The following is a 60,948-nucleotide window of genomic DNA, read 5'->3' as shown; positions in this document are numbered from 1 at the left end:
GGTACCCGGGTAGGAAATTCGGACCCGTCCCAGCCCTAGTTGTGTCCAATCCGGGATTCGAACCCACGCTCTCAGAGTCAGGCACCACAAAGTCAGCAATCTAACCATCTCAACAGCCGCAGCTTCTCCGCTGCATTCATGACCTTGCCTAACGTTAATATTAGAGGCCAGAAGAGATGCGCCAGTAAAAGATATTCATTCATGCACTTCATGCTGTAACGCTGCATAATCTGACCTATGTGAATTGAAAAATGTATCACGTGAAGTTACCATACGTTTTGAAAACAGTTCTTTTCATAATATACTAATGCATATTTGGTTTAATATTCAATGCAATAAGTGTTTGTTTCCTGGTCGTTATTTGATCGAAACGTTGCTAATTAAGGTATTTTACGAGTGTTTCATATTCGACACGTGTCAACACAGTCATCGAGGCGGACCACCCGATCGATAGTCGCCTCTTACGACAAGCACGGGTATTTATTGATCGTGATTGGTAACAAAAAGATCGACCATTTTACGCTAATAACTTTAGAATAGCATTATTTCCAAGTTTAATATTTACTGAACGTGCGGAAGGATCTCAATATTTCCTTAACACAGAAATTCTGATGACGGGCACACATGATTATTGGACTTACCTGGACCAAGTTGAGCGAGGACAGCGTTATTCTGCGGCCATTCAATAGAAATGCGTAGTCACCCATTAGCAAAGAAACTCAATATTGGTTGGTAAATATAAAAACGTACAATAGTACGTCGCTCTTCACCTTGTTTTGTATTCATCGTAGTAGAGGTCGATATTTTGAAATATGTTTATATATAGTATTAGCGCGTTGTGGCGTATATTGCAGATAAAGCATTTCTAACCATGTCCAAGTCCATGTGTCAGACATACATCAATGTTGACTCTATAAATTCACGATCTGTGAAAAACAACCTGACGTTAAACGATCGGATGTTGATTGCAGCAACGGGCAGTCTCCTGATTGGCTGACCTAATAGTCGGGGGATTTTTCCCGCCGTGACCCCCCAAAGAGGGTCAGGGTGGGAAAAATTTGGGAAAATTAGTTTTTCGCTTTTTTCACAAAATACATTCTAATAACGGCTTTCTATCAGGAACTATACAGATATTTAAGGTTTATTGATTAGTTACAGGTACAGGAAGACATTTACTTTGAAAAATGCATTGCGTCTAAGAGAAAAATTAAACTTTATAGCTGTTTTTCCATACTTTCTAGTGGGCAATTGTTTTAAGAAGGGATTCTTGTTTCAATAGCTCTAAAATGATCAAAATTAATGTTACAGCTATACTTAAAGCATGAAAAGACTTTGGGATGGTTTATTGTAGTCTGGGTGCTGGGGATGTTTCGTGCCCCAACCCCCCAAGAGAGGAGCCAGGGGGTAAAAATTTGGAAAAATTAGTTTTTTTCTTCTTTTTTTCACAAAATACATTCTAATAACTGCCCTTTATCAGGAACAATGAAAATATCTAACATTTATTATTTAGTTAGAGGCACAGGAAGACTTTAAATTTGAAAAATGCGTTGTGTCTAAGGGGGAAATCAGACTTGAAAGCTGTTTTTCTACACTGTCTAGTTGGCAGTTGGTTTAAAAACGTATTATTTCTTCAGTTGCTCTAAAATGATCAAAATTAATGTTACAGCTATACTTAATGCATGGTAGGTTATTTTCACTTTGGCTTTCTATAACATTGAGTTACCATTACTTATATTTATGTACCTTTATGCCGAATCATCATAGATTGTGTCCAGAAGACTCTCAATCTCAACTTCGTCTGAATCCTCAATTCAACTCAAATCTAAGTTCTTGCTGGATATTATGTCAGTCAACTCTTGTGGAAGGATGTTGCCTATGGTCCATTGACATTTCAGAGCATTTACTCCCTCTTTCAGCCACCAATTGCCCACAGGGAGAACAACACTGGGGTGATTCTTGTCAGCATTGACCAAGATCAAGGCCTGGTGATCGCACGCTGTATGTGCATGTGTAGGGTGTCTCTGCAAGGTGGAAGGAGTCTCATGTCTACATCATCATAGCTTGTCATAGTCTCTCCTCCGTTGGGTTTTAACTTCTTCATGAAGATTTGGTAGCGAGCCTCATTTACATTGTGTGTGACTTGACCATACATATGACAGACAAAGGAGTCCAAAGACCTCAACAAGTCAGCAGCTATCTCATCAGAAAGTCCTATCTTGGAAAAAGCATTCACAAATTCAGGGTGAGATTCGAGAAACTCAATGAGGAGAACTTTGCCGCGTCTGACAAAGGCACTGGTGGTATCACGTCCTGTAAATGCAGCCCTATATCAGCCCATGGACTATAAGGAATAGTTACAAAATATAGAGACATTCATGGTAATTTGGACTTTATTTGCTGTAATACATGAGTCTTTTGGTATATTTTGGGCCCATCCACGTGGATGACTGTGTCTGTTTGTGTTAAAAAAAACATTTTTTGACACATCTTCCAACAAACACGAACATCTTTCACCATATTTGTACAAAAAGTCTGATTTCTTGTACTCGAACGAAACTTTCTCTATCTTCATATAATTTATGTAACATGTAAGAATGTGTTAAAAATTGGAATTAATGAATATTTATTTTTTGTAAAATCACAATAATGACCAATGGTAAACTTAAGAAACTTGAATACTGCTATTATTATTATATGTGTTTGTTTGTGTATAACGCCGCACTCAGCAGTATTCAAGTTATAAGTAAATAATCGAGTCATGACCAGATAATCCAGTGATCAATAGCATGAGCATCGATCTACGCAGTTGGGATACGATGGCCTGTGTCAATCAGCGAGTCTGACCACTCGATCCTGTTAGTCGCCTCTTACGACAAGTATGGGTTGCTGAAGACCAGTCCTAACCCGGATGTTCACGGGTAGCTATTATTATAACGGTAGATCCTGAGTACGGGATGGATTTGGGATGCATGGTATTTTACATAATGATTATGTAGAGCACAATTGAATTTTAAATTAAGGCACGACCACAATAACAATACTTGAATTGCCAACGTATTGAACTTGAATACATTGTTGTGCATAGCAGCTTGTAATGATTTATTTTCATTTGAATCACTGTTGTTGCAATTATGCTCCTCTTTCTTAAATAGATTATTACTTTCCCAATAATACTAAATATTACAGACATTGTGGAACACCATTATGTTCAATTTTAACTAGAATTCCACATATGATTCCACATATTTCCGGTTTCCACAATTTAAAAATAATATCCGGCTGCTATGACAGACATGCATTTAAGGCTAAACACATGTGAAATATGAACGCAAGGAAACACCCAGGATTCCAAAGGTACTCCCGTTTAATTCACATTGCCGTGGCTGTAATCCTCACCTACAATGCTGACGATAGCTCCCTGTCGTGTATGACAAAGAATTTGTTTATACATGCCTTACTGTTTTGTAAATCACGTTTGTGGTCACATTGCTGTACCTAGTTACAGAGAAAGGTGTTTTTTTTATAACAGTCTTACCTGGTTACATTCGCTTTGATCCAGAATATAACACCATGTGCATACATATTAAACCAGCGCGACAACGGTACAGAGTTAAACGATCCACCCCATGTAGTGTTAGAAGAGACTGTAAACGATATTATATTAATAAAATCTACAAAACAATGAAAATATAAGCCATAAAGAACGCAGACCTATTTTGAAAACAACAACATCCAAGCTTCTGGCAGTAGTGGCACACGAGTGTTTGGCAGATAATGTGAAACATCTGTGCTGAAGAGTTTTCACAAACTTCACAGCACCTTTCTTCGTTGCTCTGATACAGTCACGGTGATTAACAAACCGGGAAGATCCGGGTTGGAATTGATCTTCAGTAACCCATGCTTGTCGTAAGAAGCGACTAACGGGATCGGGTGGTCAGGCTCGCTGACTTGGTTGACATACGTCATCGTATCCCAATTGTGCATGATCTAAGCTCAGGCTGATGATAAGGCCGTCCGGGTTTTTTTTGTGTTTCTCATATCCCGACCGACCCAAATTTTCCTTCCGACGGAACAAAAAAATTGTTTCCTTTTTTTTACAAAATGCCGCCGACAGCAATAATTTCAGCCCGATCAAACGAAAGATGTGTCTTTGAAAAAAATATAATATTTTGAAAAGTCTCTCAAGCATCTAAATGGGCGATCTTTTTGAATTTATCTTCCCTTCACTAATCCGCTTGGAGCGCTGATCCGGACGGTCCAACCTTAAACTGACAGCGCATGTCTTATGCGCGATGGAGCAGTTCTTGTTACTAACCACTTAGAGACAGTTAACCAGTACAGCCTTCACCATCACCGGTAACGTTCACGCTGGTGCATATGGACAGTATATCTTTTCCCTTGACCGATGATATATCAAGTGTGATATCCTGAAATATTTGTTATGTGATTCCATGATACAATCGCAAAATGGCCATTCGAAGCGAGGCGGTGGAATCAGCTAATCGTTTTCAGGTCATATTTTGTCATTTTGTTGACGTTTTGCAATCGGTAATTCAAATCTGACACTAGATGTCTGAATATCACACTTTTAAGCCGGCAATTTGTGTATTTTGCATTTGTAATTCAGTACGCCCGGGAGCTGATGCGGTGCGCGAAATGTGAAAACATTGTTACGCAACGTGTGAATTTCGTCGTGAATTTTATCTGATATTTTTGTATGATGGTGCGTGTGTACTTTGGTATTACATTACACATCATTGTATATAAGTATTATCTGTTAAATTTGTAAAAAAAATAATGCATATACATATCTACATGGAATTTATGTCATCAAAAACATATTTGATTTTAAACACATTTTCTATGTTAATTCCTAACAAACAGACATAACACTAAAGTTTTCCTTAGAACCGTTGAATGAAAATCAGAATATAAAGCTATAGCTAGATAGTATATGGTCTGTCATATGATATATTTTATCAACATAATGTTACTAAAACAAGAAGATACATATGTCATTCTATACACATATAATTCTATCATACACATCCTCTTGGGTGGTCAGAATGATCCGTTGAGACGAATCTCTCTAAATGATTACTTATGTTTAGAGGTTGAATGGTGTTAAACTTTTGTAAGAAATGGATCAATGAATTAACATATATAATGACTCACAGCACTGACTGATGGGCACATCTTATAAGGGCTAAATCTTGTATTTCAAACAATGATGACTGGTATTTATGCTGCAACCGACTAATAGGATAATAGGTGTATGGTACATTATGTATGCGTCAGAAACATGCGTTTAAAAACAAAATGAAATGTGTGAAGAACAGCTGATCAAAACGTACTATTCATATTTATAATTAAAAGTTACACTCTACACAGAATTTCTTCAAATGTCAGGGATGTACAATAAACACAAATTTGCGCTAAAGGCCTTCCAGGGGAGGTACAGGTCCGTTGGTTGGAGGTGTATCTCCGATTGTTTTTACATTGAGGTCGGTGGTAGTATGAGAACTATTTGTTAAATTTGCGGCAATAGTTGAAGAATTGCCGTCGGAAATAACATACGGGCTGATATATAAAGTGAGTTTACATTATTTCATAGGTGCTATGACACCCGAGACTTACACTGTCTCGTGTTCTGTCGTAGGAAATGCCGTGACAATATACCGATTTTTCATCTATCGTCTCAATTCGTACTGCGCTTGGAAATTAAACTGTGGACCTGCAACCAGTGAGCTACCAGTGGACGACAGCCTTTGACCGGTGGCCACAAAACCTACAAAAAGTGATAAATCTCTCCAAACATAAAGAAAGTGCCAGTTTTGAAGAACTGAGTTTGTTGTATTCTGATCTAATGTGACATTTAAAGAGGCTCTATTAAAAGTTTGTAGCATAATTATTCCATATAGTTTCCTTATGTTTTATGATATGTGAACTGTCTAAAACTGAGAAAAAAAGGATTTCTCACAATAAGAAAAGCCTCTTTTTATGGTCTGGGTACTGTAGGAGGGACATTTTCAATCACCAGCTTGAAAAGAAGATGGCAAACTGTTTTTGGGGGTGTTTTTTTTTTTGTCGTCCGCCTGCCCCTCATCAGCACCAGTTTGGAGATGAGAAACATAAAAAAATGTGGATGGCCTAACTGAATTGTCTGGTCCAGAGACGATTATTTACAGACCGCCGCCATATAGCTGGCATATTGCTGAGTGCGGCGTAAAACTAAACTCACTCACTCATGATTATGAAAAGTTTGTGTTTTCCTTATGATTGATCACTGACCAAAACTATTGTGTAAACACCTTTATGGATTAAGTTTTGTTTCATTGTGTTCTCGATATCTCTCCATTTTTCACTGGATCAGATTTGTCTTGGTTATAAAGGTTCAGTTTGAATATAAATAACCCTTACTATAACGCTGAGAAATTTCTCCCCAAAAGAGAGTCTATTGTATGATTCCGACTGTACCATATTCGGTGTATATATAGAAAGACAAGTGTATACTTACTGAACTCTTGCCTAGGTCATGATGTCCTGTCATTTACACTCGTCTATATGGTTGTGGGACAATGCTGCCCCTGTAATACTATAAGCATACTGCATTCGTTTGCTAAAGCATGTGATATAGAGTGGGTTTGTTCCGCGTCACTTTAAACACTGTCAGTATTTCGGTTGGATCACGTTGTGACAGCCTGACTTGGATAGAAGGCTAAAGTGATGCATGTCTAATAGATATGTCCATGTGCACACATACTACTGCATGAACTGAAAAACAGAAACATATTTAGGCGAATCTGGGATTGGAGCCCACGATCATAGGTTTCGGGCAGGTCTTAGGGGCGTAACTCTGTGCAGCGTGTAAACGCGTCTTAGACGAATCGGCGATCCTCAGTCCATGCTCTTCTTAAAAACACAATCAAACAAAAACGAGAAATGTATCTATCAAAGTAAATACATAATTCTATTTCATACTGCCATGTGGCTGGAATATTGCTGGCTGCTACTTTAACAACAATCAATCAACAATCACAAAACTTGTGGAAGTCGTGGTGGCTGAGCAGGTAGGCGTCAGACTTTGTGTGCTGGCGATTAGGTGCCTGACTCAGAGGGTGTTGGTTCGAATCCTGGATCGGACTCAACCCAACAAAAGTACTAGAATCTGCACTTTACTAAGAAAGTGCAATCTCAAATATGACATATGTTACATCTGACCACTTTCTAAATGGCATTGTGTATCCTTAACAATTAATCAATTCTATTGTTGAGTGAAATTATGTTTGTAAACATAGACATGTACATAACACATTCCTTAGCCTTTGCATGTTTTTGTGACACCGACCGGGCAAGACGCTCACCTTTTCACAAAATTTGATGTCACCATGGTCAGAAAGTGATTCCTAAACACATGCTCATGATCGGTACGGATTTACTCTCATGCAGCCCCTCTGTCCTTTGTTGAGTTGCAATTATGTCATTCTTTACTATTCTCGTTTCGGAATTAATATGATCATTACAGAATTTGAAGTGACGAATAAAGTCATTGAATTATTTTTACATTTTTATATATTTTAATTCAATTTCAGTACCACAGTAAACATTTATTGCAAAGATGTATTGTTCGTATGTATAGCCTACTGTAGAAAAACGATGTTGTAAGCACTTTGGTACTTGGTCATGTCTATGTGTCGAACACTCGGATAAGTCGAACTTTTCCCTTGGTACAGACGGGTTCGACACAACGGGATTTGACTGTACAAGATACAAACTTTAAAAGCCTAGTGATACCTCCTGTGAAGCATGCATTATTGTTTACCGAAATTTCTCGTTATTTCATATATTTGTTTAGCTTTGGAGTTTTTGTTGTTACATCAAATTTTTTCAATTTCTAGTTTCTTCAAGCGAACATCTGGAATTACCACACAAAAAAGAGAGACCAATCGAAATTACTAAATCAAATAAATACATTTATGTTACAAATGTGACACCAATAGGCTTTCTTGACAAGCTGCAGTATCTTTATTTAACGGGTATCATAGAACAAAGAACATTAGCTATGAACCTCTTCGTGCAAACCTCTTCACGCAATTTAGAGAGCAGAGTTGGTCTCCTGTGCGCCCCGGCCCGGTTGTGGGTTCAAATTCCGTTCCGTTCCGTTCCTATTGCTTCTCGGCTTTACAACACCATATCCGAGGTCGTGGGTACCAATTGCTAACGTCTTCAACCACATCGCTGCCGGTCCTTAATTGACATAACCCGTGAAAAACCTGGATAGAATTGGTCTTCAGAAACCTATGCTTGTCTTAAGAGGAGACTGACAGACCTGCTGACTTGGTTGACATTTGTCAACACAATTGCTTAGATCGATGCTCCTGCAGTGTGTTCATCTCTGGATTATCTGGTCCAGACACGATTATTTACAGATATAGCTGGAATATTGCTGTACCCAGTTGACGTGCCTCGATATAGCTTAAATAGTGTTCAAAGCTGCGTTTAAACAAACTCAATCACTCATATGCATTTTGCTTAGGTTTGCCGTGTCTATTTCCAAGTTGAAACCGTAACTTAACCAGGAACAAGAATTCGCTGTGAAACCAACAAACATAGTAATACAAGACACTTGATATGGATGTGCAACTTCTTCATTATGTACACATATGTATACACATGTATGTGTGTAAACAATAAAGAAGTTGCACAAACAATATCAAGTGTCTTGTATTACCTTACCAACTTGTAAATGCCTATCAAACATCCAACGAACTTAGGATTAACAATTGTATTTCGAAATTATTTGTAGTTTAAAATTTCTTACAAACTTCTGCAAGGGAATGGCAATGGCAGAAAAAATAACTTAAAATGGTATCATATATACCGAATATGGTATTCGCCAAGCTGAAAAATATATAGTGGTCACGGTTGCAAAATAAACCTGGACTGAGATTCAAGCATGCTGGGTGATCTTCACCCAAATACTGACGTATATTGTGTGCTAACAGGGGCAAGGGTGTGGCCAATGTTACACCCATTTATCACAGCCATTTATCAAAGGAATGGATTCAGCTCTATGTCATGATGATGCTGTTCAAGCGAGATCTCTGCTAATGGGGTGGTATGAGAGTTTTGTCACCATAGTATATATACCTGAACAGCTCACCAGCCACACAGTCCCAAGTTCTTATTGACCTCGCGTTAAGTTTTTTGGCTATTTCTTGGGTTCGAATCCAAGTATGGACAACATAATTTGAAGTCTCCCAATCAAATGACTTGTTTCCATACAGGAGTGACATGCTTTCTCCAGGATTTGGGTGGTTCATGGATCTGAATTCTGTGTTAATGAGGTTGGGGTACTTTTGTGCCAGTATTGCAGGAAGCAGCACCGAGTGGTAGCCCCACACACTGTCGTCTAATGTCTTGTATTCCTTGTACCAGATCCTGAGGAAGTCTGCCCACGGCCTCGCCACAATCATACCATTACAGAGTCCATCCAGTGTCTCGTATCCCATAGTAATGTCGTAACTGCACAAGAAGAGGAAACACACACTGGAATTATTCCTATCTAATTACATATACTTATCTGCCGTAACACTGTTTTAACGAACTTAAAAGTTGGTAATATGGATGTGGTGTTGGGTATAATAATATGTTTTGCCTAAACATATCGGTGCGACTAAGGTGTTCATAGTACAGTTACTCAAGAAGATCATTGATAGAAGTGGTCTTCAGGAACCTGTGCTTGGCGATTAACGGGATCGGGTGGTCAGGCTCGCTGACTTGGTTGACACATCGTATCCCAATTGTGTAGATCGATGCTCATGCTGTTGATCACTGGATTATCTGGTCATGACTCGATTATTTACAGACCGTCATTATATAACTGGAATATAACGCCTGAGTGAGGCGTTGAACAGCAAAGCATGAGGTAGTGAGGGGCTAAATGTGTTCTGAATCGAAACCCCAGAGTCGTTATGAAGAACTGAACGAACCTGTAGCGTTTTCGTCCAAATTTCATTTCACAATCGCAAGTCAAAAGATTCCAAGCCACTAAAGTGTCCTGAAATATTCCAAATAATCCAAGATTACAGGGTTTCATGGAACATATATACAGAAAGGTTTTATTGTATTGTTGCAAAACATAAGGTTTTAATTAACCCTTAGAAACGGACGTAAATGTCATAATAAATGAAAAGGTGACATGCTATCGTGACTATCAGATAATGACAGGATAACATATTCAGGTATCATGTTAAAACAGCACATTTATATGGTTTCTTGTCGTTATAGTAGATTATGAGGTTTCATACCAGATATCAGATTGTAGCAGATTAAATGGTTTCTTGTCGTGATGGCAGATTACTAAGTTTCATGGCATAGTAGCAGATTATATGGTTTCTTGTCATTACGGCAGATGTTGTAAGGGGGGAGGGGGGTTGAGTCTCAAATCCGCCATTTTCTTTTTATGACGTAACATAGGTGTGACCCTTGTGTGACCCATCCTCCTTCGGGAGTCCCCTTCCGTTGTGTGTGTGTGTGTGTGTGTGTGTGCGTGCGTGCGTGCGTGCGTGTGTGTGTGTGTGTGTGTGTGTGTGTGTGTGTGAGTGAGTGAGTGAGTGAGTGAGACCTTCAGGTTCACCTTAGTGGTATTATTTTAGGAGTTTGCCGACTCGAGTGTTCAGATCAGAGTATCGTCTTCATCATCATCGTTCCATTTCTTGATCTCCTTTGATCGAGTACTCTGATCAGTTACAGACACCTTGCGTTTTTCACAAGGTTCGTACGACTCCATTCCGACCTTCTGGACGAGTTTCATAGGCACTCCTTATTTCCGCTGTCTCTTCATTTTCTTATATACCAGTATAACTGATTACTATTCTTTTGATGTATATCCGAGAAATTAAAGACTATTTACCAAGAGGGTGAACGTGGTGTAGATCAAAGTAGCATATCGCCCCCTCGCATTGAACTAATGCTAAGTGTTTCTTGACACATGTACTGCTCTAGTGATACATATCAATATAACCCGATTGGTATTCTTTGGATGAATATTTACATCGCAATTAATTTAGTAATCGGGTAGCATTAGATCAAATCTCCCAGTTAAAACAAACGTAGACCTTCACAATCGTCTCGTCTTGAGGGTTGTTATTTATGCATGTACTATGCCCCGTTGACGGGTGTGTTTACTCTGTGCATGTGGGGTATATTCATAAATAAAGAAGGTAAAAGGAATGAAAGAAACATCAAAGATGCAGGTCCCCGTAGGTTTACCAGATAAGACGGTAGGTATGTCAATACCTCGCGCGACGCGGTTTGTTTGCCTATCTTAAGTCAACGAGATAAGCTACATCAAAGAAAGGAAAAAAGATCAAATTGGCACCGCCGGCGGAGCTCCCATAGGTTTAACATAGGGCAAATTGTCAGCTTCCGTTATGTAGGGAGACAAGTGTCTGACCAGAATTAAAGACAGGAAATAGTAAGCAGTTGAGGACTTATGGTCACTGAATATCTCAAGTAGTTTGATTGTACAGTGATGAAATGATTTAGCATTTGTCATATATATTACTGAATAAGAAAACAAAACTACATGTGTTCTCCTGTAAAACTTTCACTTTTACTCAAAACTTTAAGACTTTACTCTCAAACTGCAAACATAAAAACCCATCTTATGTCCATGAATACTATATATGACACCTATTTGACATCATGTGACACATAGGTTACTCACATGCCGTTAGCCACTCTTATTCCACAGACAGTACAATGAAATACTGGAGTAACTTGTGACTGTATTGTGTAGGGTATAAAGAGGTTAGGACCTCCTGGTGTTAAGAATTGTATTGTAGGTTAAATGTATTCAGTGACATAGGGAGGATTATTTATCAGTTGTAAAACAAAGATTTGTACAACGAACGGTTGTCTAATGTCAATCTTCAAGCAATGCATTAAGTGAGTGAGTGAGTTTAGTTTTATCTTGCACTCAGTAATATCCCAGCTATATGGTCTGTAAATAATTGAGTCTGGACCAGACAATCCAGTGATCAACAGCATGAGCATCGATCTACCCAATTGGGATATGATGATGAAATGTGTTAATCATGCCAGCGAGCCTCACCACCCGATCCCGTTAGACGCCTCTTACGACAAGCATTGGTTACTGAAGGTTCATTCTAACCTGCACCTTCACGGGTACAATACATTAAGAAACAAGAAAGATATACAGAAGCTCCGTTTCAAATGAGTAGGCTTTAGGATAGGAGCTCTCCCAAATGTCTACTTTACATGTTGTGCTAATTGTATTATTGCCCTTCCTCAACGTCCTGTCCTTCACTCTCTACATCAGATGTCATGTCTTCATAATCATCATCAATTAAGTCTTCTACCCAAGATTTATATTGGTACAGTTTGGAAAACACGTCATGATACAGATTGTTCGTGTCTTGTACTCGTTTCAGTATGCCTTGTGTCTTTGGACCCAACTGCATATGATACAGATAAGTAATAAATCGGGCATACGTCTCTTTAAACGTGCTCCAGATGAATTTCTTCAGTTTGGCTTGTATCATGTCTTCGTGTAACCCTCTTTTCATGTACAGCTGTCGTTTCTCATCCAAAAAGTCTTTATTCAGCTCACGCGTCCGTGAATACATTTGTCTTATACCTTGCTCCTCGAGATCAGCTATGCTATTTTTCCTGTTGCCGTGTGTGACATCACTTAACGATACAGCATCATCATCATCAGTTTCCATTTCAGGACATTGTTTATCGTGCAAATGTCTTTGTAAGTTGTGGTTATTGCTAAACACTTGACCACAATAGTCACAATCTGACAGAGGACGTGGTCTCTTCACAGCAGAGAAGTTGTCGTCTTCCTCCCACTTCCTTTTAACTTGGGGTATTCCAGGTGGACCCACTGAAGACTTTTCAGGACACCAGTTTCTTCTGTGTTTTTGCAAATCATGCACGTCTTGAAACACGAGTCCACTGTCATCACAAGATGGCATTGTTGGGAGGTTTTCTTCACACGTCTGCTCACTCTGAACGTCTAACTCGGATTGAATTGTCCTAGCTCGGAGGTCTCCTTTTAAACTGAATGCGTTGGGACAAAGTCGCAAATGGGGAGGTGTTTGGGGTTTTAGATCAACCAACAAGTATCCATAAGGTTTCTGGGTGGCCCTTTGAAATGGCTCCATGAAATGGTCTGTGTTACCTGGATACATTTGCCTCGCCAAAGTCATGATGGGTTGTTGGTCAATAGGGTTGTTGAACAGAAGCAGATAATGACAGTTTCTTCGTTGTGTGGGATCCTTACTGTAATACAAATTCTGGTTCAAGGCTATAACTGAGAGATTACGATGATGACTTCCTTCGGTAAAAAGATCTGTAATGCGTGGATCTTTGCTGGCAGTAGACATAAAGTCGTCGAGGATAACCACGTTCACAACACTGGGGTCCAGAAACGCATCCTTTTCGAGGCGAGAAGGAATGCCTTGATGAAATTCAACGTAAGGATAAACACAGGCTTGAATGGTGTTATACAGTGGCTGCCATCGTTTGTAGAGCCATATAATACGTTCAGGATAAGGTTTAATGTTCATCCTTTCTAGAAGCTGCTTCACTAAGTAGGTTTTCCCACAGGAGGTGGGCCCCGAGACGATCATGGTAAATGGATGTAGGAGCCTAAATTGTTCCCATGACTGGGTAGTACTTTCTGATGAATGCGGTTGTACTGGTTGCACCAAAGGTGATGGTACTTGTGGTGGTGGTGGTGGTGGTGGTGGTGGTGGTTGTTGTTGTGCTTGTGGTGGTGTTTGTGGTGGTGGTGGTGGTGGTTGTGGTGGTGTTTGTGGTGGTTGTGGTCGCTGCGTTGCTCGTCTGTGTTGATTCCTGAAATGTCTAATCATGGCATCCCTTCTGGAAAAAGTCTGCATATCAAGTCACTGGTAATCTTCCCTTTAATAACCTATTTATAATACCATTGACGGCAAGAATCTGTTCTCTGTTCATTTCTAAGATGTCTTGTCGAATGTCCTCAATGTCTTGAAACATTAACATGAACCTTAAAAATTCGTAGTGTTTCAACACGCACCTAGCCATAATAATTCTAGCAAACAAGCTCTTATCATGGTTGGGATCTCAATGACCTCTATTTATACACAGAGTCTAAAAATACCTCTGGGAAAGTACCAAATTCAGCCCGTTACATTGTTGTGAAATAAGGTCAACCTGAAGGTCACACACACACACCGGTAGGGGACTCCCGAAGGAGGATGGGTCACACAAGGGTCACAGCTATGTTACGTCATAAAAAGAAAATGGCGGATATGAGACTCAAACACACACACACACACACACACACACACACATACACACCTTACAACAGGCAGATTACTAAGTATCATGACATTGTACATAGCTAATTATATGGTTTCTTGTCATAATAGCGGATTACTAAGTTTCATGGCATTGTAGCAGAGTATACATGGTTTCTTGTCATTACGGCAGATTATAGTTTCATTGCATAGTAGCAGATTATATGGTTTCGTGTCGTGATAGCCAATTATTACGTTTCATAGTGTTGTATCAGATTATAAGGTCTCGTGTCATTGTGGCTGATTTTATGGTTTCGTGTCATGATAGCAAGATATCAAGTTTTATGACATTTTTGCAGATTATGCATATGATGCCATATCATTAAAGTACATTAAATAGTTTCAAGGAATTTACGCAGTTTAAACAGTTTCTTGTTAAATAGTGTTAGCACATCCATAAAAATGTAGAGGCGAGCTACCTGATGAATAGGGTTTCATGTCGTGACTCAGTCAGTTACGCTGTGTGTACCAGCTAAGTCGCCTGGTCCTAAACAGCTGTGAACGGTAGATTAAATAGACGCTTGACATTAACACAATTTAAACAGTTACATGTAAAACAAATTAAAGCAGATGAACAAAATAATACACACGATTGAAGTGGCGATAGGGACCTCAAGACGATGACATCCAGGTCCATAGAGATGCCACCATACTCCATGAGGGCCTCGAGTCGGATAACATCTGACTGGTGTGCCGGTACCTCGACGGGCTGTCCGAGGACGATATGGGGAGGGGCCCTGTACACCAGCACTATCTGGGGGAACCGCTCTATGACCTGGTCCCAGTATTTCCCCTCCGGTATCATATCAAACCAGAACAGAATGTACTTAGGTTTAATAAATCTATGGATGGATTGCAGGCACACCAAGTGGTGGAATAAGAATGTGTTCTTCTTCGGACCGCCATACCATGCCACGTGAACTGTATTGGGCACAATCTTTTCGTCATGTACTATCAACCTTTTATAATCCACTGGCGCGTTCAGATTTTGGTAGAATGTTTGATTTCGTTGGTATACGAAATACTCTGTTCGATTTTGTGTTACACGACAGATTCCTGGGAGGATACAGTGATCAGTTACTTGAAATCTTCTTTCTCTGAGAATTCCTAACACAGGTTTTGGAGGGACGAAAACTTGATTTACAATGACCAGTATGCCTGCCGTTATAGACAAGGTCGCCATTGCACACATCAGTGTAGATCGATGCGCCGTATATTGCCTTAATGAACTAGAAAAGGCCATCTGAAAAAAAAAAATAAAACATTATATAAATATTAACTCTCGGTAGTCAGAGAGAAGATTACACTGTTGTGTACATTGGAATGAGGCATTTCCTATTTTAATAAAATATATGAAAATCAAAATAATTATGTCTGAACATTTAATACGCTAAAACCGGTACAAAACAACAAAACCAAAGCAAAAATCCCACACACTGCATATTCACCGAAAGTGTGAACCAAACTTTTTTTTAATGTTTTCCCGATAATGGAAGTTATAAGAAGTATATTAAGGGTCCTGACATATCCCTTTTGGTTGTGGGAAAGGTTGGGGGAGCCTGAATACTGGGCGTGTGTTGGAAAGTACATGATAACACAATGACGTCTCATAAAGTAAACTAAAGGGTGCTGTATGAGGTCAGGCATGACTGACCGCGTCCAGCGGTCGTTGAAAATTGCTTAAAGTATCTCAGATACATCCCCTGTCTCTTTCCGAAAAGGGTGACCTACTTGGCCTTAAACATGGTAACTACAAGGAGGTCTATTTAATTAATACTCTAGGATCTGAGAGACGGGCTATTACTGACACCGACAACGATAGTAAGCCTTCGGTACGGACTTCGATCGTAGTCCTCCTGTTTCAGGCAGACATGTTTCGCAGAATCGTTCAATCATCAAGCATAAGTGATTAGCATAACATTACCAGGTTATGTTTACCTAACACGTAGTTAAACACTTCACCAAGGTCAAACAAAGCCGGAAATTTTGAAAACACATCTATTATCGCCCGATATCCAAGAGACAAAGCATTCATGTCCTCTCTGAAATGTGTGATTTGATGAAAACTCGAAACTAAACACTCACCACAGCCATCAACCACCCGAGGAGGCGCTTGCGGACGTGTGCGTCTCTAGGGGATGTGAGCCACACACAATGAAAATACAGAACTGTAATCCAACAGTATCAGATAACGTTATCCTGAAAACATTGGTCACGAATGAGGGGCTACCTGTACTACGAGATTGTGCTGACGCGTGACCGCTGAGAGGTCAGAAGGAGTTGGGGTTGTCGGGCCACAAAGACCAAGGGGAGTGTTGGGTTATCTAGACTGAGTCTCCGTCCCTGCAGCATTTGGCTAGAAGTATGTTGAGCGTAGAGGGTGACCTCTTCAAGGGGCCATTCACATGAATGACACAGACAGACAAATTTATTTCGTGGCCATAGGCCAATAATACAAAATGCAGGCACTTTGGTAACATCATATTGCAGATGCTTAAGTATTAATACAATAAATATTATGAATAAAACATTGTAATATAAATTTAGCGTTCTTGCTTTCTTTATATGACAGAGAAGATGTCGAAGACAAATTAATGTGTTTTTATTGTTACAAGAAATTAGCCAAATAAAGATGTCAATACTGCGGTTAACAAGAGTACAGGAAGAAAGGCATTCTTGTCTAATATCTTCATAATCTCTCACATATTAACACGACATGAAATTCAACCTCGACCAAATGTAAACAATTACTATAACAACAAATCCTATCAGCATAAGTTATGTTCCATGTCTACCCAATTCATTCAACAATAACTTGAATTTACCATATACATTACATTTTGATTAATTAGATGCTATGGAATGCCAGTCTTGACATAAACTGTCATGCAAACGTTGTTTGAAATTGAATAAATGAATAAATTTACATTCCCTACATATTGGGATAACCATACAATGCCCAAACCAAACAGATACAAAATATGTTTAACAGATTTAACCCAAGTATTTCTACCAACTTCAATGTTAAAAGTTGATCAAAGTCAGAATTTGAATATACATGTACCAAGAAAACATTGACTTTTCATCATCTACAGTTGTGTTTATTGACAACCTGCATTCATTTTCTCAAATAAAATTGCACAAAATTCTGGGTGGCAATTGTCCTCATTATTATAGTAAAAATAACTGGGTGGCAGTTGTCCTGGGTAGCAATAGTCCTAGGTGGCAGGACACATCTAGACATATACTGGTACTGGAATGAAACTCTACCTGGAGCCTTTACACTTACTAACTTTCAAAAACATTTTACAGAAGTATATTTGCAAACTTTCTATCTGCCTACTGTACGAAGTGCCCCAAATCTCTACCCCATAAGAAAGGATAGGACAAATAAATGTATAAAAAAATTATAAATATATCTAAGCACGAAATTGTTCCAAATATATTTTGCTAAGTATACAATGACATACAGACTTTTTGTGCTTGAGCAGAAAGACAACACTGAGCCTGAGTCCATGAAAGAGATGGTGTCTACACAAGACCTAAGTATCTATGTAATTTACTACCTCTATTTTCTCACCATTAAAAAAACCTCCTCATAATGGCGAAGAGGACCACCTTTACGAAAAAAACATAACTTTTGTTTTACACAAATTTATACTCATGCCTGTATTATTACAAACTTGATCAAGCACATTTATCTTCCTCTGTAACGGCACTGTGTCTGATAATCATGAAACATCATCTGCAAACAAGAGGACTCCAACACTGGGCACTTCATTACAAATAAAGGTACCATTATCACTATTACAATCACACATTTGAGATGACTGATTTATAAAAATTACAAAAAGCAGCGGACTTAAGATACAACCCTGACGGATGCCAGTATTACATTCAAAAACACCTAGATCTGCTCTAACACAAACAGATACATTTTAATCCATAAAAACAATTAAATTAGGAAATTTCGATTTATAACCATACTAATTAGGCTTTAAAATAATGCTTCATTGTCAACACCATCAAAGGCTTTTTAAATATACAATGCATACTACCACCTTTTTTAGACAAATATTTCTGTATCATCGATTGCAAACAAAATATTAGATCTAGTCTGGCCGAAAACCTGGATTTCGGATCGGACACAGTTTATGTCACACCAAGTTTCAAGTCTTTCCTGAAGGATAGCACAGATCACTTTAATGAAAGAATCAATAAGAGATATTCCTCTATAATTATCAATCACATGAATATTGCTAGACTTGTGGATGGGACAGATTATGCTAGTGCCCCATTGTTTGGGAAATGTTCCATTGTCCAGCAGAGGGTTGAATACTTTTGTCAGGAGAGGTGTTAAATAGGTTTTAGTTGCTTTAAGTAATTCACTTTGCAAGCCATCAGGTCCAGGTGACTTGTTGAGTTTAAGATTGTTCAGAGTAACACTGTGCATAAAGAACAGATGTTTAAAATGGTCACACCACTTATCCTAACTGATGTTTGTAGATAACGAGTAGGATTTTCTCCCCCTTCTGAGAACTTTCCAAAAGGAACTCGTAACTGTTTATAGTGAATGAATTTGGTTTTACGCCGTTTTTAGCAATATTCCAGCAATATCATGGCGGGGAAACCAGAAATGGGCTTCACACATTGTACCCATGTCGGGAATCGAACCCGGGTCTTCGGCGTAACTGTTTATAAATATCATAACTATTTCTAAAAATGCAACCTTAGTGCTGCATATTTTCTTCTTTTAGGACACTCTAAGTCCTCATTCCACAGTGGTTGCATTGCATCAGTTTGATTTATTAAAGACTGTCCATATTTTTGAAATTTCCTCAAATCACAAACCGCGCTCGGTACATGTTTGTTAGCATTGAGACACAGTTCTGGACATTTTCTTCTGATATATCTATATAACTGATCATAATCAAGACATCCTGGAACTTATTCAGAAATGGCTGCACAGAATAACTGTTCCACACATACTTTATCCATGGACCACATTTTATGTGCATAGACTTATTATTACTGCAACTAAATATGCCATCGGCAGCCAATGTAACTCATAAATAGGGGTAATGGCAGTTTCATAAATAGGGACACACAATCCACCCATACATCCATCCATCCATGCTACACAATCTTGGAAATCACTGAAGATACGAGACACATTGCCATGTTGCACAAGCTCCTCTTTGATAAACACCTCCACTGTAGTCAGATTTATGTTGTTTAGGACGAACACTATTGTAAGTATGGTATCCACATAGGTAATCAGCAAAGTCTTTTGCGTCACGAACGAATGATTTACATAATTCAATAATCGCAAAACGCGCAAGCTTCTCAGAATAGCTAGTGGCATACGATATATATATATATATATATAGATAATGGCAGAGTCACTGTCTGTCTCCCTACAGTCCCTGAACCACGTAATGAAGTCTAGATTTCCTCAGGTTCAGAATCTCCCTTGTCACGGGCACTCTTTTTTAGTTTAAAAGTAATTGTTTATTTCTATCAAAATGCTGTGTGCAGAAACGTACCTGTGGTATCTAATCTAATTTAGAAACAGTTGTTTCTGTAAAACATGCTCACTTCAGAGACTAGATGTTATAGAAAAGGGCCATTGAGCGTTTACTCACATATAATTATTCACATTGGGTTTGGGTATTTGTTTGGGATATTCAGCATCTTTTTACTCACTTCCAGGCTATCAGCTATTTCTAAACAGACGAAGTAAACTCTTCTATGTTCTTAAAGGTTTCGACTTAGGCATATGTCCGTGTCTTACAGATGGTCTATAGTTATAGGTGTCCCCATTACATTAACATATACCCGTGCCAATAATGGTTGTCAACCCCCTCCCCACCCCAACCCCCACACACCCCACCCCACACCCACACCCCACACCCCACACCCCTCTCCAATAAAAAAAATTGAAGGGGGTGACAACCATTATTGGCATGAGTATATATACAATATAGTTTGGCGAAGGGTATTGTTAAAGAAAAATCAACATTCATCAGCATATATTTTTGTCGATAGTGCGTTCGGATTTCATAAGACCCTGCTACAGTTACCAACTAATTATGGCTGTTCCACATTGTCAGGTGCGATGGAGGCACTGGGCACACCACTCACGTTGCCCGTCGAGGTTTTCTAAGTAATAGTTATAATCTATGTAGAGAAATCTTAGTGACTAAGAGTGGGGGGACGAACGACCTTGGCTCCTAATTAACCACATTTCATTCATGTACTGGCACGTATACATTCAAATATAAACACAATACTAGGTTCTATACTCACATTGGTTGATCTCTCTTGCTTCATATCTGCCACCATTGTACACATCTCTCTATTGATCTCCTTGTAACTCGCGACATTCTGTAACTATTGCTCTCTCATGAGAATAGACCGCCTCCGTGGTGTAGTGGTTAGAGCTTCCGCCCGGACCTTCCGCCCGGACAGCGGAAGGTCGCGGGTTCGATCCCCGACCGCGTCATACCAAAAAGACGTTAAAATATGGTATTTGTTGGTCCCTGCCTGGCGCTCGGCATTAATGGGTACAACAAGGACTGGTCGGCTCGGAGTCAGTATAATGTGTCTGAGTGGGGTGTTCATGCTTCACTACGGCATGGTATCTCAGTGGGCTAGCACTATAAAACCAGCTTCAGTCTGGGCTAGTACAAGCAGCCGCACATACACATACACACGCATGCACATCATATGAGCGAAATATTCTCAAGTACGACGTTAAACCCAATTTCACCTCACCTCACTATTGCTCTCTCATGAGAATACCCGAAAATCTAAATAAGGAATCTGATGTAATTTTGTAATGGTTTAGGAATGCATGTTTACCTTGTAACAATATTCATCCATATGAGGCACCACAACAATGAAGAATACCACAGACATTTCCTGGATGTCACGGGCGCTCAGCCACCTTCAATATCTTAATCAGTTTTAGAATTGAACATTTTTCAAAGTGTAGTTTTGTCAGTAAACAAAGATCTGGGAAGACAACAGTTCTCCTTTATTGATGAGGGAAACAAATAAAGGAACATCACCTCATGGCAGATTTCCAGATTTCCTCCCACAGCGCTATTCTAAAACTGGAAAATATTTCAGGAACACTTGAATTTTCCCGTGTTCCTTTATTTATTTCCCGCAGTATATTTAAGAAATAGGAATGCTAAAGACGACTTCCGGTTATATGATTCAGCCTACATGTAATTACATGCGTAAGTTAAAGTTTTATCGCACTGATTCATGTTTTATCCCACTGATTCATGTTTTATCCCACTGATTCATATTTTATCGTCGACGGGTTTAGTGGTACAATAACGAACTTATTAACGTTCAATTCTGCGCATAGTTCAGTGACGAATCACGCTTTCTTCTTCAGCGCACATGTCTATGGACGTCAGAGTGAACGTTTTGCCCAGAATTGTGTCGCCCAGGTTATGGGCGTGTCATGATGGGGGTAGTCATATCCTACAAACAGAAATCTAACTTCAGGACAGTTAACTGATATATAGTACACAAGAGAAATCTAACGGATATACATGGTTCCGATCACTGACCGCCAGAGGGTGTTGTTCCAGCAAGATAATGCCAGGTCTAGGCTTCAACATTGTTTCAACCATAGAGAACAGAAAACAGAAACATGTACAAATATACCAACAAAATTGAACAGCGTTTACATGAATTCTTTACCTACACACTTCATAACTAACACTTCACATACATACTTCAGGTTTCATACACATTTCACTTTTCATACACATATTTCACATACATTCTTCATTTTCATATACATATTTCACATACATTCTTCACTTTCATACACATGTTTCACAAACATTCTTCACTTTCATAAACATGTTTCACATACACTCTTCACTTTCATACACATATTTCACATACATTCTTCACTTTCATACACATATTTCACATACATTCTTCACTTCATACACATATTTCACATACATTCTTCACTTTCATACACATATTTCACAAACATTTCTCACTTTCATAAACATGTTTCACATACATTCTTCACTTTCATACACATATTTCACATACATTCTTCACTTTCATACACATATTTCACATACATTCTTCACTTTCATAAATATATTTCACATACACTCTTCACTTTCATACACATATTTCACATACATTCTTCACTTCCATACACATATTTCACATACATTCTTCACTTCCATACACATATTTCACATACATTCTTCACTTTCATACACATATTTCACATACATTCTTCACTTCCATACACATATTTCACATACATTCTTCACTTCCATACACATATTTCACATACATTCTTCACTTTCATACACATATTTCACATACATTCTTCACTTTCATAAACATATTTCACATACATTCTTCACTTTCATACACATATTTCACATACATTCTTCACTTTCATACACATATTTCACATACATTCTTCACTTTCATACACATGTTTCACAAACATTCTTCACTTTCATAAACATGTTTCACATACATTCTTCACTTTCATACACATATTTCACATACATTCTTCACTTCCATACACATGTTTCACATACATTCTTCACTTTCATACACATGTTTCACAAACATTCTTCACTTTCATACACATGTTTCACATACATTCTTCACTTTCATACACATATTTCACATACATTCTTCACTTTCATACACATGTTTCACATACATTCTTCACTTCCATAAACATGTTTCACAAACATTCTTCACTTTCATACACATATTTCACATACATTCTTCACTTTCATACACATGTTTCACAAACATTCTTCACTGTAATAAACATGTTTCACATACACTCTTCACTTTCATACACATATTTCACATACATTCTTCACTTTCATACACATGTTTCACATACACTCTTCACTTCCATACACATATTTCACATACATTCTTCACTTCCATACACGTTTCACATACATTCTTCATTTTCATACACATATTTCACATACATTCTTCACTTTCATACACATATTTCACATACATTCTTCACTTTCATACACATATTTCACATACATTCTTCACTTTCATACACATATTTCACAAACATTCTTCACTTTCATAAACATGTTTCACATACACTCTTCACTTTCATAAACATGTTTCACATACATTCTTCACTTTCCATACACATATTTCACATACATTCTTCACTTCCATACACATATTTCACATACATTCTTCACTTTCATACACATATTTCCTCACATACATTCTTCACTTTCATACACATGTTTCACAAACATTCTTCACTTTCATAAACATGTTTCACATACATTCTTCACTTTCATACACATATTTTCACATACATTCTTCTTCACTTTCATACACATGTTTTCACAAACATTCTTCACTTCTTGTCATAAACATGTTTCACATACACTCTTCTTCACTTTCATACACATATTTCACATACATTCTTCATTTTCATACACATGTTCACATTACACTTCTTCACTTCCATACACATATTTCACATACATTCTTCAATTCCATACACATTTCACATACATTCTTCATTTTCATACACATATTTCACATACATTCTTCACTTTCATACACATGTTTCACATACATTCTTCACTTTCATACACATATTTCACATACATTCTTCACTTTCATAAACATGTTTCACATACACTCTTCACTTTCATACACATATTTCACATACATTCTTCATTTTCATTCACATATTTCACATACATTCTTCACTTCCATACACATATTTCACAGACATTCTTCACTTCCATACACATATTTCACATACATTCTTCACTTTCATACACATGTTTCACAAACATTCTTCACTTTCATAAACATGTTTCACATACAGTCTTCACTTTCATACATTTATTTCACATACATTCTTCACTTTCATACACATGTTTCACAAACATTCTTCACTTTCATAAACATGTTTCACATACATTCTTCACTTTCATACACATATTTCACATACATTCTTCATTTTCATACACATGTTTCACAAACATTCTTCACTTTAATAAACATGTTTCACATACACTCTTCACTTTCATACACATATTTCACATACATTCTTCATTTTCATAAACATATTTCACATACATTCTTCACTTCCATACACATATTTCACATACAATCTTCACTTCCATACACGTTTCACATACATTCTTCATTTTCATACACATATTTCACAAACATTCTTCACTTTCATACACATATTTCACATACATTCTTCACCTTCATACACATATTTCACATACATTCTTCACTTTCATACCCATATTTCACATACATTCTTCACTTTCATACACATGTTTCACATACATTCTTCACTTTCATACACATATTTCACATACATTCTTCACTTTTCCCACATATATTTCTCATCCACGCTGAACTTTTGAATGCACAGATTTCAAATACACATTTCACTTTTCATGCACATTTCACACACTTCACATTTCACTTTTCATGCACGCATTTCACTTTTCATGCACACATTTCACATACACTTCACTTTTCATGCACACACATTTCACATACACACACACTCACTTTTCATGCACACATTTCACATACACATTTCTACTTTTTGCATACACATACACACTTCATTTCATGCACACATACACACACTCAATTTTCATACACACATTTCACATACACATTTCACTTTTCATGCACACATTTCACATACACACTTCACTTTTCATGCACACATTTCACATACACACTTCACTTTTTTTCATACACACATTTCACATTTCACATTTCATACTTCACTTTTCATACACACATTTCACACACACACTTCACTTTTCATGCACACATTTCACATACACAAATCACTTTTTCATGCACACATTTCACATACACACTTCACTTTTCATGCACACATTTCACACATTTCACATACACATTTCACATACACACTTCACTTTTCATACACACATTTCACATACACACTTCACTTTACATACACACATTTCACATACACACTTCACTTTTCATACATATTCACATGCAACGGGTAGAGAAGCAGAAGGACCTAAGTGAGAGTTTGGTTGTTTTGACATAATAATACCCCACTTATCATCATGTTGAGATCTACATTGTTGTGAAATGTCACGTTGATACATTAATATTTTGCAGAATTACAGCGTGTTGAATATGCATGATTTATGCAAAAAAGACCTAACTCAGACTTAGGGTGTTCTGCCACTGAACGGGCCTGACTTAAGTCTTTTTGTCTCAAAACTCTTCCAACAAGGTCTGGAGAGCACATGTTATGCTGGAAGGAAGCTCTGAGAGAAGAGAAAGTTACTACAATTCTTTGATTAAAACTAGTTTCAAGTATTGAGCAATTCTTTCAAATATAAGTGTCAGAGTATACTATATTAGGGATTTTGTGTGAAAATGATTCTTTCTTATCCAAGGTGGAGGTGCCATTAATGACATTGAGCTTTACATAAACGATCGCATGATATAAAATGTAATGATTTGGGGAAGTGTGTTCAAAGGTTTCAGTATTATTTGAACTATTTGTGAAGAGATTATATTGAAATATACAGATTATGTCACTTTGAGCATGATCAATTTCGGCAAGTAAGCTGTATAGAAAACATATAAAAGTGTAACTTCTTTGATGGGCATTTTAGAAGTTGAGTTGATGAAGAATGATGACAATTGTTATGGATATACAACTTCTTTTATTCTGTGAAGGGCGACGTTTCGACATAGATTCTAATGTCGTTGTCAAGCAAGTGGTACATGAGAAACAAATTGAGAGAATATTTAAATTTACATGACTTTTTATTGCAGTAGATTGGAGATGAGTTGTTTGTACATTAAGGAGGCTGATGTGCAACGTCTGTATGGGAGATTAGAAGTGATTGGAAGCCAGTAGGTGACAAGGATTGAATCAAAGCTGATACAATTGATAGGATGCCAGGTAAATGTTTATACAATGGATGGGATTGATGTACATAGATTGTATTTACAGACCACAGCCACATACCTGGAATATTGTTCAAAGCAGCGTTAAACTCAACTCACTCACTCACTCTCTCTGAACTGTCCTCTATGTATAAGGGTATCTATCCTTACGTAAGCTCTCTAACTGTTAAAGGGGCGGTGGGCTAGCCTAATGGTTAAAGCGTTGGTTCGTCACGCCGACCCCGGTTCGAATCCCCACATGGGTACAATGTGTGAAGCCCATTTCTGGTGTCCCCCGCCGTGATGTTGTTGGAACATTGCTAAAAGCGGCGTAAAAACAAACTCAGTCAGTCTAACTGTCAAAACAAGTGATGAAAGCTTTACCTTGTGTCGCCAGAATCATAAAACGCCCGTAAAATCTCTTTTTTTACACGTTACAAGATACAGGCTTCAAAAACCCAAAGATGCCGCTTACAAAGCATAAATCGTTTCTTTCACAGAAATTTTCCTTTTGATATGTAGAGTTTTTCTTGTTACTCTTTTACAAATTGGAATAACAAAAGGAAAATAATCGAAATATGTAAATAAATACATTTATGCTACAAAGGTGACACCATTAGACTTTCGTGACAGGCTACAGGATAGAAGCATCTATGTCTAAGGGATATTATAGTACAAAGAACATAACCTATAAACCTCTACTTTCTACCAAACGTGTGTCCCAGTAGTCCAAAGTACCGCAGTTTGCTGTGCAGAGATGAGTCCATTATGCTGTGCAGAGTTGAGTCCATTATGCACACCGACATCTATGACCATGTGTTCAAATCCCGTTCCGTTCCTATTGTGTCTAAGTTTGTCAACAGCATACCCGAGATCGTGGGCACCAGTGGTAAACGTCTTCAACCTCATCACTGCCGGTCTTCCTCCAAAGTTGGCACAACCCAAGAAGATCCGGGTTAGAACTGATCCGCCGCAACCCACACTTGTCATAAGAGGTAACTAACAGGATAGGCTGATCAGACTCGCTGACTAGAATTGCGTAGATCGATGTTCATTATGTTGATCACTGGATTGTCTGGTCCAGACCCGATTATTTACAGCTAGAATATACGCCTCGATAGAACCGGAATACTGTTCAAAGCAGTGTTTAACTAAACTCACTCACTCATATATTAGAATCTGTTATTAATTCACTTTGCTTAGGATGTGTTGAGTCGATTTCCAACTTGTAACAATAAGTTAACCAAAAATCTTCCCGTAAAAGAAATCGGGATGAAACCAACAAACAAATGTTGTACAATTTTTACAATTGTATTTCAAAATTATTTCAGTTTGAAATTTCATACAAACTTCTGCAAGAGAATTTCAATGGTGGTACATAATATGATGGTAGCATGTCCACACAATATGATATTCACATAGCTGAACATACACAGTGGTCGCGGCTCCACAATAGGTCTGGACTGATCTTCACCTGGTCTTGGTGTAAAGTGAGGTAGCTATGTTGTCACAGAGGCAATGGTGAGGCCAATGTTCTGTTCCTATTGTTTCTAGGTTTGTCAACATCAGACCCGAGGTTGTCGGTAAACGTCCTCAACCTCATCACTTCCGGTCCTTATCCAAAGCTGGCACAACCCAAGAAGATCCGGGTTAGACTTGGTCTGCCGCAACCCGTGCTTGTCATAAGAGGCAGCTAACAGGACCGGGTGGTCAGGATCGCTGACTAGAGTTGACACATCTCATCGTTTCCAAACTGCGTAGATCGATGCTCATGTTGTTGATCACTGGATTGTCTTATTCAGACTCGATTATTTACAGATCGCCGCCATATAGCTGGAATATTGCCGAGTGCAACTAACAGGATCGGGTGTTCTTGCAATGGATATCACAGCAATACAACAAATGAGTGGATTCAGAGACATGTAATGATGATGCTATTCACGGGAGAGCTCCTGCCACCATACACTCTGCTAATGGGGTGGAATGAGAGCTTTGTTACCATAGTATATATACCTGAACAGCTCACCAGCCACACAGTCCCAAGTTCTTATTGACTGCGCGTTAAGTTTTGTGGCTATTTCTTGTTCGAATCCAAGTATGGACAACATAATTTGAAGTCTCCCAATCAAATGACTTGTTTCCATACAGGAGTGACATGCTTTCTCCAGGATTTGGGTGGTTCATGGATCTGAATTCCGTGTTAATGAGGTTGGGGTACTTTTGTGCCAGTATTGCAGGAAGCAGCACCGAGTGGTAGCCCCATACACTGTCGTCTAATGTCTTGTATTCCTTGTACCAGATCCTGAGGAAGTCTGCCCACGGCCTCGCCACCATCACGCCGTTACAGAGTCCATCCAGTGTCTCGTATCCCATAGTAACGTCGTACCTGCACAAGACAAGAAGAGATAACACATACTGGAATCATTCTTATCTACTTTCATAATACTTATCTGCTTAAACACTGTTTATAACGAACTGAACATGACAGTTGGTAATCTGGAGGACGTTTATACTATCATAGCAAATGAAAAGGTGACATGCTATCGTGGCTATCAGAGATCAAGGCATTATAGCACATATTCAGGTATCATTTTATAACAGTTGATCTATGAGGTTTCTTGTCGTTATAGAAGATTATGAGGTTTCATACCATAGTGTCAGAATATATGGTTTCATTTGATAGAATCAGATTATATGGTTTCATATCATAGTAACAGATTATAAAGTTTCATATCACAGTAACAGATTATAAAGTTTCATATCATAGTAACATATTATAAAGTTTCATATCACAGTAACAGATTATAAAGTTTCATATCACAGTAACAGATTATAAAGTTTCATATCATAGTAACAGATTATAAAGTTGCATATCATAGCAGTGGATTATAAAGTTGCATACCAAAGTATTAGAATATATGGTTTCATACCATAGTAGCAGATTATAAAGTTTAAGGCACAGTGGCAGATTATAAAGTTTCAAGGCATAGTGGCAGATTTTAAAGTTTCATATCATAGTATACGTAGTGGTTTATAAAGTTGCATACCAAAGTATTAGAATATATGGTTTCATACCATAGTAGCAGATTATACAGTTCAAGGCACAGTGGCAGATTATAAAGTTTCAAGGCATAGTGGCAGATTGTAAAGTTTCAAGGCACAGTAGCAGATTGTAAAGTTTCAAGGCACAGTAGCAGATTATAAAGTTTCAAGGCATAGTAACAGATTTTAAAGTTTCATATCATAGTATACGTAGTGGGTTATAAAGTTGCATACCAAAGTATCAGAATATATGGTTTCATACCATTTTAAATTAGCAGATTATAACGTTTCAAGGCACAGTAGCAGATTGTAAAGTTTCAAGGCACAGTAGCGGATTATACAGTTTCAAGGCACAGTAGCAGATTATAAAGTTTCAAGGCACAGTAGCAGATTATAAAGTTTCAAGGCACAGTAGCAGATTATACAGTTTCAAGGCACAGTAGCAGATTATAAAGTTTCAAGGCACAGTAGCAGATTATAAAGTTTCAAGGCACAGTAGCAGATTATAAAGTTTCAAGGCACAGTAGCAAATTATAAAGTTTCAAGGCACAGTAGCAGATTATAAAGTTTCAAGGCACAGTAGCAGATTGTATGGTTTCATGGGGTCGTATCAGATTTTTTCATGGTTTCGTGTCATGATGGCAGCGGCTTACCAGGTTTCATGACATTTTATAGCAGACCATATGGTCCCGTATCATTATAACAGAGTATATAGTGTCATGTGGTTTACAGTTTTAGGGGTATATAGTGTCTGCAGGTGACTTGTTGTTGTAGGTGGCAGGAAGTGAATTATGTCACATGTGTTATCCTACCTGGGATTACAAGATTACTTAAGGCAATAATGAGTTTTGTCAATTAATTTGAGTCATGTCAACTAACCAATTAAGGTATGTATACTACATGCAGCCAGTGTAATTGGCACTAAAACCAGGGCAAAATGACTTTTGTTTAAAAAAAACATTGGCAAATGGCATTGTATTCAGTTTTGCATTATAACCAGGGTATTATATAGGCAAGAAATCCGTTCTGGCAAAAACATTGCATTATATCCAGGGTGGCATTATATCCAGGGGCATTATAAACATTGTGCACTGTACATTATATATGTTCAAGGCAGTCTACACAGTTTAAGGTCATAACAGCAGATAAAATAGATGCATGACATATATGCAAATTAAACAGTTTCATGTAAACAAATTAAAGCAGATTCATAACAAAGTGAGATGAACAAAATACATACGATTGAAGTGGCGATAGGGACCTCAAGACGATGACATCCAGGTCCATATAGATGCCACCATACTCCATGAGGGCCTCGAGTCGGATAACATCTGACTGGTGTTCCGGTACCTCGACGGGCTGTCCGAGGACGATATGGGGTGGGGCCCTGTACACCAGCACTATCTGGGGGAAGCGCTCTATGACCTGGTCCCAGTATTCTCCCTCCGGTATCATATCAAACCAGAACAGAATGTACTTAGGTTTAATAAATCTATGGATGGATTGCAGGCACACCAAGTGGTGGAATAAGAATGTGTTCTTCTTAGGACCGCCATACCATGTCACGTGAACTATATTGGGCACAACATTTTGGTCATGCACTATCGACCTTTCATAATCCACTGGCGCGTTCAGATTTTGGTAGAATGTTTGATTTCGCTGGTATACGAAATACTCTGTTCCATTTTGTGTTACACGACAGATTCCTGGGAGGATACAGTGATCAGTTACTTGAAATCTTCTTTCTCTGAGAATTCCTAACACAGGTTTTGGAGGGGCGAAACCTTGATCTACAATGACCAGTATGCCTGTCGTTATAGACAAGGTCACCACTGCATACATCAGTGTAGATCGATGCGCCGTATAATACTTCTTCATTGAACTACAATATGCCATCTGAAAAAATATATATAAAAAGAACATTATATAAATATTTAAGGCACAATTTCACACATTTCCGACAATAGTTTGGTCTTTAGTATATATATTGGGGGAATACTTTAGCTTTAACAGAAGTCAAAGGAGCAATCACCTCTCTGAGTAAATACAAATCTCCAGGTCCCGTGTCTAACGAACATATCATCTACGGAGGCGACTCTCTCGTCCCCAGTATCTGTATCCTCTTCAACAGTATGATACAACACAAGTATTAATGTTCTGCGACTTCATCAATTGAAATATGCGCAAAACAAATATAATATTTCTCAGCCCCCAAACCGCAATAAAGCATCATAAGAAAACTTAAAAGCACATCTGTAAGTGAATTAAACACAAGCCTGAATTTCGAATGTAAAATGAATGCAACACAACATATATTTAACTGCAAGACAGACCTGCTCGTATTGAAAAGTAATGCCAGGAGGTTCTGTACATCAGAGTTTCCGTAATATTTGCAACATTACAGTTAACAGGAGCTAACAAAACACCCCAAATACCCCAGTCTCTGCAGAACCGAACGATTACCTGTATAAGAAAATAATAATGGAACATTAACTATAATTACTAATTGTTTGTCACAAGCACACATCATCCACATTGAGGTGATCAAGTTCTGCAGTAAATAGATTCATATCGATTCTGATTTCACTATTATATACAAATTAATATCTAGGCAGGTAGGGTGGGGTTCGTAGGGTGAATACATATTTCCGCACAAACTATAGTGCAATATTGCCATGGCTACGTGAAATGCTCGAATTTGATTGGTCAATCAATAAAATCAGACGGTATCAATTTGAATTGAAAATGCGTCTGATTTCACGGCGCTTCACTGAGCACGTATACAGCACTGCCGCACTACTTCAGCTTGGCCACCAACATGACTAATATCAACACAACAGACGTGGTGGAAATGCTGATGAAACATTTATTAAAACTCGAAAAATACAATTATACTATTTCTCCTCCACAATTATTAGGGAACCTCACTATCATAATTATTACCTTTTATTATAAAAACTATTCAAAGTCAATTACAATACACAGTCCTAAACATAAACAAACAATATCTAACATATAAATCAGAAAACCTTGTAAATATACATCCCTACCTATCCCTATTTGTGCGGCAAAACGTTCGTAAACATTTACCTACCTGGTAAATGGTATATTTGTTTCCGTTTAGAATGGGAAATTCGCAAGATAACGGTCAGGCGAAACACAAAATATGCCACTCATACTCCATCATGTCTCGTTGCATTGTTCAAAATGTCAAAAATTGAACCATGAGAATTCCGCACTCTGCCACCTTCCCCGCAAGGCTGTCACTGCTATGTTCGTACACTTTGAAAAGCTTGGCCACAAGCCAGTCCCAAATGATGAGGACAATGTTCCAAGGAATCCCAAGTTAGTCGCATGTACACAAAGCTGCACTGTCACTCTTTTTGTCGCATGTCGGGGTGGAGGCACGTACGTGAAATCATGATCGACACTCGCCGGTAATAAAAATCAACAGTCTTTGATGAGTTACAGGTCATAGGTCGATCAGAAAAGGATCTATTCTTCGATTCTGCAGGGTTCAGGTTCGACAGTCAGTCAAGTATTTTCCACTGTCACTTCGAATTTCAACCTTTCGCAAAATGTAAACACTGCTAAACTATCAAACTATTCAGTAACTGTCTACTTCGAAGAAAATAAGTAGGTCAGACGATTCCATTATAGTGTGGCCAGGGGGGGTACAGTAATACGGCACACAAAACAATAGGCTGGTTCGGTCGTGTGGAGCTATGATTATAAAAACCAAGCTCTTAGGTGTTCGATTATTGCATTGAATAAACAGTAGTTTGTTTTCTTTGGAGAGAATAGTTGTATGTTGCAATGTTAAAAGTAATACGAACGGAACCTACTCCCTTCACAGACGAGTTCAATTCGCCTCTCGTCCCATGCCGGATTACGCAGTGTCTTCCGCAGGACGAGGAAGTTCGATGTTGACTCGGTTATGGTAGAATGGAGATAACATACTGTGTTTGGAAATTAGATGAATGTTAGATTTGACTCTGATAGTCTCCAAATTACTCATCTGAAACCTCACGCTACGCGACGCGTTCGGCTTCAAATGAAATTTAGAGACTATCAATTTGGTCTAACATTCATCTGATTTCCAAACATAGTACGTTTATCTCCTAAATATATAACCGCAGGAAATAACATAACCTTATATTATCAGTCATTGTACATCCAGCGGGCTTCAAGGCGGAAGCTAATTAAATGTCAAGGACGAACATCTGTTGTTTCATGTTCCTATTTCGTTCACGTTAACCGCACACATGGTGAAGAAGGCGTCAGTACTGTAGCTTGCTTTGTTTCCACCATCCACTGTGAACATCATTTCTAAAGTAGACACCATGGGAGGTGTCAGCTTCTAAATGTTTCATTTATCGTCAGGTACCACATGACTATTATTTTCCGTAAAGATAAATCCGATATTAATGGAAGCAAACAAGAACATATTTAGACCTACCACAAATGGAACAATGCAGTAGCAACGCCTCTCTTTACGACATTCACTGGTCCGAAGGTAAATTCTCAGGTACATTAATGACTGCACTGCGTGAGGGTCACGGTACGTGTTCTTATTAATCCTTCCTCAACTGTCCCCAGCCAATGGTGACCGGGTAGGGTGGATGTTGACATGGGTGATCCAATCATTGGCGTGACGCATGCCTAATGTCAGCTATCGATCTCGACACCGCGCATCAACAGCTAGGGGACTAGACTCACGGAATAAACAGTTAGACGGGAAAATGTACCCACTTTCACACAAAAAATAACCCAAGGGCTAAATATCTCATTGACAGTTTTGATATCAAAGGCGTTGACAGCTATGCTAGCCCAGGGGCTAAACATCGTGAATTTAATTCAAGTGACAAATCTCTTTGGAAGGATTTTGTAGGCGCCCTGGGGCTTTCCCTTATAAACACAGACGTTCGAGTTGTCGAGCAGAAATTGTATGTCGCCCTACTATGGATGTAGCACAAGCTTTAGGACAAAGAGTCTTCCTCAGTATATAGATACCTTTTAATATAGATGGTTTTACTTATAATATAACAATGTGAAATTATTAAATATTTTAATGCCGTCAGACCCGTCAGTTTTATCGTCTGCTGTTAACAACAGGCTTAGAAGACGACTTTTTAATTTTTGTAGAAACGGTTTATTATCTCTCATTTTCACTATTTGACAGACAGACATTTTATTCAGTAATAAGCCACTGGCCCAAAATACATTCATAAATATGATAAGAAGTTACATACGTTTTACCAGGGAGACTATATAACGTTGTAGATTACCCCTGGTTTTACATAAAAACATCAGAATAAAATGAATAAAACGTCTGTCTGTCCGTCATTTTCACTATGTATTATATCCTATATATTTTAAACCGAAATGGACATAAAGTCACTAAAGAGATTTTAGTGTCTCATAAGCCTTAATGGCTGGGTAAATGAATATCTTATTGCTGTTTTGTGTATTCGTTCACGTGACACTTATAATAAACTATATCTGTCTGTCTGTCTATATTTTATTTGACAACGATGCATGTCCATGTTTTCATTACAAATTAATCCCCCCTCAGAGCAAACAACAGAAACGGGTTACAATCGTACGGTGTGTTTCGTACACATGTCGACCCTCAACAGTGTCTCAGACGCTGATTGGTATTTCTACTTGACGGTCGGTCAAGGAGAGTATTGGCTCTAGTCTAACATCTAGATTCTGAAATGAACACATTTTACAGATAAATACAGTTTATAAAAATCATAAAATATAATGAAAAGGAGCCCAGAGACTTTCTTCATATCCAGACCGGAAACTGTGGAAATCTAGACTTGCCACATATTCAGACTGGAAACTGTGGAAATCTAGACTTGCCACATATTCAGACCGGAAACTGTGGAAATCTAGACTTGCCACATATTCAGACCTGAAACTGTGGAAATCTAGACTTGCCACATTTTCTAGACTTGCAAGGGCTTTCTTGGATATATTGGTATCAGGGTCTTGATGACAGACTATATTTTCTAGTGAGTGAGTGTGAGTGAGTTTAGTTTTACGCCGCACTCAGCAATATTCAAGCGATATGGCGACGGTCTGTAAATAATCGAGTCTGGACCAGACAATCCAGTGATCAACAGCATGAGCATCGATCTGCGCAATTGGGAACCGATGACATGTGTCAACCAAGTCAGCGAGCCTGACCACCCGATCCCGTTAGTCGACTTTTACGACAAGCATAGTAGCCTTTTATGACAAGAATGGGTTGCTGAAGACCTATTCTACCCCGGATCTTCACGGGTCCTATATTATCTAGTAAACATCAAGCATTCGAAAACTATATACAAAATGTAGATCATAGAGCAATACACATACACACCTTAAGTTATTAGATCTTACCTAATGTCATAGTCTAAGATACTTGCACAAGTACCCTTGTCTTCCTCCGGTAAAGGAAAGTGATGTTGAACATGGTGTGGTCGGGAATGTGTACACATCCAAGATAAACATCGTTGTGTAGAAAGAAAGCAATTCACCTCAGTGGTGTACAGTTAATATTACAGAAAGTAGGCATGCGGTGTACATCACCTGGCCCAGCAGCCACTGAGACAGGTGTAAGTGAGTGAGTTTAGTTTTACGCCGCATCCAGCAATATTCCAGCTATATGGCGGCGGTCTGTAAATAATCGAGTCTGGAACAGACAATCCAGTGATCAACAGCATGATCATCGATCTACGCATTTGGGATACGATGACATGTGTCAACCAAGTCAGCGAGCCTGACCACCCGATCCCGTTAGTCGCATCTTACGACAAGCACGGATTACTGAAGACCAATTCGTTGGTTTCATATTAATTTTTCAACTCGCTGTTCGCCTGCGCAGAGCGTGTGAAAAATATCCACTGCATGCTTCCGGTTTGGTCATAAGTTTATCGATAGTGTAAATGCACGCTAAATGAAAGCTGTTATGAAAATTGATGTCCTATTTTGGTTGCAATTCCATCAGACATGTGTTTCTTTAGTTGTGAGAAGGGGGTGTGCAGGAAGGACGGTGGTGGTGAGATGTCTTTATACTAACTTAGCTATTTATTTAACTAATCCCGGCCTCTGTTTCATGAATCATTTGGGATCAATTGTATTCGACATAAAACTATATATTTGTTTTGATATTTGTTTTCTTTGGAGTGTTTACGATATCGATGAAACATACGAGCAAACCGGAAGCACGCCAGTGGATATTTTTCACACGCTCTGGGCATGCGCACAGCGAGTTGAAAAGTAATTTGAAACCAACGAATTCTAACCCGGATCTTGACGGGTCCACTTAGACAGAAACTGCACGAAATACTGTCGTTAAAATATGTTGTCGTCGCATGGGAGGAGTACTGCTGTGCATTCTTTTGCACTGACTTTCCCTATTGTCAATATGTACAAACCACTCAATGTGGAATTGCCAGAATGACTGCTCAATTCTGATTAAAGCAAATAGAAAACGTGTATAGAAGTAGAATGACTGAGTACTGTTCTCATCATCTGTCAGTGATTAACTCATATTTATAGCGTCTCGCTGTAACGAGGCGGGTTGCGTCATGCATAATAATGATAGCTTGTGTATAACCAAAACAGTTTTGCTTGCGTTGTCAAGTGAACAGAAACTGAATGGATACGCCAACCCTTTCAAACATTTTAGTGTTCGAATGACGTAATGAGCGGGGCCTGGAATGAACGCTGAAACCAATAGCAGTGTGAGGGTGGACAATTAGGCTGTTCCCAAATGTGCATAGTTTTGATTTGTTGTGTAGTCACACAAAAGATCCAGCACATATCTCCAATGATTGCGACATTGGGGGTATTGTTGCCGGTTAAGTTCCGTAAGTCCGACCTTTGGATGCGTGTAAAAACAAAATGCTCGGTTATGTCTTTAAGGTCGACTGGTTCAAGACAATGGGCAGTCAATGTTTTTAACAATAACTGGACAAGAATCACGCTGTAAAATGTCATTTTTATTTAAGCATTCACTGGGACGGTAATTTCTATTGTCTACATAATAAATAATACACATTCATACAGCATTATATATACATAAAAAGTTTGTTTAACTAAAATAAGCAACTTTAAATATTATAACACACAATACATAAATCTAACATTATTTATAAAAAAAGTTTATGGCACTACAAATGACCATTTCCTTATGATTTAAATTAAATAATACAATTAATATATTTTGAATTTCATGAACATAACTGAATTCTCCACCTTCACATAATAACGCAGAGCCATAATCTAAAATCTGTTGAGGTAGGTTTTCATCAAGCCTGTTATTAAACATCCCAGAACATTCCACACAATACATTGAATGTGCATAGTTTTGGAAAATTCCTGGGTGTCGCGTTAACAAACAATCTTATGTTTTGTGTTTGTTGTTTAACGCTGCACTCGGCAATATGGGGGCGGTCTGTAAATAATCGAGTCTGGACTAGACAATCCAGTGGTCAACATCATGAGCATCGATCTACAAACTTATTACTGTACCATGTACTCTAGTCACAGAAACAGATATTTCTTTGACAGTAACGACCCAATGTCAAAACTGTCGAGGAGCCAAAAGCCAGATATTTATAAGCAGGACAATATTCTTTTACATTATTTCCAGGAGAAGACACAAATGAACGATTTTAGTTTTCTAAATGTTGCTTTGTACTAATTCCTAATAATGCCACATTGGTAGTGCTATTTTTTAATCTAGATTTTCGAAAAGTCAAGATTTTCTCGTTACTTTGAATGTATTTTCGAAATTTCCATGATTTTTTTTCGAAATTTCAAGTTAATTCAAAATAGTTGTAGTAACGAAATAATTCGATATTTTGAGCGTTTTAATGAGCTTGAGACAACGAAAACATAATCGAAGCTACAAATATGTATTCAAAGTAACGAAAAACCCTCAAAATTTCGAAAAAATAATGAACAAATTATGAAATGTGTCAGAACTGAGAAGATTTCAAAGCTACCTACAAAACAAGTGCGTATATATGATGGCGGTGAACAGAGGAAACGAAGATGTAGAAAACCTTGGTGGACGATGATCTTACGTCACTGTGGAATGACATGTGCAGAGCTGAGAGAGAATGGAATAAGGAAAAGTGGCAAGGAAGTGTCTGTATAAGGATGTGTATGTAAAGAAAAGAAAGTGATTTGACAGATGTGTGGCGAAAGCGAAACGACAACATACGCAGAAGACAATAGAAAATATTGAAAGAATCGGTGATACAGAACAAGGGGAGTTTTGGAAGAAGTTTGATATCTGTAATAACAGGAATAAGAGAATACCATTTGAAGTCAAGTTACAGGTTGGAACAATAACCAGTGACCGGGTTACAGTTTCGAAATTTGGAAGGATGCATATTCAGGCTTGTTGAACTGCAATATCAGTACACAGATGAAGACCGTGTGAAATCAGATGAAGACGTGTGCAGTGAAGCTGCTCTAGATGCCCTCCGATATCGAAGACACGAAGTACGGACCGTGCGGAAACAGATACACCAGGACCGTGTGAAACAGATGAAGACGTGTGCAGTGAAGCTGCTCTAGATGCTCCGATATCAAGACACGAAGTACGACAGATACACCAGGACCGTGTGAAACAGATGAAGACGTGTGCAGTGAAGCTGCTCTAGATGCTCCGATATCAAGACACGAAGTACGACAGATACACCAGGACCGTGTGAAACAGATGAAGACGTGTGCAGTGAAGCTGCTCTAGATGCTCCGATATCAAGACACGAAGTACGACAGATACACCAGGACCGTGTGGGAAACAGATGAAGACGTGTGCAGTGAAGCTGCTCTAGATGCTCCGATATCAAGACACGAAGTACGACAGATACACCAGGACCGTGTGAAACAGATGAAGACGTGTGCAGTGAAGCTGCTCTAGATGCTCCGATATCAAGACACGAAGTACGACAGATACACCAGGACCGTGTGAAACAGATGAAGACGTGTGCAGTGAAGCTGCTCTAGATGCTCCGATATCAAGACACGAAGTACGACAGATACACCAGGACCGTGTGAAACAGATGAAGACGTGTGCAGTGAAGCTGCTCTAGATGCTCCGATATCAAGACACGAAGTACGACAGATACACGTGTGCAGGAAGCTGCGTGTGAACGAAGTACGAGATGAAGAAGACGTGTGCAGTGAAGCTGCTCTAGTTGCTCCGATATCAAGACACGAAGTACGACAGACTATTAGGCAGGTGAAAAATGGAAAATCTCCAGGATGTGACGATATACCAGCAGAGGTTTTAAAAAATGAACTTAGTGTAGATTTTCTACATAAAGTGTTTCCGGACTGGACAAGTACCTTCTCTATGGGCAAAGGGGATCATCAACCCGATTCCAAAAAGTTCTACAGCAGATCCAAGGGACCCACTCTCCTGCATAGGTATTACGATAGCTAGCTCAACGTATAACATCTACTGTGGAATCCTGAATAATGGACTTTCTGAGCATGCTGAACTTAAAGATCTACTATCCGATAATCAAAATGGATATAGAAAACGTCGATCAACGCTGGAACACTTCTCAACACTAACATTTATTGAAACGAGGAAAAGTCTCAAGACGTCAACTTTTGTCAGCTTTATTGATTTCACGAAGGCATATGATTGCATAGATAGAAGCATTCTCTGGAATACATTACTTACTATGGGCATTCAGGGTGGATTTTTAAATGCCCTCGTGTCACTATACAGAGACGTCCAATGCTGTGTAAGACTGAACGGAAAATACACTCCATGATTCGATGTGAAGTGTGGTCTCAAACAAGGCTCTCTTTTATCCCCACTTTTATTTAACCTCTATGTGAACGATCTGATTGTCAAGGTTAATACCATGTCTCTAGGTGTTGTAGTCGACGGCGAAAATATAAGCATCCTCACGTATGCAGATGACACCATATTAATCACTGAATATGAATCTTTTGTTGGACGTATTTCTCGGCTGGTGTATTGAAAATAGAATGAACATCAATGCAGGAAAGTCGAAGTTAATCCATTTCAGAAACCCAACAGTATGTCAAACTACACATCAATTTGCGTATGAGGCGAATGTCATCGAAATTGTCGATAAATATAATTACCTGGGTTTACTTCTTACTGAACACTTGGACTATATGCGAATGTTACAAGCTATAGCAAGTTCGGCTAACAGAGCGCTAGGGCTACTGATATCCAAATTCAAGGTTATCGGAGGGATGCAGTACAATACGTATACTACCCTGTACGACTCTATGGTATGGGCGACAATGCAATATGGATCAGTTATCTGGGGAACATATAATTTCAGCTGTATCAACGCAGTCCAGAACACGGCCATGCGAATTTTTCATGGGAGTTAGAAAATTTACACCGAATAATGCTGTATCGGGACACAGTAATACAATGGGAAACTATATCCAAGTTCTACAAACGTTGCAGCTCGCTCCTATAACATCTACTAGCAAGAAAAGTATATATGTGGGCCAACAAACACGCACTAAACAACAAGAGGAACTGGAACCTCAGAGTACACCCCAAGCATAAACTACTATGACTATATATGATTTTATCTCCCCTCATAATAAATACCACTAGCGTCACATCGGAGTAAAAGTGAGAGAAACATATCAGCGCGTAAAGGAGGAATGGTGAATTTCAATAGAAGTAAACAGTCGAACCGGTGGCAACAAACTACGCCTATACAATTGGCTGAAGAGCAAATGCGAGATTGCATATTTTAATCAGATTTCTATGTCTAAAGCTAACAGGCGTTCTCTAGCTGTATTTCGATGCGGGGTAGCTTCTATACTAGTTGAGGCCGGACGTTACACAAACATACCTATTGACGAGAGAGTGTGTTTTTATTGTGATACTTGTGTGGAAGATGAAGTCCACGTCCTATTGCACTGCCCAGGTTATAATGATGTTAGACAGGTACTGTTAGATAAATGCAATGAAGTGTGGTGTGGTTTAAAATATGAATGTGATATTGTGAAAGTGTTTTATCCTGGCCAGCCCTAGTGTTGTAACGCTTAGTGCCCAAACCTGCAAGGCAATTTTACAGCTGCGTAGTAACATTGTATATAAAACCTAAATGTCTATTTTAAAAAAATAAATAATCTGTATATATGTTGTACGGAATTTCTTTTATCCAACGCAATGTACATGTTTTAAAAAAATATGGCTTACACTATTTCAAGCATGGTGTGTCTCTCATAACGCCAACAGGAGTGGCTCATTTTATATTATGTTATTTTATATGTAAATTGAGGTGAGACGTTAATGAACTATCTGTCTGTCTCTCTGTCTATCCTAGCAATATCACGACGTAGGACACCAGAAATGGGCTTCACATATTGTGCCCATGTGGGGAATCGAACCCGGGTCTTTGGAGTGACGAGAGAACGCCCTAACCACTGGGCTACCCCACCGCCCCGCAAAGTTATGGACAATGGGAACACACATTAATAATGTCATGATATGTCACATAAATAGCGTGAATGACCGTCTTCACGCACAAACAACGGCGCACATGTCTGATGACGTCACGCGGTATACATCGCCATTTGTTTGTCGGTTGGATGATGTGATCGCTGTCGAACAGGGCGATCCATGACGGACAGACAATTGTTTATTTACGTCTCATTTCTTTACAACATGATATTAAATACATATATAAACATAGCACATAAGTAAAAGCACAGAACCATTCACTTTGAGTTATGAGAGACAATGATCGTTTAAAAATCTTAAAACTTAGAAACATAAATATAGTGAAGTAGATGCATAAAACTGGTAATCATTTATGAATAAAGACGACGTTTGTTCTGTAATATTAAAAAGCAGGTTTTGGCAAAATAGTAAAAAATATCAGCACTTTGACACAACAAAGGTTTCTCAGCATTTGTTAAAACATAAATGTCCGCATCAGAGGAATAACAATATGAAACAGGTTTTTCTCGAATATCATTATATACATAAAAGCAAAAGAGTGCATTAAACTCGTCTTCGACACAATCTGTTCCAATACAACATTTCCTTTCACAAACATGTAAATTTTCATACCGCCAAGTTTCAATTCTTATTGGGGCTACACCGCATCTAAACTTGACCATAGCTGAACGGTAAACTTAAAAGTAACACAAGGTTCAGGATGAAATTCATGTATAAAAGTCTATACGTTGTCAGCTTTTTAGAACCCCTCCGACCTTTTTCAATATTTAACAAATATTTCCAATTTAGAATATATTCTTCCATACATTTACCATTTATTTCTGTACAATTATAACTTTTACACGGGCTATAGAATGGATTTAAAGCATACGGCATATCAAGGGTAATAAACGTTTTCCTTATTCTAAATTTTAAAATTCCAATTGTAAATATTTAATCCCGCTTTAACGACAGGTGTATATTAGGGGTATGTCTCGGGAGTGTGCAGGACATGGTCAGGAAGTTCTGGTCAATTAGGGCAGTATGGGGACTGTCAAGGGTTAAAGGACACAACGTGGCACGTACTGTAGAAATGGCTGGACAATCGGACATAAAAATAGCAAAAATGTAATGTCTTTTAACGATAACAAATGGTGTTTTCTCCTGCCTAACAACTCCTCCCAAAACCATAACACCCTCTCCACCATACGGCCAGACCTTCTGAAAGAAACGTGACGTCGTTCGTTTTCCCTTTTGGCAATAAATATGTTGTCTTCCATCAGCTCTGGACAGAAAAACGCCTTTCATAAGTGAAGAGGACCCTCTGACAGTTATGTCCCTGTCTGCAAATCTCAGTCTCGGACGACAGTGCTGTTCGAATTCCTTGAGTCATGAGTCACATTGCCACTGCCCTTCGACTAACCATTCGCCCCATGCTCATGGTCTGTCAGCCTGGTCAATCTGGAAGGATGCATGAGGTTAGTTCCAGCAGCACGGGAACAACCAAAGGTTCCAGCAATGTTGACATGTGTGTCATACCCAGGGAGCCGTTCGGGTGCCAGTAGTTGTGGGTTTTTTCTCTGTGTAAAAGATTACGTCGGTATCACGTATATGCCCTGATTGTACGTGTAGAAACCACAACGACAGCATTGATGATAGACATAAATGTGCAGAGCGGAGCTCAGTTCTACCAGGCCGTTTCTATAAGAGGCACATTCTGATCGTGGAGGGACTTGATTATATAAGTCAAGGGGGACTTGATCATATATGTCAAGGAGGACATAAACCACAAAGGGTTTAACGTAATTACGCCTAACCTAAAGACCAATGGTATCCACATAACAAATCAAAATAAAACAACACATATCGTACACATATGGCATTTGAAGAATAAACCCAAAACATTAAATGGCTTGGCGGACCCTTGTACGTAATACACATTATGTCGGAAAGCGTACGTTAAATGGCCTTGGGTATAACGGACGTCTGTAAGGCCATCTGGTTCTATACTATTCTTTCCTATACGATTATAGGTGATTTTGGATCGTTCTGTTGAACAAACGACGACTGTTGCAACAAGTCATTTGACATGAACGGATGAACGTCTTGTGATTCTGAGAAGGGCTGTGTGAACCTTTGGAGTTGTCACTCGTGGTCGATCGGAACGCTGATGGCCCTTAACGTCATTAGTTTGCTGATGTTTCCTGGCCTATAGGCTGATAGTTGATGGAAGACAACCAACATCTCTTGCAATAGCCCTCAATGACATATCAGCATTTCCAGTACCAGTAACTTGCCATTTTTGAGCAATTGTCAAATGAGGAGGACCCCGTATTTGCTATTCAGCATTGAAATCAATTGGTTTTGTTATCGAGTTTCAAGAACAGTTTATAGGTACATGTATTGCATGTGATTGTCGCCTTATGATGATACATGCAGGTATGTAAGATTTGTAAGAAGCTCTCGTTGTGTGACCTATTCTAGATATGTCGCCCCTAAATCTTCTTGTGCCATCATAGGAAACGTGAGTCCTGGATTTAAAGTAGTCTTCTGAATCTAGTAGAAGTGTTGATGAAATATGAACAGCCGCTAAAACGTTTCCAGACTTTCCCTTGTGCTACGGTATCCTTCATATCCACACTCACAAGATATTCCAGCCCTCTCTCTGAACTGCCCTCTATATGTAAAGGTACCTATCCTACCGTAAACCCGAATCTAACTGTCGAAACAAGTGATGAGAGCTTGACGTTGTGTCGCCAGAATCATAATTTACTTTGAACGTATTGTGGCAGTCACAATATTAAAGCGCCCGTACAATCTCTCCTTTAAACACGTTACAAGATACAGGCTTCAAAAACCCAACAATACCCCTTATAAAGCATAAATCTTTTCTTTCTGGTGGTCCTCAACAACCCGTATGCTTGTCATAAGAGGCAACTAACAGGATCGGTTGGTCAGACTCGCTGACTAGAATTGACACGTGTGATATATCCAAATTGTGTAGATCGATGTTCATGATGTTGATCACTGGATTGTCTGGTCCAGGCTCGATTACGTACAGCTAGAATATACGCCTCGATATAACTGGAATACTGTTCAAACTGGAATACTGTTCATGATTTGGCATCTGTTTATAATTCACTTTGCTTAGGATGTGTTGTGTCGATTTCCAAGTTTAAACAGCAAGTTAACCAAAAATATGACAGTAAACGAAATCGGCGTGAAACCAACAACCAACAAAAAATGTTGTACAATTAACAATTGTATTTCAAAATTATTTCAGTTTGAAATTTGATACAAACTTCTGCAAGAGAATGGCAATGGTGGAACATAATATGATGGTAGCATATACACACAATATACAAAAGTACAAAGTCGCGGTTCCATAATACATCTGAACTGATCTTCACCTGGTCTTGGTGTAAAGTGAAGAAGCTATATTGTCACAGAGGCAATGGTGAGGCCACGGTTCTGGTTCTATTGTTTCTAGGTTTATCAACATCAGTCCCGAGGTTGCGGGCAAACGTCCTCAACCTCATCACTGCCGGCCTTATCCAAAGTTGGCACAACCCAAGAAGATCCGGGTTAGACTTGGTCTGCCGCAACCCGTGCTTGTCATAAGAGGCAGCTAACAGGACCGGGTGGTCAGGATCGCTGACTAGAGTTGACACATCTCATCGTTTCCAAACTGCATAGATCGATGCTCATGCTGTTGATCACTGGATTGTCTTATTCAGACTCGATTATTTAGAGATCGCCGCCATATAGCTGGAATATTGCCGAGCGCAACTAACAGGATCGGGTGTTCTTGCAATGGATATCACAGCAATATAACAAATGAGTGGATTCAGAGACATGTAATGATGATGCTATTCACGGGAGAGCTCTTGCCACCATACAGTTTGCTAATGGGGTGGTATGAGAACCTTGTCACCATAGTATATATACCTGAACAGCTCACCAGCCACACAGTCCCAAGTTCTTATTGACTGCGCGTTAAGTTTTTTGGCTATTTCTTGGGTTCGAATCCAAGTGGACAACATAATTTGAAGTCTCCCAATCAAATGACTTGTTTCCGTACAGGAGTGACATGCTTTCTACAGGATTTGGGTGGTTCATGGATCTGAATTCCGTGTTAATGAGGTTGGGGTACTTTTGTGCCAGTATTGCAGGAAGCAGCACTGAATGGTAGCCCCACACACTGTCGTCTAATGTCTTGTATTCCTTGTACCAGATCCTGAGGAAGTCTGCCCACGGCCTCGCAACCATCATCCCGTTACAGAGTCCATCCAGTGTCTCGTATCCCATAGTAACGTCGTACCTGAAGACATAACACACACTGGAATTATTATCTACTTCGATATGACCGCCTCCGTGGTGTAGTGGTTAGAGTGTCCGCCAGGGGAGCGGAAGGTCGCGTGCTCGATCCTCGGCCGTGCCATACCAAAAGACGTTAAAATATGGTACTTGTTGTTCCCTGTCTGGCGCTCGGCATTAATGGGTACAACAAGGACTGGTCGTCTCGGAGTCAGTATAATGTGTCTGAGTGGGATAGTCGTGCTTAACTGCGGCGTGGTATCCCAGTGAGCTAGCACTATAAAACCAGCTTAAGTCTGGGCAAATACAAGCAGCCACACATGCTCACACATGCACGTCTTGATATAAGCGAAATATTCTTCACCTCACCTCACTTACATGCTACAACCGTTTTTAATGGACTGAACAGTTGGTATTCTGGAGGACGTTTATGTTATCCTAAGAAATGAAAAGGTGGCATGCTTTCGTGGCTATCATAGATCATGACATTATCGCAGATATTCAGGTTTCATGGTATAAAAGTAGATCTATAAGATTTCTTGTCGGTATAGAAGATAATAAGGTTTCATACCACAGTATCAGATTATACAGTTTCATAGCGTAGCAGCAGATTATAAAGTTTCATATCATAGTCGCAGATTATAAAGTTTCATCCCATAGTTTCAGAATATATGGTTTCATATCATAGTATCAGATTATAAGGTTTCATACCATAGTTTCAGAATATATGGTTTCATATCATAGTATCAGGTTATAAAGTTTCATACCATAGGTTCAGAATATATGGTTTTATATCATAGTATCAGATTATAAACTTTCATGCCATAGTTTCAGAATATATGGTTTCATATCATAGTATCAGATTATAAACTTTCATACCATAGTTTCAGAATATATGATGTCATATCATAGTATCAGATTATAACGTTTCATACCATAGTTTCAGAATATATGGTTTCATATCATAGTATCAGATTATAAAGTTTCATACCATAGTTTCAGAATATATGGTTTCATATCATAGTATCAGGTTATAAAGTTTCATACCATAGTTTCAGAATATATGGTTTCATATCATAGTATCAGATTATAAAGTTTCATACCATAGTTTCAGAATATATGGTTTCATATCATAGTATCAGATTATAAAGTTTCATACCATAGTTTCAGAATATATGGTTTCATATCATAGTATCAGATAATAAAGTTTCATATCATAGTTTTAGAATATATGATGTCATATCATACTATCAGATCATAAAGTTTCATGCCATAGTTTCAGAATATATGGTGTCATATCATAGTATCAGATTATAAAGTTTCATACCATAGTTTCAGAATATATGGTTTCATATCATAGTATCAGATTATAACGTTTCATAACATTCTTGTCCTTGTAGCCAGTAATAGGGTTACACGGCGTAGCATCAGATTCTATGACATTATAGCAGACTCATATCATTATAACAGAGTTTATAGTGCCATGTGGTCACAATACATTAAATATTTTGAAGGCAATTTACGCAGTTTAATGTCATAACAGCAGATAAAATAGATGCATGACATTTTCGCAAATTAAACAGTTTCATGTAAACAAATTAAAGCAGGTTCTTACCGAAGTGAGATGAACAAAATAATACATACGATTGAAGTGGCGATAGGGACCTCAAGACGATGACATCCAGGTCCATATAGATACCACCATACTCCATGAGGGCCTCGAGTCGGACTACATCTGACTGGTGTTCCGGTACCTTGACGGGCTGTCCGAGGACGACATGGGGTGGGGCCCTGTACACCAGCACTATCTGGGGGAACCGCGCTATGGCCTGGTCCCAGTATTTCCCTTCTGGTGTCATATCAAACCAGAACAGAATGTACTTGGGTTTAATAAATCTATGGATGGATTGCAGGCACACCAAGTGGTGGAATAAGAATGTGTTCTTCTTAGGGCCTCCATACCATGCCACGTGAACTGTATTGGGCACAATCTTTTGGTCATGCACTATCGACCTTTTATAATCCACTGGCGCGTTCAGATTTTGGTAGAATGTTTGATTTCGCTGGTATACGAAATACTCTGTTCCATTTTGTGTTACACGACAGATTCCTGGAAGGATACAGTGATTAGTTACTTGAAATCTTCTTTCTCTGAGAATTCCTAACACAGGTTTTGGAGGGACGAAAACTTGATTTACAATGACCAGTATGCCTGTCGTTATAGACAAGGTCGCCACTGCATACATCAGTGTAGATCGATGCGCCGTATAATACTTCTTCATTGAACTACAATATGCCATCTGAAAATATATATAAACAACACTACATGAATATTAAAGGCACAATTTCACACATTTCCGACAATATTTTGGCCTATGTTACATATATTGGGGCATGTGCAATCACTAAAGCTTCCGATTGATGCAATAAAAGACTTATTATCCTTTACCACTTGCCTGAAATCGATAATCGAAACTTCGAGGCGAACAGCTTCCAAACAGAGAACACTTGCTATATATGGAATGTAAACAGTTCCTCCGTACATCGAAACCTGTCGCACGCGGTGTTGTCTGTGTTAGCCGAACTGGTTTTAATCACAAGTGATTTGCAAAGATATTCGTAGAGTGCGCCCCAAGGGACATGACTCTATGGGGTTCGCTTGAAATAAGTGGTAGAGGGCACGAGAGTGGATTTAATGCAACGTTGCATTAATTCATTCGAACTTTTTACTATTGTAATCTAAATACGTAAAACAAATAGCGAAATAAATGATATGGTAGCTTCCCTGATGGCTGATAGTTAGTATTATTGAGTGAAATGCATTATTTATTTTTAGAGAAGTGTGGTGTGAAATAGTGCCTTTAACTCTAAACTCTCAATATTCAGAGAGATGAATACAGTCTTTCGTGTATATAACAGATCCTTTCAAGACTGAATTAATAGTGTGCGACTTCATCAATTGAAATATGTGCAAAAAGAATACATTATTTCTGAGCCCCCCCCAAAGCATCATTAGAAAAATTAAAAGCAGTACGTGAATTAAGAACGTCTCACTTTCGAATGTAAAATGAATGCAGCACATCATATAGTTGGCTGCAAAATATACCTGCACGTATATTGTAACGTAATGCCAGGGGGTACTGTAGATTGGAATTCCCGTAATATTTGCAACATAAATAGATTCATATCGATTCTGATTTTAACCGTTTAATACAAATTAATATCTAGGCAAGTAGGATGGATACATATTTCCGCACAAACTATAGTGCAATGCATTAATATGTAACCGCGGGAAATAACATAACCTTATATACTCACGGGCGAAAGAAACCTCACCTCGCTTTTTTAATATGTCACAAAACAACAAACTCAGATTTTGGAAATTTAACAATCAAATGTGGAAAATTAATGGATTTACAACATTCTGAATGATGAAAGTGTGATCTACAGATATGAATAATCACTTAGTGTACGATAAAAGATAAAAAAAATCATTTTCGTAACGTTTCTTTTGCCCCTGAGTTTATTATTAGTCGTCGTACATCGAGAGGGCTTCAAGGCGGAAGTTAATTGAATGTCAAGGACGAACATCTGTTGTTTCATGTTCCTATTTCGTTCACGTTAACCGCACACATGGTGAAGATGGCGAGCAATTAGGCATCAGTACTGTACCTTGCTTTGTTTCCACCATCCGCTATGAACATCATTTCTATAGTAGACATTCCCGTCCAGCAGTCAGCTTGGAATTAACATCAAAATAGTTGTTATTTTTCGAAAAGAAAAGTCAGATGTAAAGTCAAGCAAACAAGAACATATTTAGTCCTACCACAAATGGAACAACGCAGTAGCAACTCCTCTCTTTACAACATTCAGTAGTCCGAAGGTAAATTCTCAAGTAAATTCTCCGGCGGTCCCCACTGATGACTGCAATGACCGTGAGGGTCACGGTGTTCTTATTAATTCAGCCTCAACTATCGCCAGCCAATGGTGACCGTGTAGGTGGATATTAACATGGATGATCCAAGCATTGGCGTGACGCACGTCTATTGTCAGCTATTGTATAGGCCAGTAGAAATCGACGTCAAAATAAAATAACCTAGACATTTGTGATAACAGGCCAATTATTGCAGAATACTGTTCTCTGGTGTCTATTTATCATGTACAGAAAACCCAAGAAAAATCAAGAGTGGGGAAATATGTTTTTGGGGGTGTCCAAAAAAGGTCCCAAAGCTTTGTTTTCAGCAAACTACACAAAAACAGTTGTAAGAAGATAGCACCGTTGCTATGTAAACAAACAGCTGTCAACTGCCAAGCTCCTGTCAAAGTGGACCAAATCTGGGTATGTATGAATAAAATTGAACACAGAAATTTACCAAATGCATATAAATAACCCTCAGATGCAATATCCACATGTTAAGCATGGGCATATATTAAATAAAAATAGAAGTAGGTGACTTTGCAACCACTAAGCAGAAACATGATTACAGTGCCAAACTATCAATGTTATATTCTGCAAGTATGATTTTAACTTACAGTTACAAAGTTACATGCAGTACAAATAATAGCCATATACTGGCAAGTTAATTCTGGGCTAGTTTTTACACACACTAGAGTCAAATCAAAGACTTCAAGATCTTTTTTCATGGTGTTACTATAAATAGACTGCAGCCATCTATGTTTACTTTTCATAATTAGTTGTTTATATTGAATTATAACCTCACTACAAGGCACATAGCACTTATTGGTATTATACATCAATTATGCTTGCCTAATTCATTAACATTAGTCTCCAAAAGTAATTATGTTTCAAGTTAATAAAAAGCCTGTATTGATGCCGAGGTCAAGGTCAAACACTGCAGAAAATATTTTCTTGACAACAAATTATAGATATGTGTATGTCAAAACCCTTCAGATGTAAATGTACTGTTTTACTTAGAATATCACCTGCAAAATTATTTTTGATAGTGTTATCTTTTATGGAACTATATAATTCAGGAATATTTTACTTATTAGGTGATATTTCAATACATATTTCAAGTGAAAGAGTTTATATTCTCCATTGAAACCCAGTATATCAATGCAGATAGTTTGAGATAATGTTACAAAACTACAAAACATGTGCAACAAACTTGCATGTTAAACAACCAGTAAAGTTTTATGTTTGAAGTTTAGATGAAATATCATTTCATTTCCACTGTTCTTTAAGTGAATATACATAATATGCATTCTATTTATTGATTATTAAAACAGAAAGTTGTTTGTAATTTACCATGTCAAAATATGCTTATTTGTATTTATTTTTACTCCATGCAGATGTTTTGGGAAAATATCAAGTGTACTATGTATCTCAGTAAGTGAAATATATAAGATGTGAAACAGGTTTATATATATTTTCTAAATAATAATTGGCCACAGAATATGTCTTACCATGTCCAAATATGCCTATGTTTAATCATAAGTTTAATTGATTTTTGTATTTTCTTTACAGATATGTTTCGATCTCCAACATGACATGTCATTTGTCACAATGGTTCAGGAGAAGTGAAACTAAGAGGCAAGGGTTTGAACACTCTACTCAAAGAATTAACTCTTTGTAATGATTCTTTACAATCAACTCTTTAATAAAAAAAAATTAACTTTGTCCATGAAAAATGCAGAAAGTCATACTCAGCATAATCGACCATACTGAAAGCTCACAAAATAGACATCAATGAAAATACCCAGCCATGTGTATTGAGATCAGGGAGAGGAAATGGGAGTGATTTGGAAGACCTTCAATAACATCCAAATAGAAATTCAGCAATCAGCAATATCAATATTTTCAGCAGAGGGAAAAAAGTATTCTGCAAGAGACCGTTCTCAACTTCTGTGAGAGAAGATCTTCGATGATAAGGCAGTTGATGTTCCAGCTGGTAACATTGGTGCAGTTGAGGCAACATACCACAGACATTGCATGGAGTGTTTTTTGCATGAGCATGAAAGGACAGCAAGGACAAACCCTGAGGATTCAGCAAGAAAGATTAAGAACACAGCCTTCAGTTCCTGGTGTGAGCTGCTGCCAGAAAGTATGCAGAATGGAAAGCTGTACACTCTACAGTAGCTGTTGGATCTTTATGCTGCTGATCTGCTTACTGGGATCTCACCCTACAGTCTGAAGCATTTTAAACGCCGCCTCCTTTAGTATTTTGGATCAAGGATCACTATTGCAGAAGTAGAGGGGAGACCAAGCGTTGTGACCTTGACAGACATGAATCATGAATCATGAATCACAAGTTGATAATACAGCCCATGAAAATCTCAAACAGCTTCATGTGCAACTGCTTGAACTGAAAGATCAGAAGAAATCACCATCAAGGACAAGTAAGCTGTGGCTGATGTTCATGGACTTTGTTTCCATTGTAAGGATGTTTATAAGAGCAGAGAGCACTGGGAACTGGCAGTTACATCTGAAAGCAACCAACAGGAGGCATGTTACCCCTGTTTGCAGCATCTGGACACAACAACTATGCCAAATTCTGCACATTGTATCTTCAGGATTATCTTTGTCTGTGCTTGTCTGAAAGTAATTATGGAAGCTGGTCTGTTTACAATCAGAAGAAACCCAAAGCAATTATGGGGTTACACTTAAGGAGAGACATAGTCAAAGAGCAATGTCTAATCAGAGCAGGCAAAATTCAAGGAGACTTAATCAACATGACCCACAAGGATTCAGCATGAACCAAATAACAGCTCTCTGCACAAATATGACAGGGATGACATTTGGAAAGGTGTTGAAGAAGGCATCACAAGTAGTCACATTTGATTTACCACCATGAAGAAGTGTGTCCGCCTATCAGACGGGGCACAGCCGAGGATGTCATCAATGGAGCTGTGTCAGCGATTACTATCAATAACTCTTGTGAGTGGTCCTCCATCTCCAGATGTCTTCTCATTTGAACTTGCAACAGTGTCACCAGCTTTCTTCCATGATGATGGATCCATGAGAAAATGCCCAAGTCTGCCCTGGCCAGATATCTGCTTACACATTACCGGTACCACAAAGAAGAAGCACACACAACACCAGGCGTAGTCGTTGGATGTGCACTTCTCCAGCATATACCATGGCCAAGGATTGGTACCATTGCTGACATATGCAAGATCTATGTTGATAGTGTCATGCACAGAACAACACAGAAGTGGATGACACAGATGAAGCGGATGACACAGATGTCTTGGTGGCACTGATTTATCACAGCAAACATGCAACCAATCTATTCATGAAGTCACAGTAACAACTTATATATATAAATAGTTGGTTGCAATGGGCGAGCGATCTAAGACGCCAGGCTAGTGATCCAGCGAGCTTAAGGTGCCGGGATCGAGCCCACCTGGAGTCAACTTTGTGTTCAGACTCTTTCAGTGTTGTCACAACCCCTAGTGTACAGTACACAACCCTGTACACTTAAAAGAACCCACGAATCTGTTGGTATATGACCAGATGGTGTCCGCATGAATACGTGCAAACACCAAGTTGCGGGTACAGCAACATGCACTAAACTTGGACAACGTACTGTGACTATGTGTCCCAGTCCACCCAGCTGTGAATGGGTTTCTCGTAAGGATGACAAAGCCACATTAACTTTGTGCGCCTAAACGGCTGCAAGAGTTGTATGGTCCTCAGGGATCGAGGGAAAAACAACGCGCATTGCTGAGCTAAGCTGGATATTGGCGCTATACAAATATCATATAATAATAATAATAATAAATAAAATAAAAATAAGTTTGCGTGAATTTCTGTCTCAACGACATTAGTTGTGCTTGCTCACTTGTATAGATTTTGCATTGCTGCTTTGTTATTTCATCTCTATATATCTTCAATTGCTGGTATTTATGTTCTGATGACTTCTGTTGGGGTAATAATCGCGGCCAACTCAGACCACAAGACAACTGGCAGTTACCGTTACCGTTCTAATAAAGATTTTTCTGATCAATAATGTGCACCTGTGTTTGTTTTCTTTTTTATTTCATAACGATCACTGTTGGTATCAACAACGAGACGGTAATTTTACTCAAAATGTTAAAACAGAATGTTTCTATTAGCTGCAGTGAAATCGTGTGTCCCTCAGATATTTATAACTTCGGCCCGCATTATTCACAGCAATCACTATCATATCCTGTCTACTCACGCCTCGAAATAAATTGTAACTGACAGAAAATGGATACGTATACATATGTCATAATTAATGGAGCTTGACGATCACATGTGGAATGATACTGTCCAAAATATTCAGTGTATTATGAGATTGCCAACAGCATCAGTCAGGTACAACAATGTATTTGATAGACAGGATTAACCAGAAGCAAACTGATGTCAAGAAAGGCAAACAGTTTTTGCATCTCGCTCCATTTCCTTCACACAGACTTTTGATCCAAAACTCATTCAAACATTGCAAAAGATTGATGTCAGTGAATTTTTCTTATTGAAATGAGGCAATGTAAAGAGCAAGTTAGTGAAATATAACAAAAATTATTGAAACCATAAACCTTGAGATTTACGACCTCATGACAGTAGAGTCAATGGAAGCTGACCTTCTTGATTGTGATATGGCGGCCATCTTGAATTAAAAATGGCGGCCATTTTAAATTCAAGATGGCCGACATCGGTAAATAATTAAAATATTGTACATTTTGTTGAAAGTAGGCTTGTTTATAAATGAAAATACTAACCAGTATGAAGATAAACCCAAAAATTGTTATGAACTATGTAGCCGTGACAAGCGCATTCATGCTGAAATGTGGGTGAAAGGACAATAGACCCCACCCCCAACACCATGCACAAAAAATATATTTCCCCAACCTTGATTTTCTTTGGGTTTTTTATGGTGACCAATAACACCCTTCTGGTCAGGTTAAACACAAATTTGGCCTGTTATCAGAAATGTCTAGGTTCAGTGCAGTTTCTACTGGCCTATGACGGACCAAATCCGAACACTGACATGGTTTGACATGTTGCAGGCTATGGTCTTGTCAAAGGCCAAGGTCGAATATCGTCACTTTCTGTTGTGACGTCACTTGAATTGTTCGATGACGTAATATTGCATTCGGACAGTCAACCCCGTCAGAAGTTGATTTGGATAAACTTACAGTCAAATTCCTTCATTGTTTCCTTTTTCTTTTCAACACAAATTCCATGTATTTTAGCAATAATAACGGTAATGCTATTTTTGAGGGCATTATCATTTGCAGAAGCCCTCGGTCTTTTTCAACTGCCCTCCTTCGTCGGGCAGTTAATGGAAGACCTCGGGCTTCTGCAAATGATAATGCCCTCAAAAATAGCATCACCGTTATATTAGTATTTGAGGTTGTTAAATAATATACTCTATTTGACAACGCTGTATTTCCTTATTTTCTATACAAATTAATCCCCTTTAGAGCAAACAACAGAAAGGTATTACAATCGTACAAATGTCGGCCCTCTGCAGTGTCTCAGACATTCGTGATTGGTATTTTTCATTGACTGTGGGTCAAGTATTTTCTGTTGATTACTAGGAACACCTAGTCTCTGAAATGAACATATTTTACAGATAAATACAGTTCATAAAAAAAATCATAAAATATAATGAACAGGAGCCCAGAGACTTTCTTCAGTTACAGATCCTGAAACTGTAGAAATCTAGACTTGCCACACATTCTAGACTTGCAATGGCTTTCTTGGATATATTTGTATCAGGGTCTGGATGACGGACTATATTATCTAGTAAATATCAAGTATTGGAATACTAGATGATGATTTGGAGACTGACCGGTGTTTTCTGACATAATGAGTATTTCGCCCGCGGACCCGCCCTACCATTTAGTGTTTGGTCGAAAGATGGTTATTTGACCGAAAGATATGGCAACCTGAAAGGGGCGTTAGGGTTGCGTGATTAAATTTGTATGCTTTTGAATTTGGAAATTCAAAGTGGTAGGGGTAGCTGAACTACGGAGTGGTTTGGTTGGTATTTGTTTTGTTGTTTTTATGTTGTTGTTGTTGTTGTTGTTTGCTTTTATATTGGTGCTAAGAAAACCAAACCAACTGGCTAACAGTATAGATGCCATGTGTAATCTTAAAGTATCTACCCCAATTTACATGGTCTACGGAGGAACGGGAAGGTACCCTCTGAGAAATAAGATTGTAAAGCGATTGATTAAATATTGGAACACTCTTGCTGTACCTAATATATCAAACGTTAAATTTCACACTCTTACACAACTTTGATACACTACAAAAACAACACTATGACTATCAAGATAAGTGGTTAAATTTTATCGAATGTACGTTAAATCATTTAGGTCTTGGAAACATTTTGAGAAATCCAGAATGTGTTAACACTGAATGGCTGTCCTAAAGGTGGAATTAGTAAAAGACCAATTTACCCAGAGTTGGTGGTCTTTAATGAATAATAGTCCCAAAGCTCTTTATTATAAGATTATAAAAGACTCAATAACATTTGAACGTTACTTTTTTCTTCCAACCAATGTTGATATCCCAATTCTGAAATTCAGAACAACCTCCTTCTACCAATATCGACCGGCAGCTGGGAGGGCATAACCAGAGAAAATAGAACGTGTAAGTTTTGCGACTTCCAGGCAATAGCTGATGAACTTCATTATTTACTTAGATGAAGTAACTTTAATGATATTAGACTAAGGTATATTCCTTCGCAATGGAAACATCTGGTTACCTTCAAGCAACTAATGTGTACAAAGTAAACAGCAGAATTGAAAAAGCTATCGATGTTTATTAATAGTATACTAACACATCCTAAATGTTTACTGTGCCCCATCCTGACTTTGCCTATGTAACCCGATGCTTGTGTACTCTTGTACCACCGCTGGGTGGTTGAAGGAGAATACAGAAGTTGAATAAATCAACACAGGAATAGACAACAATGGGCAAGCCATGCAACAATAACGCTGTCCTGGAAACCAGACATGTTGGTGTGATGACGCTCACAGCTGTGGGGATGATCAATAAAGGATCAATAAATTGCTGTATTAAATAAAGGGCACAATTGACGGCTGTTAGGCATGGATTACATATTAATTATGCTTTACGGTATGTTGTGCAAAAGTCCAAAAGCTAAATTTCATAACGTCAATATAGCCTGAGAACAAACAACTTAATTTGGTCTATAATAATACACCATGCCATCTCGCGAGTACTCATAAACACGTTGTGTATGTTGGTTTAAACACATTTATTTATGTTAAATTGTACAGAAACAGGATCGGCAAACATCTAAAGGTTTATATTAATGTCTCTCTAGACAAAATACCATTTATGCGACATGCATTTCATTACATTATTACAAAAGAACATGATGTCATAAATAACATTAAACATACAATATACAAGAATATATGCAGCCATACAGCAAAAATACTTTCAATTCTGCAAAAGGCTAAATGAAAGCTTAAGATTGATGAAATCTTCTTGAAGTTATAATAAAGTTATGTACTGATTTGATAATATCATGATTAATAGATCTAGGTAATTTTAGGTTACCATACAGAACGTCATTTATGTTTTTACCCATGTTTGAAATAAAACAAATCGTTTCTTATAGCATCATAGTTGGGGCATATAAAAAGATAAATGAAGGGTGTCCTCGAAGGCAGCACCACAAGTACATGATGGGTTATCGGATATAAATCTGTTTACATAATAGGCATATAAATCGCTGCATTCTAATCTGAGTCTGCAATGGATTATTTGACATAAGCTGTTTCCAATGATGACATCAAACCCGAATGAAGTATTAAAATATGATGTAATCCTATTCTTGAATTCACTTGGTAATTGTATAAGTCTGAGTTCTTTAGATAAAGAATTTCAAAGTTCAAAAGGTTACTGGGTAAAATGAGACAGATTCTGGCACGAGACTGTGTAAGTAATCTGGTGTTGTGTTATGTATCATTTTATGAAATACAGTTTATTTCTGTATGCGTCTTCTTTCTACTAGAGTTAAGAGATCAGTTTCTGAATAAAATTTAGTGCATCAAGCTGTACCTTTTTAAGCATTGATGCCTGGCTTACTGTAAATTATCCCTTATACAACTACAATAATCATATAATGAATAGCGCTTTTCTTGATTATCGGTATTTAAAACTCCTTAAACAAATTATCATAGGTGAAACTTTATCAAATACAGAATTTATCTGTGCAGTCTAATTTGCGTCTTTTTTAAACCTGAAGCCTAAATGTTCGTGCTCAGAAACTTTATTTATAGGAGTATTTTGCATAAGTAATCTCGAACTAGTCTCTAAGGAACGTCGTTTACTAAACTACATGTATACAGTTTCAGGCTTGGAAGGATTGATTTAACTTGCCATAGTACAGCCCATTGAGAAATCATTTCTAGGAGGCGCGTAGGATCTTCTATAATAACATAGAGTGAAGTGTTTTCTGCATAGAGTCTTATATTGCTAGCTATATTTTCAACATGATCATTCATATAAACACAAAATAATAATGGCCCAAGCACCGATCCTTGGGGGACACCAGCTTGGGGGGCCGTTTATAAATCAAGTAATTTACAACTTATTCCAAATGATTGTAATTTGTATAGAAGTCCCTTATGCCACACTTTATCAAAGATCTTGCTTATATCCCAGAAGACAGCTCTTACTTCTTTACCTTTATCCATGGCACTTGAAATGAAGTTATACAAATCTAAAAATTGATAAGTTGTTGAATCAGCAGGAATAAAATCAGATTGTAATATATTTATAATTACATAGTCTTTAAAGGAATTAAAGTAAGTTCCACGACGTTCAGCGGTGTTGTCATAGAGTAAACCAGTTCAACTGGTTTCTTTAGAACCTCATATTCAAACGACCTAATTGTTTTAACATATGTCCAATGTATACCGAAATTCTATCTCCTTTTTCTGTTCAATGCATTCAGGAAACATGCGTATCCCCTGTTACCGGATTGTGCGGCTAATCGACTACGTTGATGATAAAGAATCGTCGTCCGACTTCTGCATGTGTGTAAGTGACAGAGCGGGTCTCCGCACCGGGAACATTGACCGTTCTGACACGTGATTACTATCAACTTGTACCGTTTAGATCTTTATTCCCCAAGCTACAATGAAATGGCTCCTGTCATCAACTCTACCGCTGACCTTTGTCTTCCGCGGTCAACCATCCTAAACTACCATCTCCTAGCCCCAGGCGGACGCTCATGATCAATAAGGTAGGAAGTGTGACGCGGGAGGATAGCAACAACGTAAACACCATGTTACTACAACACAAACGGCCTAGAAGTAGACGTCACGCTCAGACGGTTTGTCATAATTAATAGCAAAGTATTTTGATTAATCCTACTATGTAGTAACCCAATTACAGGAATGTGCACTTGTCTTAACTGTGGAAATGCTTAAATTAATACACACACACACACACACACACACACACACACACACACACACACACACACACACACACACACACACACACACACACACACACACACATATAGTCTCTAGTACAGACCCTGAAGCAAATATATCCAAGAAAGCCCACACAAGTCTAGAAAATGTGGCAAGTCTAGATTTCCTCAGCTTCAGCTTCTGAAAATGAAGAAAGTCTCAGGGCTCCTTTTCATTATATATTTTTTTTTACTATGAACTTTTTTTAGTAAAATATGTTCATTTCAGAGACTAGTTGTTAGTCTAACACACACACACACACACACACACACACACACACACACACACACACACACACACACACACACACACACACACACACACACATACAAACACAAAAATGTATAATATTATCCTTATCATGTCTGTGTACTCTCCTATGGAGGGATATAGCATATATTCAGACGCTGTAAATATGCGGCTCGGTAAACGGCTAGAACACTAAGATGATATTGTGTATGAAGTACGAATGTCTTTCTTTCAAAACGATATATATACGTGAACAAATTAGAACAAAAAATCGGTAACAGCTGGAAGTCATCTAGACAAACATCTAGTCTCTGAAATGAACATTTTTACAGAAAAAAAACAGTTCCTAAACTATAATCATAAAATATAATAAAAAGGAGTCCAGAGATTTTCTTCATTTTCAGGATTGAAAGTTTTAGTTGACAGGGAATGATTTACACACACGGTGTAATGTTTAGGTCAGGTAACTCGAGTGGACAGTGCGTGTCACATCATTTGAAAGGACTGCCATTTATTTGTACCAGTCCTGTGGAAAACTGAAGTGACAAAAAGATTCTGAATGAAGGGATTCGCGGAGAAAGTCGTTATTTCAGGAAACAAGATCAGAAGATCACATATTAAACTATCTTCGACTGCAAGATTTTACCAATCCTTCTTTATGGCTCCGAGAGATGGGGAACATTATACAATGAAACAATTGAAAAGGTCCATACCTCTTTCCTTAAACGATTTATATCTGTTGGGAAATTTGCATCAAACAAAGCAATATTGGGTGAAACAGGTCGCTGCAGTGTGTTTGTGTATACCAGAATGAGAGTAATCAAATACTGGTTGAAACTACTACGAATGGACTCCTCTAGATATCCAAGGCAGAGCTATCTTTAGACGATAATGGAAGACATAACTGGGTGTCAGAGGTTAGATCTCTGCTCTTTTCAACAGGTTTCGCATGGACTTGGTTATCACAACAAGTTGGTGACGAGAAGTTATTTATCAGCACTTCCAGACAAAGGTTACAGGATATCTTTATCCAGGATTGGCATTTGTCTATTTCTACCT

General features: G+C 38.3%; 3 protein-coding genes across 3 annotated transcripts; all 3 read right to left on the bottom strand.

Annotated features, from left to right (window-relative positions):
* Positions 1-8,707: 8,707 nt before the first annotated feature.
* On the bottom strand, positions 8,708-15,295 carry LOC124276180. Its single transcript, XM_046711841.1, has 2 exons — positions 14,966-15,295; positions 8,708-9,525 (listed from the first exon to the last, which is right to left on the bottom strand). Exons 1-2 carry the CDS (start codon positions 15,178-15,180, stop codon positions 9,108-9,110), a joined length of 633 nt encoding a protein of 210 aa, XP_046567797.1. The 5' UTR covers positions 15,181-15,295; the 3' UTR covers positions 8,708-9,107.
* Positions 15,296-28,113: 12,818 nt separating this feature from the next.
* On the bottom strand, positions 28,114-31,290 carry LOC124276179. The gene is made up of 2 exons (XM_046711840.1): positions 30,643-31,290; positions 28,114-28,746 (listed from the first exon to the last, which is right to left on the bottom strand). The coding sequence occupies exons 1-2, from the start codon at positions 31,278-31,280 to the stop codon at positions 28,422-28,424; spliced, it is 963 nt and encodes a 320-aa protein (XP_046567796.1). The 5' UTR covers positions 31,281-31,290; the 3' UTR covers positions 28,114-28,421.
* A 14,574-nt stretch (positions 31,291-45,864) lies between these two features.
* On the bottom strand, positions 45,865-48,320 carry LOC124276230 (glycosyltransferase afumC-like). The gene is made up of 2 exons (XM_046711900.1): positions 47,830-48,320; positions 45,865-46,189 (listed from the first exon to the last, which is right to left on the bottom strand). The coding sequence occupies exons 1-2, from the start codon at positions 48,042-48,044 to the stop codon at positions 45,865-45,867; spliced, it is 540 nt and encodes a 179-aa protein (XP_046567856.1). The 5' UTR covers positions 48,045-48,320.
* Between the last annotated feature and the right edge of the window lie 12,628 nt (positions 48,321-60,948).

Source organism: Haliotis rubra, unplaced genomic scaffold, assembly GCF_003918875.1.
Source record: "Haliotis rubra isolate DU_JTF1 unplaced genomic scaffold, ASM391887v1 Scf207, whole genome shotgun sequence".
NCBI classification, from domain to species: domain Eukaryota; kingdom Metazoa; phylum Mollusca; class Gastropoda; order Lepetellida; family Haliotidae; genus Haliotis; species Haliotis rubra.
This window is presented reverse-complemented; position numbering and strand designations above follow the sequence as displayed.

Excerpts from the sequence above, each read along its gene's own strand:
- LOC124276180 (XM_046711841.1), bottom strand. The coding sequence starts at position 15,180 with ATGATACCGGAGGGGAAATACTGGGACCAGGTCATAGAGCGGTTCCCC. Across the intron at positions 9,526-14,965 it reads TCCCTATCGCCACTTCAATC|TTACGACATTACTATGGGAT; the intron begins GTGTGTATTATT and ends CTTCTTGTGCAG.
- LOC124276230 (XM_046711900.1), bottom strand. The coding sequence starts at position 48,044 with ATGACACCAGAAGGGAAATACTGGGACCAGGCCATAGCGCGGTTCCCC. Across the intron at positions 46,190-47,829 it reads TCCCTATCGCCACTTCAATC|GTACGACGTTACTATGGGAT; the intron begins GTATGTATTATT and ends TTATGTCTTCAG.
- LOC124276179 (XM_046711840.1), bottom strand. The coding sequence starts at position 31,280 with ATGAAGAAGTATTATACGGCGCATCGATCTACACTGATGTATGCAGTG. Across the intron at positions 28,747-30,642 it reads TCCCTATCGCCACTTCAATC|GTACGACGTTACTATGGGAT; the intron begins GTATGTATTTTG and ends TGTCTTGTGCAG.